Below are 70,750 nucleotides of genomic sequence, written 5' to 3'. Positions count from 1 at the left end.
TGTCTTGTCTTTTTTTCTTCTCAGACTTGAGCATTTGCTTGAGCCTCGGGAGCAATTTTGTTGTATCTTTTTTTTAAATGTTCAAATTTTGCTTCCTAGTTAGTCTGTAATTTAACATGCGAAACTACAAAATTGTTTGTATAATAAAGTTTTAAGATAATGTTGATATTTACCCTTCGGCATAGAGCTTGTATATAACAGGGAGGCTACTGCAGTAAAGTGATTTTTGTGTGTTCATTTTTGTTTTAACTTTGTAATTAAAATATCTCATAATTTGTATTTATATTTTACAAAGAAGTTGCTTTAAAATAAATATACAAACTGCAAGATGAAACATTTGTTCCGTTCTTTTTATTTAGTCAGAGTTTAATTAAAACGTGCCATAAAAACTAAAGGTTGGTTGCTCTGTCAAATTGAATCTTTTCTAATTATCGTATTCAACTCATAGATGTAGCCGAGGTGTGATCAACACAATCTTACATTGCCATCTCTTGGAATATTTGAGTATTGTTGGTTTCATGCAATTTAGTGTTGCAGACCTAACGGAACAGCTCACGATCTCCCTTCGCTGCCTCTCTGCTGGAAAGCTATGGCCAGCAGCGCCCTCCAGTGTTGACAGCTAATTACGGGTGTTCAAGGATGACGGGTGTTTCTCTTTCCTTTGAGTTATTAGAAGTCTTTAGTTAGTATTTTTATAGCTACAAAAAATCTGCATGGTCACTTAAATTTGAAAACGCCTACATTGCATGAAAACTAGAATTCTTTTTTTTTAAAACTACAATAAGTGACCATATAAAAATATAGAAGTAGTATAGTATTAAAATGAAAAATGAAAAAATACATTGTCCAACTTTCATAATGTAGACTGTTTTGAATGAAAATATATATGTCTGACTCCTTTTTGAAGATTTTAGTTTTAGGAACAAATTGTCTGTTGAGATGGAGCCACACACCATGTAGAGAAATAGGGATGCATTTAGGATTCTTAATGAGATAAAGAATATAGTGTATCAACAGTTTATGAACAATAATAACCACAAGATGAAAAAGCAGGATAAACCCCAGGCCTGGTAGTTTCACATTTATTGGAGTACTGGTTGAAATGTGGGGCTCCAGACTCCCCAGATATCAAGAAGGTGACAGAAAGAGCAGAGAGTGGGAGAAACGTGAGCTTAGGGGGACCCAAGGCCCCATAGGCTTATTCAAAGATGGTCTGCATCACATCCTGCTTTGTTTAACAGTGTTTGGATCAGCGTTTGATCTTTGCTTCAGTGACTGTAAAGGACTGCTGCAGAGAAAAACACATCAGTCTGCGAGGCTCCGCAGAATGCACTAAATTAGCAGCTAAGTGTGTCAGCGTGACGATATGTTTCAACTAAACTGAAGTACTGTAAAGGGAGTTACAACGCAGATATACTCTCAATCAACTGCCCTATCTCTGCAGCATTGGTGCAGAGAACCCTGGCATGCAGCCAAGACCAAGACCCCTAAAGTCGGGGGGGGGGGGGTTAGTTGATCGACAAGCTAACAATGGAGCTTTAGAGAGGTAGCCTACATGTGCAATCCAGCCCCTTGGGCCCTGATTAAACCCAGGGAGGAATCTTCTAAGGAATGCGAAAGCAGACCCAAATCATCATGAGGCTCGGGAGTGATCTTAAAATGTGCTTTTTTGTTCAGAACCTCACCTAGAAGCCTTGTTTAATTTGAGGGCAAATAGCTCACTGGAGTGGAGGCTTAGCTTCAGCTACTGCCTCCAGGCAGCAACAAATTTGCTGGTTTCTCATATCCAAGTAAGGGTTATGGAGTGACACGACGATGTCAGACAGCTAATTGAGACGCTGGAAAGAGTTCAGCCTGGCAGACCCTAGTTACCCTCTCAGATCGAACACTAGAGTCATGTCCTGAGGCAGGAGGTGCAGGAGGCCCACACTCAACACACTCAAGAGCTGTTCTCCTGACTAACATCCCTTTTTACTAAACATACAGTAATTTCAGAACATAATTGCCAATAGGCTGAAAAAGTCGCCAGAGGATTACAATCCGTGTATGACTATGGTACGTTTTAACCGTTTGTGTTTTTTAGGTCTAATTGAAACCAAAAAAAACAGAAACGGATCGAGTTTTTCTTTTTCTATTTTGCCCAGAAAACAAAACAAAAAAACGGAAATTCAGCTCGCTTTTTCTGTTCTTACCATTCAAACAGGTCTACAGACAGTGCCGCTGCTAGCCATTTTGGTGCCCTAAGCATAATTCCTTCATGATGCCCTCCCACCCCCCCCCCCCCAATAAAAAAACATTCGCGGAAAAGTTTAACTTTTTTATTACCAAACATATAAAACAATAGCAGCAGCAAACACACAGCAAAACAACAAACTTTTGACATTTGAAAGTGCAAACTTTCCTTCAGTAACTTTGAATAAATTACACTAAATAACATCAATAAGTACAATCTATAAAATCTTAAATAAAACAAAGATTTAGAGGACGAAAAGTCACAACTTTACTTACTTTGTAAACAGTAAGGCTTTGTAGAACAGCTAAAACACATTCAAGTAAAGTGCAAAAAAAGTGTTATCAAAATAAATCAAGGACATCCTTTTTGAGAGAGCATAATGCTATTCTTTAACAATCAAGCATTTCTCTATAAAGACTCTATAGAGGAACACGTCTGCATTTCCTCGCTGCAAAGTCATTAATTAGGTCATCATAGGACAGCCTCTGAGCCACTTCACCATTAATGCTGATGACAGCAAGACCACTTAGACGTTCCTGCCCCATTGTTGAACGTAAGTAAGTTTTGATGAGCTTCAGTTTCGAAAAACTTCGCTCAGCAGAGGCAACTGTAACAGGGAGAGTCAATGCGATTCGAAGAGCAACCCAGAGATTTGGATACACCTCTTGAAGGCGATTCTCATGGAGAAATGAGAGCAACTCCAAGGCAGTTGTTTGTGGTGGCAGTTGAGGAAGGTTGATGATTTCCTGAACCATCTCAAGTCCATCAATATCCGAATTTCCTTTCTCAGTCAGTGTCTTCTGCACTTCGATGCAGTTTTTTTGCAGGTTCTCCTTGGACATTCCGTGCACTCTGCTGAAATCAAGCAGCACTCCAAATTTGTCTCTGACCTGGGTCATGGTCTCAAAACGCTCCTGCAGTGACATCAAAGCGGAGTCCACAACACTGTTGAAAAAGGATACCTCAAGCCTTTTGAGGGCATCACTGAAGGGCTCGTCTGCAGCCTCATATGCAAACTGCTTTCTTGTGTTCCTGAGCCTTTTCTCCTTGAGCTCTGGCTCTATGTTCATCGCCTCGCAAAGGTCCTTGGCAGTTGACACTGCCTGAGCAAACCCAGAGTGCCTGTATCTGGAGAGGGAGGTTTTGGCATTGTCAATGAGCCCGACGGCAATGTCAAGCTGCATTGAACTTGTCTGCAGGAGCTTGTTTACCTGGTTAGTGGTTGTAAGAATTTCACACCAGACAACAGAACAGATCAGAAATCTGAAAGAGGCCACTTCTTCTGCCAGGGCTTGAGCCTCTATTTTTGCAACAGAGTCATTGACAGTTTCCCTAGCCTCGATGAGCGCATTTTGGATTTCTTTGATTTGACTTCTGACAGCTGTGACACTCCTAAGCCTGCTCTCCCACCTCACATCACTCCATGATTTCACAGTTAGGTTGATGTGTTTTGTCAAGATGCTCCACCGCTTTGTAGCTCCTGAGAAGAAACAAAATAGCTTCTGCAAATAGCCAAAAAAGCCAGTGGCATCCCTGGATGACTTCGCAGCATCAGCTATGACAAGGTTCATAGAATGAGCTGCGCAAGGAACAAACAACGCCCTCGAATTCAACTGTAGCAGTCGGGCCTGAACTCCTTGCTTTTTCCCCTTCATGTTCGCACCATTGTCGTAGGCCTGTCCGCGGCAATCATCAAATGGAATGTCGAGTTCCTTTAATTTGTCTAAAAGGACAGTAGACAGGTTCAGGCCAGTTGTTTCAACCACCTCCATATACCCAAGGAAATACTCCTTGATATTTGGCTTTGGCTCCAATTCAACAATGCGCACGATGAGGGACATTTGCTCCTTGTGGCTTATATCAGGTGTACAGTCAAGAATTATGGAGAAATATTTCGCTTCCTGAATCTGTGTGTGGATTGTTTGCAATGTTTTGTTGGAGACAATCTGGATCAGCTCATTTTGTGTCTGCTGACCAAGATAATGTGTTCGGGAGCTTTCATCGGTTATCTTGGTCAGGTGGTTCTCCATCACAGGATCAAAACTGCCTAAAAGTTCCACTTCTTTTAAGAAGTTGCCATTGTCTGGTTCATACAGACACTGTGAAGAGCCTCTAAATGACAAATTCCTTGAGGCAAGAGATAGGGTTATTTTCAGTAAGCGTTTGAGAACATCTCGCCACCTTCTTTTTTCTGCCTCCAGCAATGTCTGTTCCTGGTAGTCTATTGTCGTATTTGTCTGTAAACGTGTGTCCAGTTCTCTCCATTTAAACATGCACTGGGCATGGTCTGAGCTACATTCATGACTTATCAAATTATTGTTAATGTTGGACCAGTCACCGTTGCCCTCTGCAGTGAGCTTTATAGCTTTCAAACTGAAAAGCTTACACGCAAAACAGAATGCAGCATTGTTCTGTTTCGAGTAAACAAGCCAACTTCTCTTGACTTTCTCTCCATTTGAGAGCGTTTTGAAATGCAGGCTACTATGAAACGCCCTGCCATCTAGTCCCTTTGGAAAATTAAAATCTGATGGGACTCTAAATGGACCTCTTCGTACGATCTCAACACGATCCGCATCTAAAATCCGTAATGGCCAGAGAGCAGGATCAGTTGGAGAGGGCAAACCCGTTTCTACCTTGTCACCTTCTGACGGACTCTCAGTGACAGGACTTTCAGAGGTGGTGGTTATCTGCTGTGTATCTGTGGTGGTTGAGGGTGGTTGATCAGGGCTTAGTACTGTTGCGGGGTGTACAGACCTGCTTGCTGGCTGGGGTTGATTGGGTGAACTTGTCGATGGTTCTTCCTCATCTGTGTCCTCTTCTTGGCCTCGTGCTCCCGCTTGAACGTATTTCAGCATTGACCCTGCATTAATTTAGAAATACGAAGAAAAAAGATCAGTATAGAAAGAGACAAAATATTCAAATAAAGAATCTTATACCAAAAAAGAAAATAAAGATTTAAAACTGAAAGCATGCAACCAAGGAGCTCTCCCCCTTTATTACTTATATATCAACTATTTGATCAATCTTATCTAATCTAATATAAAAACATTATAGAATGAGTTGCAATATTGTACACAATTTAATAATAATGTTTGCTTTATATCATTCATAATGGATATTTTATATTTATATCTTAACAACAGGAATAAAAGGAATAAAAGCAAAATGATACACCTTACACAAGACTATTAAACTCTACATTTAATTGAATACAATATGGTTAGGAGGGCATTTTGTTTACTACAAAACGTTTTTCTATTTCACCGACAGATGTCGTCCATGCCTTTGCATGATATAAATGCAATCAAAACGCCAGTTAATTTAGTCATGTATCTTCTGTCACTCTCAGATATAGCTAAGCTAGCTGTAGCAGTAGCTACAGGCTTCACATTATCACGAACCCTTTTCTGTCCCATTGCACATAGAACACCTAACCTTATTTATGTGAGACTGTAGCCTATTTTGCTGAATTCTACCGAATGACAATCCTAAAGATGGCCGTGGGTTTATTATGCATTGGCATTGCAAACTCCAAAATAAAATATACTTTCTCAAATGCTATGTAAACTTTTCTAAATGCCTGGCTAAACACTATTAATTTCACGCCACACAGTGATAAATGGTCTGAAGCCAGAATTGTTAGCCTACCTAGTGCAATGACTGCTAACTGTTACTGAGAAAGTATTGGCCACCGTCACGTCAAAATAAACCATAAACTGTCTACTATTCAATATCTAAAGTAAAGTAACGGCTAACTGGCATCAGTTACTTGCAAAATGCAGTTATAATTTTTAACAGCAAAATCTCAATTTAGCTTGCGCCTAAGTTATAACACATATTTGAGTTTGCTAACATTAGCAATAACGTCAGCTAGTTCAAGGTGTATGCATAGGCTAAGCTTTACACTAGCTGCACATATTTCCCGTATTTAAGAAAGATTAAACGTGGACACTTACCTGCAAGTGATGCACGGGCATCATCTCGCTGTTTCCTCTTTTTTCTTTTTTCTGCTCCTGACTCCTGTTGCCTTTTCATTTCCAAAAATGTCGAGTAATCCAAAAGACCACTGACAGCAAGGGCACCCACAGGGCGCTTGGGACGCAGATTGTGCAGATTGTGTTTTCGTTTGTGTTTGTGTGAGTGGGGAGGGGAGGGGGGAGGGGAGAGGGGGGCACCATCGGTACCTTTGAGTAGTATGCCTAAAAAGTGCCTCATATTTCTATAGTCTACTGAAATAATTTCGGCCTTATAATTATTATGACGATTTTTCATTAGGCTATTTTTGGTGGTGCCCCCTCGACACTTGGTGCCCTACGCACAGCGCGTAATGCGCGTTATGGGAGCGGCGGCACTGTCTACAGACCATTCTTTTTTCTTTCTTTTCTAAGTTGTCAAATGGTCATTGAAGCGGAGGGGCCGGGTGAAACTCTCGGAAGTTATTTTACAACAAAAGCACTAAAATATGTATGCTAAAATACACTTGCATTGAAGCACTACAGTATCCGGTTGAAGGAACGATGATAATATTATAACCAAGGGGCAACGAGGTGAAGTTAGGCTGGTTCATTGCGATCACTACAAAAACAGCTAAGACATACACTGAGCCAAGAAAACAAATGTTATTGAGGGCTGTACATCTAATAAACCACTAAGCGCCGTATGGCTGTGTCTAAAATGTACAACACTGTTAGGAGATTAAAATGAAACAATTCTGGACTGCGGTCAACTCAGCCGTCTCTCGCGTTTGCTTGGTCAAATCAGTCTTCATTTTCCCCCCTGCTATATTTAATGAGTGATACAAATATTTGTTATTTTCACATTAGTTCATAATGAAATTGATTCTGTTTCACTTTGTAGTATTAAGCCTACCACCAACAATACATTAAGTAGGCTACTGTGTATTTTTTTTGAAGAAGTACTCAAAGTCCCCTCCTGAATACAAGAATGCATGTTTTCTGCTATTTTTAATAAGCGTTAAGGTTTTATGAAACTGTACACCAGAATGTCCTGATATTATCTGTATACATTTTCCTTTAAAGAATTACTTTCTTATAAAATGTATTCGCACATTTGTGATAGTGACAGATATTTTCCCATCATGCTTTGCGGCACCGTGACATCAGGTCAGCTGATCCCTGCTACACCAAGGAGAAAGATGTCGCTGACAAACTGCCGAAGGATGGAGGCTGTATTATCCGTGGCTTTTGCCTTCTGTTTCCTTGTCACAAGCGGTAAGAAACATGCGACGAAACACAGTCACGATCCCAATCTTTTAGGATGGGGTTTTTCTTCTTAAATATAACATAATAGCGTCATGTCTCCACCGAGTTTGCAAATGGCAACCTAGCTTCGTTAGCATCACCGTTTAGCTTTCTAATAAAACCTAAGGCTAGGTGTAACACTGTCATGGTAATACATGGGAATGTGGGAAATAATATTGTTATACATTTAAAATTGGATTATCTTATACGATTGAGCTTTCAACAAGGGGGTTTAAATACATCTCATCGTGTTAGCTCGTTGCTAACGCATTAGCAAAGCATTGAGGATAAGGATGTGTGGTTGGTGCTTTACAAATAATTGCTGATCATGTTGAATATACAAATGTATACATTCATCTGCTTCCACTTTGCTGCCGGTTAGTAATTCACACAAGGCTATGGTGTCATGTGACCGGCTGTGAACTGCTAGTTCCTCTTTAACGTTCATCACAGGTTCTCTGTCACGAGTTAATGCTTCTGTCCACGGAGCTGGAGTGTCAGTGTGTTGAATTTACCCTGACCTGTGAAGTCTGGTAGAGAAAACTGCTGTTTGCTGTAATGTGCATTTAACATGGCAGAGTTAATTATAACACTACACTGACACAAGGGACTTGGCTTCTCATTTAAAAGGGCCTGCTGTCTTATATCGCAAAACAGCAGACGACCTTACATACATATTTTATCGTCATTTTTCAAGTTTAAACACTTCAACTAACAATTATTCTCATGATCAATTACTGTGCCTCGTATTGTCAAAGTAACTTGATTAAACGTTTTAAAATGTTAAATTCCTTTTTCTCAAAGTCCATGGTAATGTCTTTCAAAATGTGTTTTGTCATTACAACATTACAAAAGCCAAAGATATTCTGTTTAACAAGATGCTAATAAGACGAAAAGCTGGGAATGTCTATTTTTGAGACAAAAAAACAAACACATTTCTGCATGAAAAACTACTCTTGACAACACTAAACTATTGGAATCCATTCAAGACACACGTTGATTTATTATATTATACCTAGGTGTATTTAGTGAGAAGGCCTATAGTCAATTTCAATGATATATTGCACAACTATAAACGTTGGACTTCGATGAGGAAATAAGGTGGTAATAGCAGTACTGCATATTTCATCATTTAGAGGAACCAGTATTTTTTTATGTCTGACTGAAACCATGTATCTCTAAAAATTAGTTGAAATTAAACATTTAGGTAGGTAGGCAGAAACACTTGTCATTATTATTCCCTATATAATAAAACATCTATAGTTTACTCCATATTTAGGAGGAAACGTAGATTTCAGACACAATTGAAAATGTAAACTCTGTTTAGCTTAGAAAATGTTTTCTTCCTGTGTATATTTTACTGTCACTTAATTCTTCAATTTTCCACATATTTTACTGGGATTGACAGTCCTCTTATTTTTTTTACAGGTGTACATGGTGATCGTTTAACGGTGCTGCAGTCTCCAGACTTTGTGTCCTTCCAGAAAGGAGACTGGCCTGTCTCTGGAGAGAAGATCCCTGACCTGGTGGCTTTAACCATGGGCTTCTCTGTTCAAGAGGTGCTTTATCGTCTAAGTATTTTTTAAAAATAAGTAGCTTAAGGAGCTATGGTATATACTATTGAAAATAATGTATGCAATGCCAAAACCCATAGTGAGGTAATACCAAATTCTGCAGACGCACCTTTCCTTCTTTATGTCTTTCAGTCTGTCTAGCAGTTCGAACCTAACTTCAAAAGTCTGGGTTGTTTTTTCAGCTAAAAGGCTCCAGCAGTTCTTTATATACCATCTGCAGACATACACACTTAAATTCTAGCTGGTAAACAATAGAGGAGTTAGCAGCCAAAGGGCCTGGTATTACCCTCAGGGGTTGATGGAGACCAAATGTTTTTCGACAAGTTGTTTTTGTTGCCACCCAAGGGGTTAGAACAGTCAGTTTACTGCATGTGTAAGCTTGTGATTATGCTGAGCTCCCCTTAACAATGTGTGTTCATTTTTACAGGATCTGGCCTGGCCTGGCCTTAAGGCTGGTCCGTTGTTCCAGCGTCCCCGGGCTAACGTCTTGGTGGTGGTGAGAGGAGTCGGTAGCCTGGACATGCCTAAGAGTGTGGCCTCCTACCCCTTAGAGAACGTGAGTCACACTGGACTGTGGAGTTATTGTTAGCACATCAGATATAATATATTTTGCCATATATAGTATGCAATGTCATTTGGCTTAGTGAGTCAGGGGTTCTTCTTTTTTTGTTCTTGCAGCCGGTTCCCTTCACCTTGGACAGTGTTGCAGAGACAGTGCACTCTCTGTTTGCAGAGGACACCCCTGTAGTGCTGCAGCTGGCCCCCAGTGAGGAGGTAATGAAAATATACTGAGACTGTACAGGGAATACTCACCATGTGTGCAATCACTCATGTGTTTGATTTTGAAATGTGTTTGTTGTCTCTCACAGAGGTTGTATATGCTGGGCAAAGCCAATGCTGTGTTCGAGGACCTGCCAGTGACCCTGCAGCAGATCCGTGCCCGTCTTTCCCAGGACGGCTCTGTGCTGGCCTCCCTGCCGCTCAACTCCCTCAGCCGAAATGCAGAGGTGAGTTTTAACTGGAATATTACTATCCTTTTAATTGACTAAATTCCTGTTTCCAATTACAATAACTGAAACAACATAAAGTGACTAGATTTACCAGATTTTTAACTATGTTCGTCTCACTGGAAGTCTATTGTTTATACTTACCTCTTAACTGTTTTTTCGTTCTAGGCTGATTTGCTCTTCCTGTCTGAAGTCCAAGTCCTGCACGATATCACTGCTCTGGTAAGTGGTCCGATTTTGCTAAAATCAGCCTAACCTTTTTAAGAACACTCTTGGATTTTGGCTGAGATGTCTTTTGTCTTTTAAATTGTTTCTAGCTGCAGAGACACAGACACTTGGCAAAGGACCACTCTCCTGACCTGTACTCTCTGGAGCTGTCCGGCCTGGAGGAGCTCAGCAGGGTCTACGGCCAGGACTCTTCTCAGTACCGTGACGCCACCGCCATCCTCGGCGCTGTTCTGCAGAAAGTAAGGAGATGGTCTAAATTGGCCTTAATAATCTAATATCCTTTTTTTAAATTTAACAAATGTGTATATAATAATACTCTTTTTCATTGTAGTTTGGAGAGGATGTGTATAGTCTCTATGGCAACAGCACTGTGGTGGAGGTGGTTACAGTGAAGACCTTTGAGGCTCCTTTGACCAGGAAGTCCCGTTCAATCCTGGAATCCAAACAGATTGTAAGTTTGTTTGCACATCGAAAACTTCACGCTATAATCTAAATTCAAACAAGGTTTATTGCAGGGCTGTTGTATATGAATGCATTAGTTCTACTTAATAAACTGGCAGCTGTTTGTATGTTTATGGTGTTTTGGTATTATGCCATGTGTGCTTTTTTCATTTTAAGAAATCTGAAACTGAATCTCTTGATCTGGTTTCATGGTCTTGATTTTATACAAACATAAGTTACATAATCAATGTCATGGGTTAGGGACACTTGAAGGAATAGGGCCAGACATTTTTAACAAAATGAGGTTCACTTCGGGCTTTTGCTGCTATGAAAAGGTAAAAATGTGTACTGTGAAAAAGACGAGACAGCAGTAGTCTCTTACTCTCAGGAATAGGATGTAAAGTACTGTACATGTGTCTCTTGTTGAGGTGATGTTATCAATCGGGTGAAATATGACACCAAAAAAATAAATAATCCTGATTAGTATTTACAGTAGGATTGCCGTTAACGTTCTAGTCCATGCTTCTTGGTTTTTATGACTTAGGTCTGGAAACTAGGAATGCTTTGATCAGCCACTCCATAAAAAGGCTAAGGGAAATGGGGGTCAGATGGTGGGAGGTGATGCCTAATAGTCTTATTAATAGATCTTAGTACATCCTGTTGCGTACTCAATGTTTGCAAAGTGAAGCAGATGAAAAGGTTGGAGGTTTGTTATTAAATAATACTTTTCTGGATGTATTTTTTTTATAGAGCAACCCCGGCAGCCCTTACAACCTGGCCTACAAGTACAACTTCCAGTATGCTGTGGTCTTCAACATTGTGCTGTGGCTGATGATCGCTCTGGCTCTCGCCGTCATCGTCACTGCTTACAACCTGTGGAACATGGACCCAGGATATGACAGCATCATCTACAGGATGACCAACCAGAAGATCAGGATGGATTAAGTCCTGAGCATCAGCACTCCTTCTGTCCTCTTAAATCCCTCCAGTGAATGTTTGTCTTTTTGTGAGGTCTCATTTAGTGAAAAGAAACGTGACAGCTTGATGGGAGGAACGGCGTAATATGGGGTCACCTCTTCGTTCTTACATTTGCCTACATAAATAAATCCTCCTACACTGGTGTATACACTGAAAAAATGCACCTTTCCTCCCTTCAACCTCAGCTCATATCATTCCTTCTTTGACCCCTCACTAACTATGTTTTGTTTGTTTCCCTGGTGATTGCAACTTTATTTTTTATTGTAAAAAAATAGTGTAATGAAATGAAAGAATGTGTCTGTGTGAACTTGTTGTGGTTGTTTTGCTGTGTAAAGCTGTTTTAAGTTAAATGAAATCTATGTGTATATATTGAAGATACAAAGGAAACCGTATGAGAATCTGTTGTACTCTTATTGTGAAAAAGATTTGCGCAGTGTTTATTCCAGGTAGGTTTCACCCTGCTTTACATGAATAGTTAATTATGATGGTTGTTAGGATTGGCCAAGAATAATTTAAGCTCTGTCAATTGCAATAAAATGCCTGACAATAAATTATTACATGGATTACCCTGAGTTATGTTTCATTTAAATTGCGGTGTGTAATTTCATTTATTCAAGGCAAATAATTGAAACGAAGGTACACGGTACGTCTGTTTTCCGTGAAATAGCCAGAAAATGACGGACCTGTATAATAAAGTGTTACCAAGAATCTTTAAAATACATTAAACAAAACCTACTGTCAACTTTTCAACCAGGAAGATTACCTGCCCTGTTGGATAATCTAAAACCTCTCTTGTAAGGATATGTCTCATGTTCTTCCTATTATGCTATTGTGTAACAGCTAAGCCAATCAGAAATGCGCGTACTGGCTATAAGCCCCTCCTCTGTCATTATCAATGGAATGTAATTGGCTGAGCGCTTTTGTAACAGCTCATGTTGGATAACAGAATATTGGAGGTTGCAGAAAGCTTGTACTCGCAACGGAAAAGGTTACATTTTAGGTTATACCGAGTAGGTACAAACAAAGGAAAGAACCATGGTCTGACTGATAATAAAAGGTAGGATTTGTTTATCGTTTTTTCCTCTTTTCCCCCCTGTATTCAAACTGTATGACCGCGCCCACGACGAGAAGAGAGAGTGGTGTTCATACTCTATCTATCTATCTATCTATCTATCTATCTATCTATCTATCTATCTATCTATCTATCTATCTATCTATCTATATACATTTATCACATTTCACAGGTAAATATTTATATGTGTTATATTTACTGATATAAGAGGTATTTATTATTATTTTTTAAATGTTTCTGAATACTACTTCTACCTAATGTAGTATTCCTAATGGTCCTGTAAGGTGTATGTGCTATTTTTCTACCTTTTGACAGTTCTTTTATTGTTTTTCTACACATCGCAGCTAGCATCTACGTGGTGAGGAAGATCCGGGCCTCCATTGATGCTGGAGAGCACCAGGAACAGCCCATCACAACACCATGTAGTGCTATTGGTAAGATAATGACAACAACCACTGCCAAAACTTCTGCAAAGGAAACAGAAGGAACTAGAAAATAATGAACACTATGTGTAAATAAACTGACAACTGTTGGTCTCTTCATATCAAGCATATACATCTATTTGCACAACAGTCAGCTCACTGTTTATTCTTCAGATGTTTGTTGTTGACTGTGCCCCATGTTACTGAATGTGTCAGTCCTTGTGTTCTATCAACATGCTCAGACATAATTTAGTTTTCTTTGACATACCATTATGTCATAAAACCTATCCATGATATTAGGGGTATTATAGGAGTATTATGCTGTATAAGTAACTGAATAATATTGTTGTTTCTTTTCTACTTAGCTGGACATGAGTCAGTAAGAGCCCCACTGCGGCTGCTCTGATTCCAGCACCTGATCAAGGTGTTGGTGGAACAGCATGCTTGATGACGTCCTCAGAGACGGCGGTGCAAAAATCTGGCTCTTCCTGACGTTAAAGCTCTTGCTGGACACTGGAGATGCGGTCACTGCAGTGGATTTTGGCATTACAGTAAAACAGGATAATGGATTATTCCATATTGTAATGGCAGAACCGTATACATTTCCATGGTAAACCGTAATGGACTGCTATCCAGTGTCTATGCTGTACTCAGTGGTCAATATGGAGCTAATGACACAAATCCAAGCTTTTTTCACAGCACATTTTGTCTTACTATATGAAAAAAACAGGTGCAACTAATAACAATGACTCTTTTCCATTTTTGGGCTAACTCACAATACAGGCACCTGAATGCAATCCAAACTGTATGTTATTAGTACTTGGTAAGTCATCATGTTCTCTGTGAGAAAAGTCTGTATACTGCAGTTTTTGAAGGCTAACTCACCAACCTCTCCCCAGGGGCTGAGCAGGCCTGATGTTTTTTCTGCTGTTACAACAAATAAATAAATGATCATTTAAAAAAAGTTGCTACAGTTGCTGTTTGTACTCTTGCAAAAGGTTATCGTTATTAGGCTTAGTATACAGTGTAAAGACAAGAAATTAAACCTTAATTCAATTTGAACTTGACTGATAAAGAAATGCACAGGTGTAATAAAAGAATGATGGAAAAAGCATGTATAAAAAATATTAAAGGGCTTTCACTGAATTAAACTATTGACGTGGTATTTCTACGACGTGAAGACATTTAGGGTTTAGCCCTGTTGAGATGTTCATTATTACTGTATGTACTCAGTTCTATGTAATGCTGTATATATGTTTATGCCACTAGATGGCGATATGGTACAGACTATAAAAGGGTGAACTGAGCTATGCTAGTTCAGTGTGCGTAGTAGATGGTGAAGCTCTGACCGTGAGTATGATGCGTCAGAGCAGCCTGGAATAAATAAGCCAAAGGCTAAAGATAATTCATTCTCCGTCTCCTTTTCTAAGAATGCAACGTTAGCTGTGCGACAGTGCACTACAGCTCAACAGGTTATGGGCCCAGGAGTCATTCGGAAGAGAAGTTTGGTCAGTTAGAAAGTCGCAACGAACCGCGTGCTAACAGGCAGCTAGCTAAGGAGAAGAGCAAGCTAGCAAGATGGAACAACGAGGGACGAGCAGATTGCCTCGACCGACGTTCGACGGAGATGAGACTAAGTATGAGATATGGGAAACCAAAATGTTGGGATATTTCCATTTAAACGGACTAAAGAACACTGTTCTGAGAGAACCGAGGTTAGAAGCCGAAATAGCAGCAGATACAAAGAAAAATGCTGACGCATATGCAGAGTTAATTTTACTGCTAGATGACAAAAGCCTCTCGTTAGTTATGAGGGATGCGCCCAACAATGGAAGAAGAGCTTTGAAGATATTGAGAGAGTATTATGCAGGGAGGGGAAAGCCCCGTATAATCAACTTGTACACCACGTTGACATCGCTTCAGAAGGCAAACCATGAAAGTATAATGGACTATATCATCAGAGCAGAAACCGCCATTACCGCGCTGCGGAACGCGGGAGAAACGTTAGGAGACGGCCTGCTGGTGGCTATGATCTTAAAAGGACTGCCTGAGAGTTTTAAGCCATTTGCAATACATGTGGCACACACGGACGATAACATCACGTTTGCAGAATTCAAGACTAAGCTAAGAAGTTTTGAAGAAACAGAGAAGATAAATGCAGCTGATTCAAGCGACAGTGTGATGAAGACTCAAGAGAAAAGTGGAAGACGTCCCGCCAAAACGTTTGGCCATGGCTGGAACAAAGACGACACAGAAATGGTATGCTTCAAGTGTGGCGCAAAAGGGCACAGAGCGAAGTGGACACGAGCTACATCTCATGTCATCACTGACATAACCCTCTTCAAGAGTTTCGACAGCGCGTTCAGGCCAGAAACGCACCATGTCGAGCTGGCAGACGGCACCCGGTGCAGCGGGATTGCGCAGCGGAGGGGAAATGCTGAGGTTTCCCTCATCGACAGCAGAGGACAGCGGCACAAGGCGACGCTGAGAGACGCTTTGTATGTACCGTCATATCCACAGAGCATCTTCTCAGTGAAGGCGGCGACTACGAGTGGAGCTACGGTTGTCTTCAAAGAAGATAAAGACGTCCTGATAACCAGAGACGGTACCAGGTTTAACATTCATGTGTATGGAAAGCTGTATTATTTGCACATTGAAACTGAATCTAATGATAAGTGTAATGCATGTCACGACATACAGACATGGCATGAGGTATTAGGTCATTGTAACTATGACGATATTCTTAAGTTGCAGAATGCTGTTGTAGGTATGCAGATCAAGGGCAAAATGGGTAGGCCCGAACAAGAGTGTGAGGTGTGTATTCAAGGAAAGTTTGCCCAAACCAGAAATGGGGATCCTGATGCCAGAGCAAAGGCTCCCTTACAAATGGTTCACACTGATCTTGCAGGTCCTGTAGCAACAGAGTCAAGAGATGGTTTCAAATATGTGCAATCATTTACTGATGATTACTCAAGCGCAGTGTTTGTTTGTTTTCTAAAGAAGAAAAGTGACGCAGTGCAGGCTACGGAAAAGTTCCTAGCAGACATATCCCCTTATGGGAAGGTGAGGTGCATCAGATCCGACAACGGAACAGAGTTCACGTGCAGTGATTTCCAAGCAGTGTTAAGGAAAAATCAGATCAGACATGAAACGTCAGCTCCATACTCCCCACACCAAAATGGAACAGCAGAGAGAGGGTGGCGTACTCTTTTTGAGATGGGCAGGTGTATGTTGGTTGAAAGTGCGCTGCCAAAGCAGCTATGGCCCTATGCCGTACAAACAGCAGCAATGGTACGGAACAGATGTTTTAGCAGGCGTACAGGGCAGACTCCTTATGAGCTGCTAACAGACAAAAAGCCAAATATATCCAAAATGCAAAAGTTTGGATCTGTATGTTACACGTACAAACAGAACAAGGGGAAGCTCGATTCCAGATGTGATCAGGGGCATTTTGTAGGTCACGACAAGAACAGCCCAGCGTATTTGGTGTATCATCCAGATACAAACAAAGTACAAAAACACAGACTAGTGAGGTTTGTGAGCAAGTCAGCTGTGGAGAAACAAACACAGACAGGTGAGCCAGATCCAAATGATGGCTATGACAGTGTGAGACCCAGGACTAGTGAAACCACGCAGGGGGTCGGTAGAGTACAGAAAATGCTCCAGAGCCAAGTGTACGGAGTAAAAGTGCTCATAGTGATAGTCCAGGTACAGAAGTGAGGTCTACTGACCATGATCAAACACAACAGAGTGGTGAACCAGAGAGTAGAAGGTATCCGATCAGAGAGAGAAAGATGCCAAGTCACTTGGATGACTTCATTACTGAAAACCGTGTAAGTGATGCGGTAAATATCACAGTAGACTACTGCTGTAGAATGGTGTGTGGCATTCCACAAACATTTGGGGAGGCAATGGGGTCAGCTAACTCCAAAGAATGGGTAAAAGCCATGGATGAGGAAATCCAGTCTTTAAAAGAGAACAAGACCTTTACCCCGACAACACTGCCAATAGGCAAGAAAACAGTGGGGGGTAGATGGGTTTACGCTATCAAGACTGATGTAGATGGAAGAGACAAATACAAAGCACGGTTTGTGGCCAAGGGTTACAGCCAGAGAATGGGCGTAGACTATGGGGAGACGTTTTCACCCACGGCAGACATGACAAGTGTAAGGGTGGTGCTACAGAAAGCTGCACAGGAGAGTTTACTCCTGCACCAAATGGACGTGAAAACCGCGTACTTGCACGCTCCCATAGACTATGAGATCTACATCTATCCACCAGAGGGTTATGAAGAGAAAGAGGGTATAGTTTACAAGCTAGAGAAATCCCTTTACGGTCTTAAACAGTCCGGCCGAAATTGGAACAGGGTTTTGCACAATTGTTTAACTGAGGATGGTTTCACACAAAACCCAGCCGACCACTGTGTTTATGCCAAAGAGTCAAAAGAAGGGAAAGTGATCATAATCACATGGGTTGATGACTTGATCATTGCAGCAAGCAATGAAGAGAGACTGAAAGAGGTGAAAGAGATGCTCGCAGAAAAGTTTAAGATGAAAGATTTAGGCAAACTCAAACATTTTCTGGGTATTGATTTCAGTCAATCAGATGGGTGTGTAAAGATGTCACAGGAAAGGTACACTTACAAAATACTACAGCGTTTTAATATGCAAGACTGTAGGACCAGAGAAACACCCTGTGAGCAGAAGCTCGAGTATACTGAGGATGCAGTAAAGATGGAGGATGTCAGGTTGTACAGGGAGGCTGTAGGCAGTCTTATATACCTGACTACTTGTACCAGACCCGATTTAAGCTTTATAGTGAGCAGGTTATCGCAGTACTTTGCAGAGCCTACAGAGGAGCAGTGGGTCACTGTGAAGCATGTACTAAGGTATCTCAAAGGCACTGCAGAGAAAGGGTTAACCTTTAGGAGAAACGACTGTGAGAAGCTAGGTATACAAGCCTATAGTGATGCTGACTGGGCGGCTGATACCAGTGACAGACGCAGTACCACAGGATACTGTGTGAGCCTTAGTCAGAACAGCTCTCTAGTCTCGTGGAAGACTAGAAAACAGCCTACAGTCGCGCTATCCACCTGCGAGGCAGAATACATGGCGCTTGCTTCAACCATACAGGAGTGTCTATACCTGGAGCAGTTACTGGGGGGTATAGATAATTACAATTACACACAAACTGTAGTACATGAAGACAATCAGGGGACAATCGCTCTCGCCAAAAATCCTGTAAACAGACAAAGGTGTAAACACTTTGACATAAAGTACCACTTTATCAGGTCAACTGTGATTGAGGGACGGGTGATTTTGGTGTATTGTTCAACTGATAACATGGTTGCTGATGTAATGACCAAACCTGTAAATAAGTTGAAACTGAAGAGGTTTGCAAGTGCTCTTTTTGGAGATTGATATGTGTATGACAGAGGTCCACATTCATTCTATTTTTATTTTGCTTGAAGTATAGCAACCTGAGTAAGTGGGGGTGTTGAGATGTTCATTATTACTGTATGTACTCAGTTCTATGTAATGCTGTATATATGTTTATGCCACTAGATGGCGATATGGTACAGACTATAAAAGGGTGAACTGAGCTATGCTAGTTCAGTGTGCGTAGTAGATGGTGAAGCTCTGACCGTGAGTATGATGCGTCAGAGCAGCCTGGAATAAATAAGCCAAAGGCTAAAGATAATTCATTCTCCGTCTCCTTTTCTAAGAATGCAACGTTAGCTGTGCGACAGTGCACTACAGCTCAACAAGCCCTAACCTCTGCTGAGCTGAGATCATCTGAAAACCTAAGGATAAACCAAATCTATTTTGATGCACCTGATGCCTTATTTCCATTTAAAGTACATGTTAATCATTATTCAGTGAAGATGGTTTTACCTTTCCAGATTCATTAATCTGGATTAACACTTATTATTATAGTACTTAAGTACAATTTGAACGGTATTAAATACCTCAATATTTCCCTTTTGTGCTACTTCCTAGACTACTTATCCTCTACATTTCAGATTGAAAGGTTGTATAGTCTTACTTTACTACATTGATTTGATAGCAAGCTATTTTGCTAAATCAAAAATAACAATACAAATATGTAACTCAACAAATAAACTAATATATTATTAGAGTTTATGTTATAAGAAACTAGCTTCACACTTCGATGGATCAATACTTTTTACACAAATGTACAATACTATTACTAATGAGTAGACCTTCTTTGAGTTTTGGTACTTAATGCTAATATGCTAACTTCGTACTACATTTGATACACTGTGGTAGCCTATAGCTGTTTTTATTTAAATGTTTATTTCATTAAAAGTGGTGCATCTCACAATTGTACTTGAATGTAACGTACTTAGTTACTGTCTCTGGATGGAGGAGATCCTCCCCAGGAACTAGTGTCACCTCTTTGTGTACTTCGTTGTCTTTCTTGATGCACTTCTGGTGCCTACCGGATGTTGCCTAGGAGCATTGGACCCCAACCAGCAGCACAGCCCAACAAAATGTGATTCTGTTGTGTTTTGGAAAACGCTGGTGGAAACTTTCTAGTGGAAATAGTTGGACTACAGTCTCCGTATTCCCACAGTTGGTCCCACAAGAAGCACGTGTCTACGGTAAGCTTTATGTCGGCTAGCTAGCATAATATACAAGGTAGCATTCAACAAGCTAACGTTAGCACTGTGGGCTAACGCTAGCACTAGCTGAAGAAGGTTTTCACTTTCGGTTGTGATAAATTCCACTTTAATTAACTTTAAAATCAGACATGTGGTTATTTCGATGGTGTGCATGAACGTGTCTGTGATATGAGTTTCCTGTTATCCATGGGAAGCGTTAACCTGACTTTTACGTGCCATCTGTGCAACATACATTTTGTAAATAATATATATTATAGTTGAAATGTTTTTTGTTCAAAGCTGGATTAACGGTGTCTTATTGTAAACTGTGGTTTCTTCAAAGCAAAACAATAAATAATGATATGAAACATGTTCTGGCGAAAGTAATGGACAAACAAAACAAATAGATCTTCCTTAAAATCCACAATCAAAGCCTTCATGCAAATAAATATTCAGATTATAAAATGTTTAATTTGCTCATGTGCAAGTGTTACACAAATTGTGTATCATATATATTTGAGTTAAATAGCTTTTTTTCAAAGCTCGTTTTATTGGTGTTTACCCTATTGTAAGGAAGTAAACAACACAAATGCTGTTCTAAAACATAGCGGAAGTAATGGGTATTTATCTAACTAACTCATAAAAAGCACTACATCTTAAATTGCTAAATATTTAATAAAATGAGTTCAATTGGCTAATGTTGTCCTCATTATTGTTTACATACTTTTATTCTTTCATCTGTTTTCATTGCTCAACAAAGTGTCCCACAGGGTCTCATTGAGCAACACGTCTTGTGAAATGGTGTGTCTGCTACTGGGTAATCTAAAAAATGAATCAAACATCACAGCCAGCTCCTGACTCATTTTTCTTTGGTAAAGTTGTAAACATCGTGTTAACGTGTTGTTAAAGTTTAACAGACTCAACATGTGAAACCATGTTTGTTGAAATGACTTTGTTGAACCTCTTATGTTATAGGGGACCTTTTCACCTTTAAAACACTCAGACATTTGTTTTTGCTAAGTGAATGAAACTTCTTTGTTTTACAATTATGGACGATTGTGACACTTAATTCATTTGTTTTTATTTGTTCTTTCTTTCAGTGTTCATGCTGTGTCTCAAAATTGTGGACCATGATGGATCGAAGAAGAGCCTTAACTATTCCATTTAATGTTGACAAGAATAACTTGGTATGTGTGACCCATGTTTTCATGTCATGCATGTTAAATTGCTTAATTATCCTGGAATGATTCTATTGTGAAGCTTGCTTTATGGCTGCCGTAATAGTTTTGCTAAAAGTTAAGCATAATCTCATGGTGATTTATTGTTTTATGGCTCTGACCTGCTTTTGTGATTGCTAATGTTATATTGTGAAATGATGTTGATCTGTGAGCTGTTGTTAAAAGAAATGGATCTCCATAAGGGCCAGAGGACACGTTACTGCTGAAGCATGAGAAGATGCAATCTGCTGTTTTCATTGCTTGTGTGTTTTTAAGTTAATCGTGCTGCCTATAAAATGTTATATGTAAAAGTAGTGTCTTTTTAAAGCTCTATGTTAGAGTTGCTGTTTTCAAATGGCTTGTTGGCCACTAAAACCAAAAACCATACATTTATCAACACACAAGGCAGAGATAATCAGCACATCATTAAAATGGACAAGCCGGTACTAGGGTATGCTGGTATGCCTAGAAATCTACTAAAAATAATAAACCAATCATCAAATTATTCCCTGACAATCAACTTCTCAATTTCCTGATTTATGTTTGCTGCTTTATTCCAGTCGACACGCTTCAAGACGTAGACAAATAATACAAAAGTAATTTATAAGCTTTGCTCATTTGCACTTCTATTTTGGAAATTTATACAAACACAGTAACTAACCACCCTATTAATTTTAGGTGGAAAACCCACTCGAAATCTCCATGCCATGTTTCTCACCAAAGTGTGGGAAGTTAGGCAGACAGGTACAGCGATCCTTCTCTGTGTGACCACATAGACAAATGTTATGTTGCTGGTGAGGCTTTTTCCGGGTTATTTTCACAAGACTCGTACTGTTACCTTCACTTTTCACAGGTTTCCTGGACTGCATTTGCGGGTTGCAAACGCAAACACCGTGATTCACAGCATAGAAATGGATCCACGGCTGCTTGATCACAAGCACGCAGACACAGACGCACTGGAAATGGCAAGGTGAGAAGAACTTTTTACAGATACGTTTATTGTTTTTGCTGTTGTTTTCAGACTGAAAAACCTGATTATTGTTCAAACTATAAATCAGAATCAAGTTTATTTCCAGGTACATTTACACACACACAAGGACTTTTATTTCCAGGTACATTTACACACACACAAGGACTTTTATTTCCAGGTACATTTACACACACACACAAGGACTTTTATTTGTTGTCTGTTGTTGCGGTAAGTAGGTCAACAATATATAAATATATTCAAGGCAAGCACTGCCTTTTATACAGTGCAGAGGGGATGTATGGAGATACGTGCGGCAAAGGAGCTTAGGCCGGATTCGAACCTGGGTCCACCGCATGGGGAACAAACCCCATTATATGGCCACCTGCTCTACCCACTGAGCTATACGACGGTCCAAAATAAGTGTTTCTAACAAACCATTTTTATTATTGAAAAAGACAAGACAAGTATTAACACCAAATTTTAATTTAAAATACAAAGAACCTTGAAGCTAAAAAACCAGAAACATATGTAGTGTTGTCCACGCTATTGTTCCAAGCCTGCTTTCTGCCTGGCTATAGCGCAGACCATCATATTACTCATTTTATATCTTTCTCATTTTGTCTTTAAATAAAAGACACTCTGTTGTGATCCTCTTAAATTGATGACTGTGCATGCATGAACTATATGCTGAATGTACACGTGCTTGTTTATTTTTGTTGGCATTATTTTAATTGAGGAGAGGTGACTGTGTTTCTAAGCCTCGTGTGTCTTCATTTTTCAACCAGGCTTACACTTTTCTGTTGTGTCTAAAATACATTGTCTTGATCGGGTCCAGTCTAAATCGGGTGTGCCAACAGTACGTGTTGAGTTCATAAATGCTTACATTATGAATTACACACCAATTTGCCTTCTATAAATCTGCTTGTGGATGAACTGGTTTTGTAATTTACCAGGAACATTTGTTTTTTTCACAATATTTAGTTTTATTGTTGTATTTAAAAGAAAAGAAACCCCTCTCCAGTAAATATTTAAACAGGCTTTTACGGACACCGTCACTATGCAAGTCTGTGGACACAAACACGTTTTCTTACGTTTTAAGATACAAACCGGTTGGACAAATGATACTGTTCCCATTTATTCAGAATCAGAAGTACTTTATTTATCCCAAACTGGGAAATGTTTGCGTTGCAGCAGCGAAATACAAAAAGAAGCAAAACAAATACAAATAATTAGAACTAAAAAATAAAGTAAAAATGAATGAAAATGAAATATACAAATGTACAGAAAGGCAATAATAATAATATAGTGTAAATGTACAATGTTAAGTCCAGTTTACAGAGGATCAATAGATTCATACAATCAAAACCATGACTCCTCATTTCTGAATGATTCATAGGAAGTGTGTGTTTAAGCAGTTATGTTCTTGGTGATTTTGTGATCTACCATCATCATCACACTACTGAGGCTGTATGTTAAAATTCATCCTCATCCCAAGTTTTGTTTACAATGCTACATTTTAAAGATAGCCAGCTGTCTATTGTTTGTGTGTACAGTAGCAGGGTTGCACATTACTCTTATTTGCTCCTACTTCAAAATAAACATTGCTCCCCTCAATCCGTGTAGGGAAACAGACTTTTTTATGGAATACATGGGTGGCAAAAGGGATAGATGTTATCAATGATCTCTTCAGAGACCGCTTGTTTATGTCGTTTGAGGACCTTAAGAACCGGTTTAACTTGACTGATAAAGGAATTTCTGGAAATATTTACAGCTGAGGAGCAGCCTTGGCTCCGTATTTGGACTGACAAGGGAAGAGGAAGAAGAGAATAAGATTCAAGAGTTTCTAAACTCTCCAAATACTCTACACTGTCCCTCACTATTTAATAGGAAAATGTCAAATATTCAAACTAGACTATTTGAGGGCCTGAGAAAGATATTGCAAAAAGATCTTGGTAGTGAGATAGGGGAAGACCTATGGCAGGATATAGTCTCAAATGTAGGTTGGGTTACCAGGGATGTGAGAAGCAAGTTTATCCATTATAGAATTGTGCATAGATATTATTTTACACCCCTGAAATTGTTTAGAATGGGCTTGACTCAGGACAATAAATGTTGGGAATGTAACAAAGAAGTGGGCACCTTTCTTCATGCTCTATGGGATTGCCCAATGGTACTACCTTTTTGGAAGGTGGTACTGAAAAACCTAGAAGGGTGGCTCAAAAAGCTTCTACTGGAGTCACCACAGCTTTGTTTGTTAGGAGATAAATCTCTTGTGGCCACCAGGCCTTACTAAAGTAGAACTTGGACTGACTTTAACAGGTTTTTATTGTAGCTGCCAGGCTTATTCTGCGCAACTGGAAGAGTCCACATATGCCAGAGTTTACAGAATGTCTTAAACTCATGACAGAGACTGCCTTTGAGATTATGATTGCCAGGGTAAGGAACGCACAAAGCAAAACTAACGGACTATGGCACATCTTCTAGGCCTATATTAAAGGTGTAACGTTTTAGGGAGGATGCAGGGTGATAGGGGACAGGAAGTTTATCTGCATACGTACATCTGTATGCTATGTTGTAATTTTGTATTTACATGCTATACGTTGCTGAATATGTGTGTGTGCGCGCATGTATATGTAGACATGTGTATGTGAGTATTGGGGTGCCAGGGGGGTTGTTTTCTGCTGCCTTTAAGTTGGATGCCTTTTGTTTTAATTGTTGTGTGTTTGTTCTAAAAATAAAAAAAACATTGCTTTTGAGCACCATGTCTCAAGGCCAAGCATATCATGACGGCACACATTGCTGATCTTAACCCCTCCCTCTTGATCAGCTGGTATAAAAAAAAACATCTGACTTGCAGTGGGAGATGAGCTTTAGGCCAGGATACATTAAAAGGTTGACAATGTCGCAGAGAGAACGTTGTTCTAGGAAGGTTGCGAATAACTGCTTCGGGCGGCAGTGGCTTAGTCTGTGAGGGCTTGGACTGGGTTTGCCGGTTCACGTCCCGATTGGACCCCAAAAAATGGAATGAGTTGGTAGCTGGAGAGGTGCCAGTTCTCTCCTGAGCCACTGCCGAGGTGCCCTTGAGCAAGGCACCAAACCGTGAAACTGCTCGCCGGCGCCGGGTACCTGGCAGCCTCCCTGCGCTGCCACCTCTCCTGCATGTGTGTGGTTGTGTTTGTGCATGTACATCATCTGTACATGCATCCTCCCTGTTTGTAATGTGTGTAAACACTACAGAGTGGGAAGGGAAATTTCCCTGTAAGGGATTAATAAATATATCTTCTTCTTCTTCTGTTTCATCCTGTAGGAGGCAGCCCTGTCTGATTCTGACCGATGTCCTAGAAACAGAACAAGGCAAGGCCTACATGGAAAGAATAAGACTGAGTCAAACTTCCAGAAATCGCAGAGGAGTGTCGAGTACAGTGGGGGAGAGTGGGCGAATCAAAGAGAAGCCTCTGGTCGGCAGAGACAAGAGTTCCAGTCAGAAGGAGGCTAATAAAAACGGAAGTCAAACCCCGAAAAGCAAGCAAAAGACAACGTCCTCACTTTCTCAAAGGTAGGAATGAGCTGTTTAATGGATAACTAGACATTTGGGGAATGTGCTTTCTTGCTGAGGGTTGGACGATTGATTCCACTGTCATTTATTTACCATAAATATAAAGCTAGAGCAATAATCTGGTAACCGTAGCTTAGCATAAAGACGAGAAAAAGATGGGGAAATCTAGTGTGGCTCTGTCCATATGTAAAAACAATTGTCTCCCAGCTCGTTTTAAAGCTGACTTATTAACATGCTATCATTTCTTTGTGTAAAGTTTGTGGTTCTTAGGACATTTAACAATCCTCTTTTGAGTAATAAATAAATATGGCATTAAGTCTTTCTAGGGCGGCACATGGCTGCCAGTTCAACCTTTTGCTTCTTCACTGTACAGCATTTTTCTCAGGGACTTAGAGTTGAGGTTCATTCTTAGTATATAAAGTGTAACACTGCAGCATGTGGCTAAAAAAATGACTGTTGTGTTTATTACTTTGTGTCTTCAGGTCAAAACACTGGAGAAGGTCACAAAGCCTTGATGACGACAAGGACACAGAGGAAAACAAAGATATCGAGCAGATGATAATAGGAAAGGGCAACGGAGACGACTTCAAATACGCTGGAGTTGTAGGTGTGTAACATACAGGCATTCGGATTCACGGTTTCTAATGTGCTGCTGTTTTTGCGTCCTTTTGACTATCACTTATTTTAAGACTCAGAAAGATTTATACTTTCCTGCTTTCCCCCCAACCTTCTTTCAAACGTCCTTTTAAGGGTTAATGCTATTGTTTGTGTGAAACAAAGCAGAATGTACCAGCATTTCCCTTTTACAAGGATATCCTTTTTTCAATTTTCTAATAATATAACTCGTAGTAGTAGTAGTAGTAGTAGTAGTAGTAGTAGTAGTAGTAGTAGTAGTAGTAGTAGTTAGTAGTTTTCAGTTAGTCAGAACTGTATGTGTTTTTCCAGCCTGATTAAGGTCATGGTTTTTCTCTCTGATACAGATTGTGGGTTTTCAGTGCGATGGGACCCCGCAGATGATACAGGAGGTTCCGATGAGTTCTCCCCAGCCAGCATCAAGGACAGGTTGTCTGATCCAGAAAAAGAAGCACAAAACCTTTTGGTGAGTGCCTTAAAGGGTCACCGAGAGTCTCACCGGAGCGACAGGCATGCTTGATTGTGTTTTTAACCGGCCTCATGTTTTGAATAAGCCTTTATGTTAATTATAGTCATCCTGCTTGTGGTTTCCATAACACTCCAACAAAAACCCTCAGACATTTTCATAAATTTGAATTAAATGGAATTATGAATATCCAGTAAAAAGCATTGAATGCGGCTTGGGAGCATTTAGGCCATAATTAACATCAGAATCGTTTGTGCCGCTTTTTGTTGATGAAATCAATTATACCTTTGAGGCTGTGTCTATAATGTTTTGTCATCTGCAATAATGCGTCACATATCTTTTACTTTAAAGAGAACACTAAAGCGCAACAACATGTCAAAAGGGCTACTGTGACGCTTCCACCGTTGTATAACTAATATATAAATAAGTAAAATAAATTGCAAAAAGACATATTAAGACAGAAAACCCCTAAGACCAGTCACACCCACCCCTACCTCCAGACAGAGCCACATTATGCAGTAGCGTCAAAAATGAGAAAGAAGGATTCAGCTACTCGCCCAGGCAATGCATGTGTATTTAATATGTTGTCAGACCACAATAGGTTGTTGGATTTTGTTCAATGTAGTAATTATTAAAGAGATGTGGTTTTCTTTTGAGGTTAAACATCATTTTTTCTGACATCATGTATGAGGAGATTTTTTTAGGCCACATGGACACAGGAGGGGGTTCTGCACTCTTCCATTATAGACATTTGATGCCAGCAATCATGGCCAGTTTGATTAGGCGAGCCTTATTCCTTTTGTTAGAAGCGATGTCAAGAGATATCGCTGAACAAGGCCAGTTTGGGCCGTCGTATACACCGATTCGGTGAGCGATTTGTGTATGTCGCCATCTAGCGACGGGGCCATTGCTGCGGTGTGCGTGCTCAATCATTACACTCATTATCCATTCAACAGTCATTGATGCTATCAATAATAGCAAGATAACCATAACCCCAAATGAATAAAGTTACTTGGTTGGACGATGTCAGACAGTGGCCTCCAGTTACTGATGAAGGTATCTGAAATTACTGATATTAATTCATGAATTAATATAATTAAATATTAGTAAACGGAAAGTAGAAGGAGATGTAAACACAGCTAGCTTCCGTTGAATTGACTTACTGACCTTAGCATGCTAACTAGCATTTAATCTTTAAGGACAGCCCACGTGATTAAAAAATAATGTAATTATTAATGTTGGAATTAAATACTTGTTTCAGCAATAAGTATGACATATTAAAATAGGATACAGCAAGAAAATAGACTGTCAACACACATCGCTATGTGTTGAAGTTTGTTGTAGCTAACATGCTAACGCAAGCTTACATGACATTTCATTAACATGATATGGCTGCGACGTGATCAAAAACAAAAACACTTTTTTGCTTCGTTTTAGATATTCAGGAGTATTTTATTCTTCGGCTGGCCAGTGATGACCAACAAAACAAAAACTACAGGTCACTGATAGAAGGTCAAAACTACCTGAGCTCTGGATGGGTCGGGCAAATACTACATTGCTTTTTGGACGACCATGTCATACTGAAAGGATCGGTGAGGTTTTCCCAGGCCATCCACAGCCACCACACTGTGGAAGTTACAGTGAGAGATGGGGGGCATGTTGAGAATGTGAAGTGTGACTGCATGGCTGGCAGAGGAAGCTGCTGCAGCCACGCTGCAGCACTACTGTATAAAGTCAAGGAGGCAGTCAAACATGGTTTGACTGGAATGTCTTGTACAGACCAGATCTGTGCATGGAATAAGTCTACCTTGCAAAATGTCTTACCTGACTCAATAGAAAACCTACAGGGTCCATGTGAAGGGCCTGGTCAGAGTTTGAAAATCACATCAAAAACATTTGCAAATGACACAGCAGTTGTACAGCATCTCACCTCTCCTGAGATGGCTGGCTTGGCCAGAATCCCTGGGACAATTTTAAACCATGTACTGACAGACAAGCCACAGAAGGATGCAGGGAATGAAGTCCCCAAAGAGCACAGTAATTGTGCTGAACATAAATGTGACCTCTGTCATTCAGTGTTCCAAAAATATGTTAAAATTGACAACTATATGAGGGAACAAATTAGAGAAAGAACAAAGGGCCAAAGTAGTCAATTATGGATGGATCAAAGAATCAGGACGTGATGCCTCTTTCTCATACAACACGGTTGCACGAGTACTTGAATTCTGCCAACATACATACTAATTTCAGTAGTCGACATAGGTTAGTATACATAAGGTAAACAAACGTTACGTGCAACTTCAACTTTCAGATAATCACCATCATCACGGACATGTAACGTTAGCCAAACATTACCTTAGCACGGACCTTCGCATACGTTAGCATAGCCTAAAATGTGTTCACACTGTAAACAAAGGCTCACAATGGTTAACTAGGCTAATTACCTTCACCAAGAAAATACTGAGAATAGGCCTACTTACCGTGCTGTTTTTATTTGGGATGAAGTTCTTTCTGTTGATGTTTACTATCCACACCTTCCGAACACCTTCATCCTCCACACGACCAGGGAAGCGGTGTAGACCAAATGGTCTACTACATGGACAGTCCTCTTTTACGCTTAAATTGTGTGTCTCGCACACAGACTTCTTCCATAATTGAAGCTTTTGGCTGTTATTGAAGCAGCCGATGACGGCACACGCCCTTCCAGACTGTCTGGGCATAATTATTGCTTTTCACAAATCTCGTTCACAAATCCAGCGAAATATCCCTTTTACTGTCTATGGAAATACCGCGAAATACACACTGCACGCACACCGCATCAATGGCGGCCGCTCTACTTCCGGTCACTTCGCCGAATCGGTGTATAGCTCAGTGGGTAGAGCAGGCGGCCATATACAGGGGTTTGAACACCATGCGGTGGACCCAGGTTCTAATCCGGCCTGAGTCTCTTTTGCCGCGCCTCTTCCCCTAAGTCTCCCCGCTTCTGAACTACACTGTATTAAAGGCACTGGTTGCCCAAAAAAAACGGGCCAGTTTGGGTGTACAAGGAATCACAAACCCAGAAATCTCTTGAAGAGTCTCCCATATCGACCCCCAGTAATGTTTTAATTGATTACATTCCCAGAAAAATGTGAATTAGGCAGTTATTGGTTAAGGACAGGATACCTCTGGGGTGCTTAACAGCTTTTAGAACATTGTCAATTGGGAAGGACTTTAGGGGAGAAGAGTTTTCACCATGAAGTGTGCTTAAAGATTGTCTGACTTGCAAGTATTTGAAGAAATTAGTAGTTGGGAGTCTAAAGGAGCTACGCAGCTGTTCAAAATGCCATAAGTAAGTTATTCTGGTAGAGATCCCCAAATGTTTTGATTCCCTGAGTGTGCCACATCTTGGATATTCCATCTCTATGTGCACCTGGCAGAGCAGGGTTGGTGTGGAAGGGGGTATTTTTAAGAGGTATGATAATACTATTGAGATGTTTCTGGATATGAAAAATGTGTCAATCCGGGAGTAGCTTTTGTGTATATGTGAGTAGAAACTATATTCACGTACATTTAGATCTAGAAGTTCTTTTTTGAGTGTTTTGGCTGCTGATGTTAATTGTTTAGAGGTGCCAGAGGATCTGTCGACAGCTGGATCCAGAACCAGATTAAAATCCCCTCCTATTATAAGCTCAGATGGATCACATGTTACCTTAAGAAAAAGGTTAGCATACAAGTCGGGGTCATCTAGGTTTGGTCCATAGATGTTAAGCATAGTAATCGATTGGTCTCCAATATATCCTGTTACTAGGGTGTATCTGCCCCACTTATCCTTCTCAACTTGTTTTACTTGGAAGGAGATCCCTTTCCTTATCAAGATAACCACCCCCCTTGCAAGGTAGGTAAATGAGGAATAGAATATTTGACCCTGCCATTGTTTCCCCAGCTTGCAGTGCTCTGTATCTCTTAAGTGAGACTCTTTTAAAAAAGCCACATCAATTGCCTTCTAAGGAAGGACAGAACTTTATGGCGCTTGGTTGGCTTGTTGAGTCCATTAACGTTCCAACTTAAGAGCTTATATGTTATGGCTGCACACATGTGATTGGTATAATTACGGTCAGTGGATCACAACACCAAGTGTTACAATAGGTGTAGTAGCTGAAGACATGGATTTGAAAAACCTTCATGAGTTGACGTAATAGCTTGTTTGTAAAAAGGAACAAATAGTAAAAATAAGAACATAAGAGAAATAAAATGACTGCCCTGTCTGGAGCCCCCCCCCTTTGATTCTTTCCATAACTGCGCTGCCCTAGCGAGTGAAATCAAGCTACCTGAACTGTGACAGTGTTCTAGTATATAAATTGTGTAAACTCCGTTGTGAACATATATTCCCTAGGTTATATAGGGACATGATATAACTGTATTTAAACTCGAAACTGAGTGCTTCAAGCAAATATTAGGGGCCCCCAAATAACAATAAAGGCAAATACGATATGACACCATATTGCAAATAGCATGTAGACCTCTAAGAGACACTAAGTTAAGCATGAACTAGAAATATAAAACAGTAAGACGAATGGCCTAAATGAGGCAGAGAGTTGGTCAAGAAATAAATCTTCAGGGGCCTGGTGAGAGCTTACATTATTGCGAATTTCTAGCTGCTGTGGCAGAAAAATTATGAAAAGAATAATAGGCGTAGAAAATTAAAACAATATTAAGTACACGTGTGTAGTAGATGTACATTTGAACCTCTCTGAGGATTGTTTGTTTCACTTAATGATGTACTGTGTCGAGCTAGGGGTGTGTGTGCAGTTACGGAGCTGAATAAAGAGATCACACTGTGGTGATGTCATATCTGCCTGTTTTATAAACTTTGACCAACAGGGGGGTTTGTGTGCAAATGAAGCCTCATGAGATGAACCCTTTTGCGAACCAATTGGCTGGAAAGCTTCATAAGGCGTCATCTCGCCATCACTAGTTGTTTGAGTTTCTTCATTCTGTACTGTCTCCTCAACAGAAGAGGAAAAGAGAGGATCCAGTGTCTCCCTGCAATGGAACAAGCAACCCCAAATGCCACCGTGACAGTGTGCTTCGCCTCAACGGAGATGAAGGAAAAGATGGAGGACTGTCCCCAATGAGTGTTTGGGAAAAGGAACCCGATGAAGACGAAGATCTGGGCAGCCCGGACCGTACCATTTTACAGTTCATGGTGGGAGGCGATGATCAGACGCAACTTCTGCTCCCAACCCCCATTCCTCATTTAGAGGCCGGAGACTCTGTTGCTACCCTCAGACGAAGTCTTTCCTCGAGCCAGGATAACACGGCCACAGCCAGCCTCTCCGAACCCAGTGAGTACACCAACAAAGGATAAGATCACCCCAAAAACTGGTATTTTAATTCCACTGCTAAACTTTTCTTTGCAATTATCCAAGAGGAAACTCAGGAAAACTGTGACTCAGTCACTCAGAGCTCCATTCCATGTTGTGTTATATCAATCTATAAACAAATGATCTGATGTTGAAGCTGAGCACTTAGCTTCTGTAGACTGTTATTGAAACTGGTTTCTACATTATCACACGGTCTTCCAGCTAATGCAGCAGGATTCACGCACAATATTCCCAGATCCAAACCAAGCTCAAATAATGTGAGTCTAATAGCTGTTGTATCAGTAGAGCCTCACCAATACTGGATTTCTGTGGGCGATATCATTATCACCATTTAAGAGAATTTGTTAATAATTCAGATAAAGATATTTTGGACAAGATATTTTAGATTTATAGTGGCTTTGTTTTCTATATAGTATACATGTATACTATATGTCTAAACACAACCTATTTTCTTTTAAACTACATGACTGTTTTTTATTTGATTCATTTAACTAAAGTTGCAAAGTGCTTAACAAAAAAAAGCTAAATTGATCTATAAATTAAAATCCTTGTTATTTCTGTGTTTCCTCTTTGAAGCTATTTCATTTTCTATTTCAGTCGTTCTGTCCAGTGATGATGAGGAGGGCGCTGACGCTGCTCGCTGCAGCCTAGCGATCCAAACACTGGACTCTGTGGAAGACGCAGTAATACAGTCACAATCCCCACAGGAAGCTGAGGACAAAGAGCAAGAAGCTTATGACCTAGAGGACATGCAGGTCAGCAGAACTTCTCCCTGTTATATGACTGATCCATACCTCTTAAAGGAACACATTTTTGATAACAAGATCAAGAATCTTGCTGTCTTGGATTATAGTAAAAGGAAAAGTCATTAATTATTTGTTTTTATCATGTGGCACCTTTAAAGTTTTAGCCCTGGTTTAAAAAGTAAAAATGTAGCACTATATGAAAAAGCATGATCATTTATGAGCCTGGGGATATCAGCGTTAAATCACAGAAGCTTGAGTGAATAATAACATGTTTACATAAATGTTTCCCTCTATTGCAACTCATCATTACAGGGTATTATGAGAGAAATGTTTGGATATTAACATACAATAAAGTAGCAGCATGCATAGCTGTCAGTGTGTCATTCTACTTACAAGCACTAGATGGCGCCAACAGAAAGGAGATTCAAATCCCACATGTAGAGATTTAGAAATATTGTAACTGGAAAAAATTGTGTGTTTATATTCCTATACATATTTTTACTGTTAATGTGTACAACCAATTTGTTTGAACCAATTTTTTCCAAACCGTGTATGTATGTTTCTGTGTTGCAGATGCTGCATGTACTTGTAGAGGAGCCCTGTTCGCTGACAATTCCAACACCCAGTATAGACTACTCCTTCTCCACGCTACACTGCGGAGGCTTTCGAGGGAGAGCGGATGGAGACATCATGGTATAAACCAAAAATAAATGAATTTGCAGATGCTGAACACAGTAGTTTCTTTTAATCACATTTCAGGAGAAGGAGTGTAACACATTGTTTACTCTTCCCTTCACAGATAGCCGACCACAAAATCATCATTCCACTGAAAGGTAATGATAAGAAGTGTCATTGACGAGGGAAAACATTCACAGAGTTGTTGAGAGGACTTGGCCTACCTGAGCCCTTTGGTTTGAACTTGTTTTGGTCATGCTGTCTGCACACATCCACTCCCAGCTTACTGGTCTATTTCAGATGGTAAAGTATGTGTGTGTTACTGGATTAGACTCTCAAGGTACTAGAGCAATCTCATCTTTTGAGACCGTGTTTGTGTGTAGGAAATACAGTATGTCTGGTTAAAAAAAAAAGAAATAGGTTGCATTGTAAACAAATATTCTTGGGTAGATACACGTTTTCATAGCAGGTAAACGTTTGTGCCTGGAAAACAAATCACGAAAGAGGTCGCTGATTTCATCAGCCTTGACCCGAGCCTTCAGGGCTTTTCAAAGAGCATTTCCAGGATGCAGTCAGGCAAAAACTACTTGACATAAAAACAAAAAATACCTTTAGAAATTAGAAAATTAGATTGAAAATTGATTGATGTAAAACACTTCAAGTTGTTTCTTTGAAATCAGTAATCTTGTAAATGAGGGATATTTATATTATTTTCTAAGATGGCGAGGTCTGTCATTTAGTCACACAATCTTTCTACCTCTTTACTGCAAACAGAAATAACTTTAAAACCATTTGATGGATTTCAATTAAGTTGTAGCACTGGAACATCTACATAGAAAACCTTCACTGTGCAGGACCTCGGTTGTCTCACTTTGGTTATTAAACATTATTTAATAATTAATATGAACAATGTGAGCTCCTAGGTTGACCTGGCCTTCTTTTTCTTCCCAGATGATGATGATGGAGAGGTGGAGGTGAGGGTAACTGTGGACCGTACAGACATGAGGAGGTACAGCGTGTGGGAGGAGCCGGAACTGGTGGAACGGGATTTTCACTTTGAAGACGGCGAGGAGCCTTTCCCTGCCGCCATCCTTCTGTTATACGTGTCAGAAACGGCTGCAGCTGCTGTAAAGCGAGACCTCCAAAAGCTGTGTATTAACCAACACAGAGCGACGAGCACTGGTGAGACCAATAGAGAGCTTTGTGTTGGTCTTAAAAGGATACACTCCAGATCTCTACTGTTGGCGACTTTCCTTTTATTTTTGATGGTTGGAATTTACAAATGTCAGTTTGTCTGTTCATACTTCTTATGTCATTTTGAGTAATGTTTGTTATGTCACATAATTCTCAATGTAAATCTGCATGGTGCACGATAACCTTAACTCTACCTTTTTTGATTTCCCTTATGTTAATAGACAAGGCGAGCCCGTTTCTCCTGCTGACGCTGACACATCCGCTGGAGGGAATGGAGGGGGCTTTACTGCGCTCCCTCCTGGAAATTGACTGTATCAACAGTCTGACAAAAGAAACTTTTGATTGTGGCTCCAAAAGTAGTTGTTTAGACGACTTCAACAGTCTTGTTCTTTCTCTGGATGATAGCATTGAGCTGATCAGAAGAACTGGACTGGACTCTCCCCTGCTGTTTTTGCTGGGCCTGGAGAGCTCTTACCCTCCAGTAGACACAGACGAGGATGATCCGCACTCTGATACAGACATAAACACACTACCAAACCTCGAGCTGGTGGTTGATTCACAGAAAGAGACAGAACTGAAGCTGGAGACAGAAAGGGATCAAGAGTCAGAGACAGAACTGAAGCTGGAGACAGAAAGGGATCAAGACTCAGAGACAGAACTGAAGCTGGAGACAGAAAAAGATCAAGACACAGAGACAGAACTGAAGCTGGAGACAGAAAAAGATCAAGACACAGAGACAGAACTCAAACCAGAGGAGGATCGCAAAGAACAAGAGCTCGAACAACAGCCTGAGGTAAAACAAAGCAATATACCTCCTTTTTTAGGAAAATGTTTATTTTGTGCGACAGGTGGAATCTGAGGGATTTTCCTTAAATACAGTCTCAATAATAAAATGGTACTTATTCACCGGAAGATACTCAAACATTTGAGAGTATTCTAAGAAAGATAAGCACAACTGGCAGCAGATTTTTCTTTTCATCTCCTGTTATTCATCTTGCAACCCCTCAGATGTGTGTTCCTCTGGATGATAACCATTGGTCAATGGTATATGATTATAATTCTGCTCCTATGATTCCTTCCTCCCACAGAAGAAAGAGGAGGAGCCCGCTCGTGTATACACGCTGTGCCATCGTCGAACAAAAGATTCCTACCAGGTGTCCCTGTGCAAACCGGACTCCAGCTGGGCTAAATTTAAACATCGTGGACTGGCACGAAGGCAAGTGACCCGCATTATGATATATGCTGCTTCTCATAGAGCCTCGCCCTGCACAGGCTGTCCAACTAAGCACAACAAAAACTGCAATCCTAACTGCATTCACACATCTTAAACGGTAACAAAGATACAAAATGTTTAAAATATATTTTAAAAAATAGCAGAGTAATGTGATCAAACAAAGGGAGTGGTCTGAGGGACAACAAATATCTGTTCTTGTAAATTGTTAGTGATATCAACAGAACAGACATTTTCCTCGCATAGCATCCCTGCCTAGCCCTGCGGATGATGATCAGTTAAAATGTGCTCTTTGCATCGACGGCTACATCTCTAACACATGACTAACCTTTTCTTTCCTCCACCTCTTCTCAGGTTGATACAGTTTCCTCCCCCACCGTTGAAAGGAGGGATAACTGTCACAATGGAGGACCTGCAGTGCCTCGACACCGGGATCTTCCTTAACGATGTTATCATCGACTTTTACCTCAAGTAAATAACACATTAAATGTAATTTGGTTTCTAAAACGTTTGGTAGAGAAGAGATGCAGTATTGAACAGATCGTGTTGCTGTTTGAAACAGATACCTCCTCGAGAACGCCTCTGCTGCTGTGGCCGAGCGCTCGCACATCTTCAGCAGCTTCTTCTTCAGGCAACTCACACGCAGGGACAACGCCAGCGAGGGAACCACAGTTACCAGTGACGCGTGAGCATACCTGCTTTTTTTTGAACTTTTAAGAGAAAACTCTTTCGTCAGGATCATCGCAATTTCTTTCTTCTTCGTGGGTTTTTATGTATTGCCAAAACTCTGTAAGTGTCTAGGCTTCCAAATGGAAACCTCACTTTCCAACCTTACAAAGTGAAAAAGAGTAGAATCAAGACAAGTATCTCAATAAATAAAGAAAGGCACTCTTTGATGTATAGCTTATCAACCTTTAACTTAATATTTTGGGAAGTGATCAACAAATAACATGTTTTACCTCTACTCAACACTCGCCCTGCTCCCTAAATGTATTTCGCTCAAGACATGAACATTCAAAGTAATTGTGAAACTTGTATAAAAAACTGGCACAGGAGGGACATAGGTCTTACATTTCCAAGCACTCTTAGCACCCACGTGTCTACAGTTATTTGTATGGTTGAAAAACATTGTTAAAACTTTGTGTGCACCCAGCTGTCAGAGGCAGAGACGGCACCAACGGGTGAAGACATGGACACGACATGTGGACATCTTCAAGAAGGACTTCCTGTTTGTGCCTGTCAATCAGGAGTGAGTTACATTAACTCTGAAGAGGTGTATTGTTGAGCGTTTCTTTTGGTACGTCACATTATGTATCACGTTGCTTTTTTTTGTCTGTTTAGGGCTCATTGGTATTTAGTTATTATATGCTTTCCTGGGCTGGAGGAACCAAAATCCGAGACCTGGAGTGGTCCTGACTCAAAAAAGAGCCAGGGGGGGACAGGACAGCAGCAGGAAGAAGAGGCAGCTCAAGGGTCAAAAAGCCCGAATGATATCACAGAGACAACACCTACATTAAATCACCTTGACAGTGTGGACACAAAGACGGGTACGTTGGAAATGAGACTGAATGACCCATGGTTCTTCATTGCTATGCTACTGACTCCAGAGCTGACACTAAAGGTATTTATTTTGTGTTTTTAGAAAAGGCTGAGGAAAAATCCACTAAAGACACACGCCCTGGTCCAGTGGTAAGAAAGAAGTCATCAGGAATATCAATAGCGTTGCTTTTTATTCACAGAAAATGTATTGTTTTGTAAAAATGTTGCCTTTTTTTGTTCTTTAAGTCAATCTTTTCATTTGTTTGTAGAACTGCACAGAACAGACCTTCCAGAAGGAAACCGGTATGAAGAGGTGAGTGGCCGTGTCTGTCATTATACATACGTACCTTATGTGGATTTAATGACAGATGTGCCTCTCCTCTCTGTAGGCCATGTATTCTAATCATGGATTCCCTCAAACTTTCCCTTCATGAGCGAGTCTACAAACTCTTACGGGAGTGAGTATGACACTATTAAGTTGTCTCTTTATAGCTGCATTTGTGTGTTTTATAGATGGATACGAATTGATATGCATTTCTTCCTCAGGTACTTGCAGTCTGAATGGGAAGTACGTCGTGGTTCATCGAGGGACTTTAGTACTGATCAGATGCAGAGCTCGCACTGTAAAGTTCCCCTGCAGGACAACAGCAGCGACTGCGGCCTCTACCTGCTGCAATACGTCGAGAGTTTTTTAAAGGTAAAGACATTTTTAGAATTTATTTTCCTGGGGCTCAAATAGTGAGATTTTTTATCGTGATATTTGATCAGAAACAACTTGAACCCTTCTGTTATATTCGTTTTTCTGTAACAAACATTCCTGGGTCAATGTGACCCAGGAATTTTTAATTATTCAAAAATGGTCAGAAACTCCAACATCCTGATCTTTTTGTTTGTACCTCTTATTACTATCAATTCAATCAATATTTAGTGCAATTGTGTTATTCACCTCTCACAGATAATGGTTCCATTAGGATAATTCACTCGTTTTTCAGAAAAAATATACATTCAAACACATCTTTCTGCACATTGGCAAAAACTAGATATATAATACATTAGTTTTGCATAACATCAAATGTTTTTGCATCAGGTGATGTTGATAAATAGAGATGAGACACCTCTTCTGTTCAGGGTCAAATTATAGTGTTGGGGTCTGTGGGACCCATTTAATTTTTTCTCAAGCAAAAAAGGATACAATTAATTATTTTTTCAAACTCAGACTCAATGGCCTTGGTTCATTTACTATGAAGAATATATATCATTACACAATTTTAATGACCACACGTTGTACACCCCCCCTACACATTTACATTACATACAGGATGTTCGGGTCCAGTGGACCTGAGGCTAATACAAGGGTGGAAATTGTAGTGTTGTCCTGTGTAAACTTCACGTGTGTGTGTGTGTGTGTGTGTGTGTGTGTGTGTGTGTGTGTGTGTGTGTGTGTGTGTGTGTGTGTGTGTGTGTGTGTGTGAGATAATATGTTTCACATTTGCACTTCTGCCCCCTTTTAGCCTCCACTCATTACAATCTCTGTGATATAAACATGTGGGGGGGTTGCAAATACATGACATGAACAGATTTTCAAACTTTAAAACGGGTCAATTTGACCCTGAATGTAACAGGAGGCTTAACTTTCCATGTTTAGAACTCAGTGGGATATTTCAATGTTTTTAGTGCATGTACACAGTAATTCATTCTTCTGTTGTTCTTAGGACCCTGTGGTGCACTTTGATCTTCCTCTACAACTACAACGATGGTTTCCACGGCAGCAGGTGCGGAGGAAACGAGATGAAATCAGAGATCTGGTACTGAAACTTTACAGAGAACAGAACGTGGATAGTAACAGATAGACTCATGACGGAGCATCCATTCCTGTAGGCATTACACGACACTGCTCATACTGAGCAACGGACATCTCCGCATGAACTGAAAATATTCCCATTTGCATCAAACGCTGTTATGGATTTATTGTTTGACGCTTTCACTCAGAAAGAAAATTAGTAAACCGCTGACTCTCTGTTGGACTTCTGGTTGAATATGAAGGCATCAATTACTTCAGTTTAGCAAACTGTTTTATCTTCACATCAACATGTTTTGTAAACCCTGGGAAACTATTGATTGTTTTTAATGGTGCAAGATTTTTATTTCATTTTGATGAACTCTATTATTTATTTTACATTTGGTTAAAGAAGAAACCACTATAAGGCCTAGTTTGTACAGCAGGTTGTCGCCCTTTCATTATTTAGTTCCCTTCCGTTGCTAACATTTCTTTGACATTTGAGTTTTATTTATTTCACTCTATCATGCGGCAATGTTAATTTATCAAGTCATTAAAAGTTTGCTGGAAAATACCATTAATTTTTTCCAGATTTGCCATGTTGATACATACTAAACCACTCTTTTTAGTATATAGATTCAGAAGTTATCTGTTCTTGCGAACTTTGGGACAAATTGTTCCTCATCATGCAGTCCAGATCATAAGCTGTGTGTTTTCTGTCATAACACAATTTAATCCGTAATTCATTCTTAAACTAAAAAAACAACTCGCCTAAAAGTTATGCTCAAAAATGTAAACCTTATTAAGAGAAAGTTGAGTTTGTGCCTAATTTCTTTTTAGCAGAGATCAATCTCGATGTGTTTTTACAACTTTTGCTCAAATGTTTGCACTTGTTATTTAGTTTTTTAGACATTGTGTTGGATGAATGTACAGGAGCTCATTCCAAAATATATTTTAGGATCTTATATTAAAATTAGTAAACCAAATACCAATCATTATTCTGGTAAACCTTGGTCTTGTTTTTATTTTCTTCTGGAACCAGAATAGCTGCATTAAAGCCCAGTATGTATTCTAGTGTCAACTGGACAAGTGTGGGGGTCCTGACTCCTGACCTCTTGTCCTACTTGGTAACAAGATGATGATTAGAGGTTTGTAACTAAACAAGAGACTGAATGTGTTGTAAATCAGCTGATTTGTTATTTTCTAAGTATTACACGTTTTCTTTGGCTCGAGTTCTGTTAACACTTTTTTTCTATTATTGTAAATAATTATCTTTTTGACCAGAGAAGCCAAAAGGCTTGATTTTGTTCTGTACAATAAAATGCCAATATAATCTGTTCAGAGAGTTACATGGTCGGCTTAGGTGTATTTACTGTCTCAGCCTCTAAGATCTCCTCTTCCAGTCTGACCCTGAGTAATCCCCCTCCCATTCTGTACGGCAGTGTGTCGCAGCTTATTGGTGTGTACCACATATAAACTCCATCTCAATTTATGAGGTACACCTAGCTAAAACCAATGCAGTTCAATAAATCCGACCTGTAATAAATCCCAGCGTGCGTTGTTCTGAGCTGTGTAGCTTATAAGGACACACATTTCAGAATGTATTATTACCCTAACACAGAAATACTTGCAGAACAATGACTATAATTGTTGGTAATATTTTCTATCTCTGGTTTAAAAATGTCAGCTCTAACTCTGGTACAGTTTTTAGCCTAGTAAGAAGCATGCATCTTGGAATGAGAATGTCTGTCAGTCCACCACTTTGGTCCGTACTTAGCCTAAAATATCTCAACCACTATTGGGTGGACTTTCATTACATTTTGTACAGACACGCATGGTCGCAAAAGGCTATACCTAAATGCTTCAACTGATCACCTAGCACTACCACCAGGTCAAAAATGTGGTTGCTTGATGACCAAATACCTGCTCAACACCAGCATGTAAGTATTGCGATTGTGAGTTTTTGTTTGCCATTGTCAAGACTACTTTACCCGGGTTTGTTAGCCGTCTTTACTTCTTTCTTCCTTTTTAGTTTTCATGTACGTAATGGCCCTACTTATAGCTCAGAGGGCTCAGATTTCCCTTTAAAAAAGAAAAAGGTTAAACCCAGTATGAGGAAGAGTGTGGGGTTAAAGGTTGACTAAGCTCATGACTCTCACTGCTGTCAAGATATACATAACTGAGGATTGTGATTGACACTCTTCAGCTCTTCACCTCAGCTACCAACCAGCTATATAATCACTCATTTCTGTGAGGTTGTGTTTGTGGGGGATTTCTACAAAACAAGCATAAAGTATTGTTAGTAACTTCTTTCTAGATTAGGTCTGAGGTGACGCCCTTTCTTTAACCAGCCAGATAAGCACTTTCTTTTGTCATTTGATCTCATTGCTTTCGAATTGAGGTTTTTTTTCCCCCACTTAAAGGCTGCAGACACACGTACGCCATTATGATCTACAAAGCCTGGATGTGTTTAATGCCATTTGCCTGATTAGGTAAAAGGGTGCCCTAACAGTTTAAGGACCTGTCCTTCAACTTGGGGGTATTTAATTGGACAGCTGCTCAGTTGTTGCAGAAAACATTAAATCCCGACAAATCTTGAGTTAGTAAATAATTATAATATCTGTATGTATGATGCATCTTTTTGGTTGCTGTTGATTGTGGAGCCCTTGTCTCCTCTGTCGTTGTTTCTTCCACACAGCTACCTCTCTTCAGTGTTGCTCCAGTAACTTCACTGCGAGCTCTTCTAAAGGGCTTAAAGGATTACAGAGCATAAAAAATCCTCCTCTCTCCAGGAGCCATCTGCCTTTCTACCTGGGAGCTGTCCTCTCAGCACCGTGACCTACACCTCATTTTAGCTGAGGAAGAAAGCAGGAAACCATTGTGTCATACGCTCAATGATTTCTTCACAAGCTTCTGTTGTTTTTCTGCGTCTGGAGACTAATGAACCTATGCAAACTTGTAAGAGGCTGCTTATGAGAGGACTTGCATATCTACTTGATCCTTTTCCAAGACGGATTTAACCACAATCACGGAATAAACATGAGCAACCTACTCAGGAGGTTGCTGTTCTCCTCTCTTGTATTTAGTTTTGTGGTCCTATTTCTGGACATAAGGACAGGTAAGTATAATAGGTAACTTTAAATTACCCATACAATGGTCAAACATTCAATCTTAAATGTGTTTTTTATTTTTGTTGGTACCCCAGATGCAACAATGGAGGGTTCATCTATGGGCTACCTGAGTGTGCCCTACAGTCAGGAGCTTTCAGAAGTTGTTGGTGCATACGATGTGGAGGTGTCTGATGAAGGCCAGGAGGTTGTCTCTCGACGGAAGAGGAACATCCTTTTCCCAAATGGAGTAAAACTCTGCGCTCAAGAGACCGCAGAGCAAGTTGTTGCAAACCACCTGAGCTACTTTCATCTCAGAGGTAAGACTGAACATGAAAGTGAGTGGATCTCTGTTTACTATGGACGGACTGTTGTTGTTGGGTTAGCAACAACAACAATCACCCTACTTTCTAACTATTAGAAAGTAAGGTGTTGAAAATAACCAATTTTCATCACCTTATTAACCAATTTTATTAGATTTCGTACAGCTCTATCTGTAGCCTCAAAGTCGGGTGGCCATTTCCATAGCACCAAAAAGGAGGACACTTTGGGATTATCTTTTAGTTTTGATCCTGGCTTCACTGAATCCTTCATACTCAAAACACATTAAGACTGTAGTGTAATAACCACATAGTTGAATGTCTATTTTCGATACTTTTGCCCTTTCCTGGTTGCTTCCAAGAGTTTTTTGTTTGTATGGAGTCTCTGGTACATTGAAGTTGACAGACATTTGCAGCTCTGCCTTGACACCACACTATTTCTCTCATTTCTCCATGCTGAGGTCATCATTGAAAACACACGTTCTGTATGTGCAATGCTACATGGGATGGAGAAGATGTGCTGACCTTCCTCAGATTCACAAGTGGGACTTCTGCTTTGGAAAGCAGTTTCAGATACCGCTTCTCACTGTGGCAACCTTCGATTTCTGAAGAGCTGAGAACAGCTTCCACCATGCCATATTCCTCATAGAGTCCATCCATATCAATGTCTTTCAGGCTGCAGGCCAGGACTGCATTCTTCATAGGACACAGCAGTTGTGAGGCCAAGCTTTGACACTTTACTATGAAAGCTGTTATCAGAGAAGTCATACCTTTCACTCACGTATTTGTTGGCTCTTTCATAGAAAACAATCAAATCAGCCTCACATGTCTTAGCCAGATCAGGGGTTAGCTGCTTGAGTTTGTTGTTCACATCAAAGCCCAAAAATGTGTCCTTTAACCTTCTCTCAAGTTTCCCTTTCAGTTCAGTCATTACCCTGAAAACAGAGGCTATGCTGAATGATTTGGCCTCAAGCGCTTCGATGATGTCTGAGAACACTTTCAGAATGTGACTGAGCAAGAACAAATCTTTGAGCATTCCTCCTCACCTAGACTCTGAAAGTAGTTGGTCAGGGGTCTCCAACACTTCAAGGTTCTGTCAATAGACGGCAGCAGAGACAACAATCTCCTCACATCTAGTCGAAACATCTCTAGTTTAGCTAGCAGCTGATTTGTTATAGCTTTTGTCGTTTCGTTGCTATCACTGTAAAAAAATCCAACAGTTCATGTTGCACGCCCTCCTTACAGTGAAGATATCTCAGTACAATGGGGAAACAGTTGATCGTACCTTTTGTTTGATGCATCAGTTGCCACTGAATAATGCAGTTAATTTTATTGTATATAGTCCACATGCGTCTGGAGTTAGGGTGCTAGGACATTTTCGCACAAAGATTTTGCTTTTGTTGTTCCACAGGTCATCCCTTTTGCTATTGATGAGTCGTTGTAGATCGCGCGATCAACTTTAGTTCCACAGTCTATACTCCTGTAGGACTGGTGATGCTTGACTGCATGATAAACTTTACAAAGTTCTGCAGCGGAGATTTTGTCATCTTGAGGAGAAGAAGCTTCTCGGAAAAACAATCAAAGTGAAGAGGCACCTGCGCTTTGATCCTTGCTTTTGCGCTTGTCTGTGCTAGCATGTCTGTCGACAGCACCTTTTCCTTTGCTGCTTACGTCCACATCGCAGCGACACAACGTGCAAAAAGCATGGAAGTCGTCCTTTCGGCTTTTTGTGAGGAATCCATGCTCTTTCGACCATTCAGGATTAAATTAAGTCTTTCGTTTCGGCATTTATGCGGTTTAACCTACTGCTAACTAGGTGGAGATGGCGGCTCATGAGCTAGTCCGCTAGCCACAGTGCCTCACGTGCCGTGACTTAAAGAAGTACATGGCTAATTGCCTACGTGTATTAACCAATGAAATACAAGATATTTATTTGACATCGCATTCAGCCAATAAAAAAAGCCACAAATCTTAAGGGGATGTATACTTACACATAACCTATTTTTTGTATTTCTTTGTATTATTGTCTATTTTTTATGTTATACCCTTAAAGTATTAAATAGGGATGATCTCCGAAGGAGGACAAATAGATAGAATCGGAGGATGAAACCCTCTTTATTAGTCACATACATGCACACAGCAGAGCACACACAGTGAAATTAGTCCTCTGCATTTAACCCATCCTAGTACTAGGAGCAGTGGGCAGCTATCGTGCAGCGCCCGGGGAGCAATGGGGAGGGGGGGGATTGGAGGTGTCCGGTGCCTTGCTCAAGGGCACCACAGCAGGGCCTAGGAGGTGAACTGGGACCTCTCCAAGTAGCAGTCCACTTTCCATTTTTCAAGTCTGTTCGGGGACTTGAACCGGCGACCCTACGATTCCCAGTCCAAGCCCCTACTGACTGAGCCACTGCTGGACTGACTGAGCCACTGCTGGACATAAGGAAATAAGCGTCCGCCTCAAGGCTGCGCCGGCAGACGGACAAAGAATTAAAAACCGGACTGTCCGACCTAAAACTGGGATGTAGGAAAAAGGGATGGCCACCCTACCTCAAAGGGATTATACACAACTTTTGGTTTTTTTACAAATTAATTGAAGACTGCAGACTTTCTGTTAAATTCGAGGAAGTCCAATATCAAGTTTACGGTATAGGTAATTTAATCAGTGCCGTATTAAATGGTTAACATAAAAATACACGTGACTTAACACTTGAACATCTCATGGAAGACAACATGATTTTTAAAATGTTATTTCATAGTGTAGTAGCAGAAAGATCTCCAACTCTCGACACATAAAACCAGTCTGAATGCTAGGTACAAGTGGGGTATGTAATTAAGTACTTTTACTGATACATTTACTGTAGAGAAGTGCTTGCAATTTGGTATATTCAATTTACACTGCTTTGCACTATTACTTCTGGACATTTCAGAGAAAAAAAGTTTTTTGTTTGTGTGATTTTTGTGAATTGAGACATAAACAGTTTCAGTACACCAGAGGTTTGAGCAATTGTCAAGGAAAATATTCAAGAGAGAACATACATTTTGATCTGTCACTGATTAAGAAACACTTTGTAATGTAAGTACGTTTGAGTAGGCAGAGATCAGACTGTTACAGAGACAGCTACTTGTAGACAGGGGTGTCGGTGCCAACAGACACTAGTGACAGTCTGACTTGTGCAAAGTGGAGGTTCTTATCTAGGACAGATTTGGATTTGGAGGTGACCACTAGTGTCTCTGGCGACAGACAACAGTGATTACAGAATAAGATTAGAGCACGCGTTTCATCGCCAACCTTAGAACAGTGCCCAGTAGTGACAGTAACTCATGTAAGGGAGTTATGTCGTGTAGTCTACAGCCTACATTTATATGGCAACTACTCAAAGAGCTTTACACTCACCTTCATACACTGTTGGCAGAGGCTACCGTACTAGGTAACTTTCACACGCCATCTCAAAGGGAGCAATTAACGGATGAGTATCTTGCCAAGGGACACTTTTGACATGTTGATTGAATGGGCTGGGGAGTAAACAATCGACTTCCATAAACTGACAATTGACATTTTAGGTAAACATGCCACTAGAAATATGGGCCTTTATTTAGGCCTCAGAAGATCCAGCCAAAAATATTGAGGTTTATATGAGACGAGTTCTTAGAGATGTGGACTTTTGGACAGTTGTTTGGACAGTTGTTGTTACATGTACTTACTGTATGTCAACTAGTCAGGACACTTGTTTTTTTGATGACTTGTAACTTCACTTGACAGAATTGTAATTATTTAAGGCTCAATAGGAACATGCAATTGAAGACCCTTGACTTGACTTGAGACATGATGTTCTGTGTTCATTTAGGTTTTCAGTTTAGATATCTTTATGTTTAAACATTTATTTCACTGAATATCAATAATTAATATACAAATTCAATTGGTTGTCAATCCTTTTTGAATAGCTTGGATGAATTGGCCAATAGTATCATCATTAGAAATTAACCAATATATTGTCTTTTCATAAACACTGTATGTATGTAAATCTGCATTGACTTGCCCAAAAAAAAAACAAAAACAAGGAATTACCTGAGACTTGGACAAAATGACTTCATTGAAATGTCTGGAATTTCTATAAGCTTATGTTTACAACTGTTTGGTTTCTCTCTCTGTTCTGTGCAGTGTGCCAGGAGACGATATGGGAAGCTTTCAAGATCTTCTGGGACCGCCTCCCCGAGCAAGAGGAGTACCAAAGCTGGATGAACCAATGCCAGGAGGGCACAATCACGGCACAGTTTATTGGCAGCCACTTTAGTCAATCGGAGGAGCATCATGCTCTGGTTACAAAGGTAAGCACCTGACAAATGCTTTTCTAAAAAAAAAGTATGTTTCATAAATATAGAACAAAATCTAAATCTCTGCTTTTTTTCTTCTGTTTCTAGAGAATGTCAGAGCCAGATTTGAAAAGGTAAAAGCAACCACTAATTCATAATTTCAATAATCTTATTATTAAGACTGTGTTTTGTAAATGCTTCTTTTCTTTCCATTATCGATAGTGACGAGCCAACCATGCCCTGGCAACATATGTGCAGGTAAAGTTGTGAAGTCTCATCCACCTTGCTTGTTTCAGGCTTCAGGCCAAGCTAAGCTAACGAGTTGCGAGCTGTAGAACATATTCATCTACAAATACAAAGAGTGGTTCCAATCTGCTAATATAACTCCCAAATGTTCTTTTATTCTTATAATGTTTTTAAGAAAAATTACATATTTTCTATTTTCACAGCACTCCGACACAGCGAACACCGGAAGCCGTGGAAGCTGCTGAGCTAGGTCAGTGACACTGTCAGCTTCAGGACGTCATTTAATCACATAAGCATCCTGTCGTATCTGTACCTGTGAAAAAGCATTGTTGTTTCAGAGTCAGAACAATATCTTTTGTGTATTTCCATGTTCCTACAATATTCCAGCTTTTAATGCAGAACTTAGGTTTATCTTTTCTGTGTGTTTGGAGAGTGAGCCAGGCAGGAGGCGACTTCAGGTCCGGGTCAGGGCAGTTTAATCCATGCAGCCATCAGGAATCACAGCACCTGCCAAAGGTTTACGCTCAAATACAATTGATATAGACGAGCACTCCTTTATTCAATCCTACTTTTTTACACCCAGAAGACACAGCTAAAGAAGAGGAGGTGGAGGAAGCAGCCGCCGCTGTCCCAGAGGTGGAGGAAGCAGCCACCGCCGCTGCTGCGGAGGCGGAGGAGTATCCAGTGAGTGCACACACACATCGTTTACAGATTCATATTGTTTTAATAAAGTGCTCACGTGACTACCATATAAGCCGTACGTCAAAGAAGTACATTATATTACATTACATTTGGCTGATGCTTTTATCTAAAGGTTGTGCAATAAATAATGAAGACAGAAACTCAGAACAACAAAAAGCATGCAGGAATTGTTGTGCTGCTCCATTAGTTTCAAATGAGCTAAAACCCTTTGAGTACAACCTTTTTTAAATTTATAATTAACTTCTTTTCTTAGGTAAATTAAAACATAATTGTGTTAAAATACTCCATGAAAAGTAAAAGTCTGGAATTCTAATTGTTACTTAAGTAGAAGTACAGAAGTATTATCAACTAAATGAATCTCAGTTTGCAGAATACCTTTTTCACAGTAAAATATTATTATGTTATCCTGTTTTCATCACCAACAAACACATGTTAGGGCATTTTAATGCTGTATTTTGTCATTGTGGAACCACTTTGAGATACGTTTAGAATACTGGTTAGGTTATTGTACAGTACCGTATAATATCATATAAGCACATGTGTTTTTAGGTTTAAATATATTGAAATTGAGTGTAAAGTAGCAAAAAATGTAAATACTCAAGGTTAAAAAAGCCACCACTTTATATAACTGCATCTCTGTCTCTTGGCACAGTTGAACAACGACATCGCCGTGGAGCCTCTGACCCCCACGACGCTGGAGCAGGTGGTGGAGCTGAGCCTCCTCCTGCCCGGAAAATCTTACAGCCATGACCTGGAGAATCCGACCAGCCACCAGCACCAAACACTCAGCAGACAGCTTGCTCAAATGGTTCCTATCTGGCTCCTTATCCTTCTCTGTCTCTCTTTACGACTCCCCCTAGTGCTACTGTATCTTGGCTCCAGACTGCACTCACTATTTATGGTCTGTGATGGATGCATTGTTAGCTTTAATAACACACATTTAAACAGCAGCAGTAGTTAAACTGTTAGGGCAGCAGTTCAAAAGCGCGTGTTAAGACGTGTCATGGGAGTAGATAAACTTTTGCACAGGTACGTTTGGAAGCAACTTCAGTGGTTTTACAGGTACTCGGAAAATTCAGTAAATTTGTTACAGTGCTTTTCCCTGGCATCTTAAACAAAATCTTGATTTAATGCCTACAAGGGAAGCCATGTCTCCTAATCTCTGACTTTTTTATTCTCAGTGGATATCTTCTATATAAAATCAGCTTACCCCCACATTTATACCCACACAGAAACTCACATGCCTTGTAGAGATTATAAGGGTGATTGAAGCTGAGGACATGGTAGTTAGAAAAAATGTAGAGACGGGAAATTGGAGGACAACGGGAAGACAAAGGGCCTGGAGACTTTTTTGTGTTCTCTCTCCGATGTATAAATTAAAGTGGGTCAGTGAGTCTGCAAAACAGAACAGTGTATGGATTGTGTTTTCTTAGTGCCTAGAAGCAGGGCCCTGTAGACCAATAAAAAGAGTTGACCACAGTGCAGCAGTCTGCCTCCAGAGGAAAATAATCTGCACCACAGCACACAGGACTCACAACTTTCAGCTTCTTTGAACAAAATGAGTCCTTGTGGAACCATAAATCTGAATTATTTTGCCAAGCAAGTCCATTGTAACCTTGTTAAACAAAGAAACAAACTCCTCCTGTGGCTTGTTTTTGACCGTTTTTGTCCTTGCAGATTGAGGACGCTCTGAGGGAGCTTCCTGGGTTTAAGAGTGTGTCTGTGAAGGACTTCAGGTCAGTCCCTGTGCTACAGTTCATGCTGGATCTTGACAAAAGAAATGACCAAAACTACCTCGACTGATGGCACTAACAGTATTTCACTCTCCTTGTTTTATGTAGGCCTCAGAACGACGACGAAGGGTGTGTCATCATTACAAGACATAGTAGTTTAACCTAGAATATTCCTGTATTTAAACCCACGGATCCCTATCAACTGTTTGTTAGCTAGATCTGTGTCAGTGTGTGTAGCGTCAGTGTGTGTAGCGTCACATGTGAGCGTGGGCACATGTCAAGGTGTTTTAGTAGTTTCCTGTGTTAATGATCTTAGTGTGGTCACTCGCATGTTAAGTGGGATCAGGATGCGTTCACCCGAGTGATCATGTGCTCTTCTATAGAGAACATAATCCGGGTTTTACGACCGCGCCAATCAGCCTCTACGGGAGTGATGGAGAGGAGAAGGGTTAAATACTATAAAAGAGATGTGTCAGGGGAGCAAAGGTGAAGATGAGCATAAGACAGGAATTCAAAGACATATAAATAAATGGAGGGAAAAAACTTATTGTGTGTTTTTGGTGGTGGAAGATCCTTTAGGGAAGCCGAAAATACAAGGAAAAGTGTATTTTTACTGAAAGTTAACATCCACACATCTGTTGGGTGTTAGTTTAGCTGCAGTCAGTTAGCTTAGCTTAGCATAAAGACAGGAAACTGCTGAAATACACTAGCCTGGTTAAAAGTCCCCCTACTAGCTCCTCTATAGCATTTCAATGTGTTCACCTATCAATGTGGAGCCAATTTGACCAACTATATGCCATTTTTTTAAGGTTTGAAACTATGCAGTTATAATGATAATATTGTTTGTAGTGTAGAAAAGTACGGCAACATCACGCAAACCACAATATCCTGTTAACAAACATTCTGTATAATGAAAGTAAAATCTAGGGTGTTTTTATAAAGCAGAAGGCAAAAGAAAAGGTAACTTTCTAAGCTTATCTTTACAATTTGTCATGTTTTCTAATCAAGCACAGTACTTAGATGTAGTACAACAAGTAGGCTAGTTGTACTGACCTACAATCCACCCGACTTGCTAGAATTATATGTAAATAGCTAAAAATATACTCCTTATTCTTTGCTGTTAACCATACTTTGGCCAGTTTTGTGTACGTATATACTTATGCCTACTCACAGTGATGCTTTGATTAATCTTCAATGCGCTGCTGACTGCAGACCTCACAGCACAGGAAGAGTAAAGATGTAAAAGTCTGTATGAAGCTAAAGTGGGAAAATTCCACTTGGGGCCGTGAGCGGCCCGGCACGTGCTCAGCTGTCCGCCAGAAACCCGACAAACTAGGTCAGATTGGAGGGCTCCCAGTAGTCAGATGAAGTATGAAAGATTGGATTTTTTCAGGGCCTGGAAACTATTATGAGGTTTCCTTATTTATTATGATGATATTGATCATGCTGCTGACTCAGCTTTTTTTGGGGCCTATAGAGTAGAGCCACTGCATTCCGAGGAGAAAATTACCCGAGTCATTACTCATCTGTGATCCCGAAACAACTCTTTTAACAGGATGGACGTTAAATCACATCAATGCTTCAAGGATTTTCGTCTTCTTTGACATTTCTTTCATACTCATTGCAAATGCGAAAATAGCTTTGCATTGCACTTAGCTACTAGCGTATACATTGGGCAATATCCTCACAAAGCTTGGGTGGAAAAATTAAACCCTCTCCTTTCAGTTAACAACTATTATTGTGTTGAAAGGAATGTGCAAAGCCTCACAGGATAAAGTTTCAAAAGAATATGGAACATACAGAGATAAAGTCCCACAGATGTGAATTAACATAACACCTACAGACGTGAAGATCTAATGGACTTGTGATGTACAATGATGTTGAATTATAGCCTATTCCTGTTCAGGGATGGCGTGGTGGTGGACTACGCTGTTACAGTGGTGGTGGATGGATCAGGAGTGAGCTTGGAACAACTGGACTTCCTGACTCTGCAATCCAACCGTGTGGAAAACTCGTACCGTGAAGTCATGGAGCTTCCCACTGTGGTGTACGCCATCAGCGAGGTCAAAGACATCATCACTGACGCCCTGCATAACGAGGAGCTGGACAGTGGTAAGACCAGCGGAGGCCAGAGCTGGTCTGCAGATATTCCCCCTCACTGTAACCGAACACACAAATGCCCCCATTACAGCTATTTATTTAATTGGCATGGCAGCTGGGAACACATTGGCAGAGTTAGTGCATGCAGCGCAGGGCGAACAGCCAAATGTCATATCAAATACAGACACCGTAGACCCAACATTGACATTACAACATACGCTACACCACTTGAGAAAACATTCCAGGGTTTTAATAGTCTCATCTGTTTCTTATTTGTCTGAGGACAGAAGAGACGTATTTAAAAGGAGTTTAAACTCGAAAGTTAATGAACAAAAAACAGACTCATCAGTTACAGGACCCATGTATTTATTCTGTGTGACACTCAAATCCTTTCATTACATAAAGGGGAGCTGAGCTAAAATATTTTTGAAATCTGAGCTTCTTTCTTTACTTTAATCCTTAATTTTGGCTTAAACCAAGCGTACCCTTCTGTTTCAGGGGTTTACCGGACTTATAATGTACAATTTATTATGAAAAAGGTTAAAATTGTATCACCAGAAGACACAAAGACGAAATGCTCACACAGGGAGATCTAATCCTCGACATCTGTTAGAGTTACTCAGTAAGTAGGTTAGCTACCTCCTACTTCTGGCCCGGATCCTTCTCCAGAAATGTGAAGAAATTGAATGATGTGATAATGTCTATAGCATCTTTCTTCCTCCTGTGTGATTCCTTCCTGCTCATGTTTTGGAGAGAATGCGTGTCATTAGTTTACTGTGTTAGCGAGCTTCCCTGGAGATGCATCTATGGCTTACTTTAATTAGAAGCTTTGAATGTGAAATAATGGCTAAACACTCTCATATGGCTGACATGTGGGTCTGGGGAACCTAAAGGCACAGCTTGGCTTTGTTTTCCTGCTTTAGGGGAGATGCAGTAATAGCCTTGGCCTCACAGCGGCTGATATTCAGTCCAGATTTTTGCACTGATTTGTAGATATTTTCCCCCTCAAGGTAATGTCAAAACGAAGGCTGTCAGTGCTGAAATGGTATCGGGTTAAAAGGATTCTGCAGCCTTGATTATTTTATCTATATGGCACATGTGCATGTTGTGTGTCAGTGTGTATTAATATTTGTTTCGCCCACCTGGTTCCACAGTGTCTGAGGTCCCTGGCGCTGCATATGGAGACACGGTGAGTTAACAAGATACCTTTCTTTGGGGCCTATCCAGCTGCTTTGATGTATTTGTATAAATCCCTTTTGTTTAAGGAAGCTTGACGGTTGTAGTACTGATGTTGTGAAACCCTTTAACTGGCTTGAGATGTTATCAGCACCAGTGCACCTAGGGGATGAGCCCACCAATGAGGGTGAAGTGAGGCTTTGAGGATTACTTTGACTTTCGCTACAATAATCTACTGCTATTCCGAGGGGAAAATCTCCAGAGCGCCGCACTACTGAGAATAAAGAGGCGAGACAGCACATATGAGTTTATTCAGACAAGTAATAACATCTTTAGTCTGTGCTGTCTTGTGGTTGACTGTGCGCTTGATAGTAATCAGAGTTTGGGTTGCACTTAATGCGTCTGCTGGTTCACTTTATAGCTCTGCTCCCTAAGTGATTAATTTGACTCATTATATGAGTTGGGAGAGTTTGGAAAACTTCTCACCAATAATTGATTCGCAGGCGAGAGCTCAGAGCTACTGTGCCACTGAAGCACTTTCAGCTGTTCGATTTGCTATATTTTAAATTCAGCTGCTGTTTTTTGAGTTGAGGTATATAGGGTTCTAAAGCATGACCCCAAAAATAATTACAGACTTTTTCCAGTTCCTTCGACTCTCCAAGACTGCTTCTTTCAATAATGAAATGATCCATTACAAATTTCTCATTTTTATATCTGCAGAGTTACAGTTTCTCCTGCGAGATCTGTTCTATTTTCAACTTTTAACTTTGTTTAAATACCTTGTTATTTTTCTACTAGTAACTTCTGTTAGTGACTTATTAAGCTGTGCTCTATCTAAACTTTCTTGTAGAATAAGATTATTTTATTTTTCAGGCTGAATTTCCACTGTAACACAGCAACCGCATTGTAGACTTGTATAGCACAGCCAGTAAAAACAACAGCTTTCACAGTTATATTAACCAATTTTCCCCTGGGATTATTTAAGTATTTCTTATTATTCAATTTCCTTTTGTGTCTATCTTAAAGTTCATTCATTTTATGTCTAAACTTACTTAAAAACCCACAGCGCAGCAGCAGTAGCCGCTGTTGCATGACACACTCACTGTGAAACAATGACAAAAACGTTAGACAATGAAGCTTGTTTGTGATGCAGAATACCGCTGCCGATGAGCTACCAGAGGGCACGATCCTAGAAGAGGACGTAGAGGATGTCGACAAGGTTGACGTCCTGCCTGAACCCTCCGAAACCAACACAGTGGCGAACAACGAAAATGACATCATTATTCTGGAGGAGAGTGCAGTTGTGTCTCCTGTTTCTGTGAATACAGATAATGAACTTGAAGCTGACAGTAAGTGTTTAATCTTAACATAAACGTTTGCAGTCCATCCCCCTGTGGTGCTTTTTCCCTACATCATATACTTCTGTTGTTTTGACTTTGACTACACTTCCCCCTCTTTATGTTTGCACTTCGTATGAAACTGATCATTTTGTGCACTTCTCGCTTCTCATTTTGTTGATGTTAACCGGATAGATACAGTGGGGCAAAAAAGTATTTAGTCAGCCACCAATTGTGCAAGTTCTCCCATTTAAAAAGATGAGAAAGGCCTGTAATTTTTGTCATAGGTACACTTCAACTATGAGAGACAGAATGAGAAAAAAAAATCCAGGAAATCACATTGTAGGATTTTTAATGAATTTATTGGTAAATTCCTCGGTAAAATAAGTATTTGGTCACCTACAAACAAGCAAGATTTCTGGCTCTCACAGACCTGTAACTTCTTCTTTAAGAGGCTCCTCTGTCCTCCACTCGTTACCTGTATTAATGGCACCTTTTTGAACTCGTTATCAGTATAAAAGACACCTGTCCACAACCTCAAACAGTCATACTCCAAACTCCACTATGGCCAAGACCAAAGAGCTGTCAAAGGAGACCAGAGACAAAATTGTAGACCTGCACCAGGCTGGGAAAACTGAATCTGCAATAGGTAAGCAGCTTGGTGTGAAGAAATCAACTGTGGGAGCAATTATTAGAAAATGGAAGACAAACAAGACCACTGCTAATCTCCCTCGATCTGGGGCTCCACGCAAGATCTCACCCCGTGGGGTCAAAATGATCACAACAACGGTGAGCAAAAATCCCAGAACCACACGGGGGGACCTAGTGAATGACCTGCAGAGAGCTGGGACCAAAGTAACAGAGGCTACCATCAGTAACACACTACGCCGCCAGGGACTTAAATCCTGCAGTTCCAGACGTGTCCCCCTGCTTAAGCCAGTACATGTCCAGGCCCGTCTGAAGTTTGCTAGAGGGCATTTGGATGATCCAGAAGAGGATTGGGAGAATGTCATATGGTCAGATGAAACCAAAATAGAACTTTTTGGTAAAAACTCAGCTCGTCGTGTTTGGAGGAGAAAGAATGCAGAGTTGCATCCAAAGAACACCATACCTACTGTGAAGCATGGGGGTGGAAACATCATGCTTTGGGGCTGTTTTTCTGCAAAGGGACCAGGACGACTGATCCGTGTAAAGGAAAGAATGAATGGGGCCATGTGTCGTGAGATTTTGAGTGAAAACCTCCTTCCATCAGCAAGGGCACTGAAGATGAAGCGTGGCTGGGTCTTTCAGCATGACAATGATCCCAAACACACCGCCAGGGCAACGAAAGAGTGGCTTCGTAAGAAGCATTTCAAGGTCCTGGAGTGGCCTAGCCAGTCTCCAGATCTCAACCCCATAGAAAATCTTGGGAGGGAGTTGAAAGTCCGTGTTGCCCAGCGACAGCCCCAAAACATCACTGCTTTAGAGGAGATCTGCATGGAGGAATGGGCCAAAATACCAGCAACAGTGTGTGGAAACCTTGTGAAGACTTACAGAAAACGTTTGACCTCTGTCATTGCCAACAAAGGGTATATAACAAAGTATTGAGATGAACTTTTGTTATTGACCAAATACTTATTTTCCACAATCATTTGAAAATAAATTCTTTAAAAATCCTACAATGTGATTTCCTGGATTTTTTTTCTCATTCTGTCTCTCATAGTTGAGGTATACCTATGATAAAAATTACAGGCCTCTCTCATCTTTTTAAATGGGAGAACTTGCACAATAGGTGGCTGACTAAATACTTTTTTGCCCCACTGTATGTGGATCTTTACTTAGGTAGCCAGTTTCTATAAAAAGAGAGATTGAGACAAGTTTCTTCTGTATTTTTTCCCAGGCATTGCAGAGGAGGGTCTGTTACCTGGGGACATTGTGCAGACTCCTGCAGTAGAAACCCCTGCCGCAGAAGAGCTCCCAGCCGCAGAGGAGCTTCCAGCCGCAGTGGAGCTCCCAGCCGCAGAGGAGCTCCCAGCCGCAGAGGAGCTTCCAGCCGCAGTGGAGCTCCCAGCCGCAGAGGAGCTCCCAGCCGCAGAGGAGCTCCCAGCCGCAGAGGAGCTCCCAGCCGCAGAGGAGCTCCCAGCCTCAGAGGAGCTCCCAGCCGCAGAGGAGCTCCCAGCCGCAGATGAGCTCCCAGCCGCAGAGGAGCTCCCAGCTGCAGAGGAGCTCCCAGCCGCAGAGGAGCTTCCAGCCGCAGTGGAGCTCCCAGCCGCAGAGGAGCTCCCAGCCGCAGAGGAGCTCCCAGCCGCAGTGGAGCTCCCAGCCGCAGAGGAGCTCCCAGCTGCAGAGGAGTTCCCAGCCGCAGAGGAGCTCCCAGCTGAGCTCTCAGAGGTTAGACTTCATGAAACCCCAGTGGACGTCGAGGCCTCGGGATTGGGCACAAACGACATGAATAACTTGCTCGAGCCATATACAACCACAGAAGAAGAAGCAGAGCCTCTTGAGGAGACTGACTCAGAAGATGGGCTGATAACGGAAGATGTCCCCATAAATTCAGAAATCCCAGAGGATAATGAGATCTCTTCAATCGCAACTGAGACCACAGAAGAAGAAGACAAAGAAGAAGAAGACCTTCCTGTCCTGGTCTCCCCCCCTGAGAATGGAGAGGAGACCAGTGAAGCACCAGAGCCGGAGGCAGCAGAAACAGGGGAAGAATCGGTGGAGGAACTAGAAGAAGAACCTGCAGAACAGGCAGACAATAATGTGCTGCTGAGCATTCCTGAGGAGCCTGTAGCTGAAGAAGTTGTTGTTCAGGAAGCAACTGAGAACAACTTAGAAGAGGCTGCACCTGAAGCTCCACCTGTAGAGGAAGAGGGCCAGGCAGCTCCAGAGATCTCTACAGAGGATCTGACAGATGATGAGATCTTACTGGTCAACATTGATGAACCAGAACCATTAGTCACAGACTTTCTGATCCCTGTCCAACCCACTGCCCTGTCTCCAGAGAAGGAGTCGCCCTTCACCCGCATCTCTGATATTGACACCGCCCTCGAGGGACAACCTGACATCATCATCCCTTCACTGGTGGAGGTAAAGCAAGAAGAATTTAATAGAAAAAAGTGGCAGAGTATCACCAATTTTATGTAATAATAAAATAATAATAATAAGATATACTTTGTTGACGTTACCACTACTACTACTACTAATAATGATAATGTATATTTAAAAAATAAATAAAGCCAGAAATATTTTTTGACATTTTTAAATGGCTAAAACTTTAAAAGAAATTTAAAAAATTGTGGAAAATGTCCCAGCTATAATCTGCTGTACATCCTCAGTTAAAAGTATAATGTAAATAAGTAAAGTTTTATTTAAAGAGCACTTAAAAGTGTTCAACATAGACACAATAAAGAAAGTGAAAACAGAGTACAACATAATGCCAAACAATGAGAAATGAAATGTTGTAATTCTTCTTGAGGAGAGACCAAACAATAACAAACAAAAGATATGATCTACAACAAGGCTTGCCTAAAATAACAGGTGTTAAGAAACGGCTTTGAAAAGTCCAAATACTTGGCAAATACGATAGATTGGGAAAGGGTTGGATACAAAAGGTGCAAAAGGTTTGGTTTAGCAGAAGAGGAGGGATTACAGGCTGAGATTTGAGTATTTGTGAAGAAGTAAAATAAGGAACAATGAGATCAGGAATATAACTCAGGTCTACGTCAATCAGTGCCTTAAGTGTAATCAACAGGATCTTATAGCTTCATCTGAATTCAAGAGGAAGCCAAAGAAGGGATTTAAGAACGTCTGGTTCTTGTTAATAACTTGGCAAGTCTCCCCCTTTTTACTGCCCCAGATCCAGACCACTGACGGAGGCTTGGATGGTGCCACCATTCGAGACAACAACTATGATGTGATCCATTATGGTTATGAGTTGATTGACCACACAGAGGAGGGCAGCACTGGCTTTCCGTTTGGTGCACACGGCACAGACCAAGTCAGTATCGCCATGCCTGCGAACCCTGGACGAGCACTGATGGTGTTCTTCAGCCTGAGGGTGACCAACATGATCTTCTCTGAGGATCTCTTTAATAAGAAATCCCCAGAATACAAAGCTTTGGAGCAACGCTTCATAGAGCTGGTAAGTTCCTCTCATTTGCTTTACTCGTGTATCGGCATTCCCCCTGTTGTGTTATAACAACAAACTCTTTTTTCCCCCTGTATCTGTTCCCAGCTCGTGCCCTACCTGCAGTCCAACCTGAGTAACTTTGAGAACCTGGAGATCCTGAACTTCAGGAACGGGAGCATTGTGGTCAACAGCCGGATGAAATTTGGCAAACCTGTTCCACAAACCGTCACCACCACCGTCTATCTGATCCTGGAGGACTTCTGTAACACAGCGTACCAGACCATGAACCTGGCCATCGATAAGTACTCGCTGGACGTCGAGTCAGGTTGGTTCTCCTGATAAACACTGTAGTGTTTTGGTCTACACAACTGTGATAGCATTAATTGTTTAAAGCTTGTTTTAGATGTCCCTTAAAGGAAATATATAGTTTTGCTTTATGCAGAGGGTTAAATTAGAGGACCAATACCTCTCCCATGTCTTTGCGTAAACTAAAAATGAAGCAAGAATGAGTAGATGGATATTTTAACTTAGCATTAAGACTAGAACCGAATGGAAACAGCTGGCATGGCTCTGTCAAAAGGTGACAATATCTGCCACACTGCATCCGTAAAGCTGTAAAATCTCTACACAGGGTCAAGAAATACTCGGTAAAAACGCCAATGGATGTTTGTTAGCCAGGGAGCTTTGGAGGGGCTGGTACGCAGATTATGTGGCGCCAATCTTCTCATCTAACTCTCAGCAAGAAGCCGCAGTTCCCCACATGATTAACTATTCCCTTAACGGGTGCAATCGGAGAGCATTGTTTTATAAAATAATCTCACTAAGTCAGTGTTTAATGACATGCTAGTGTGTGAACAGGCCTGGGAAAGCAGGTGTTAGATCCCCTGTCCTGACACTTGTATCGACAGCTGGGTTGAGATGATCAAGGCTTCCCTGGAAAGCAGGCAAGTTTACATGTATCATTACTGCACTTTGACCGACTGATTACTGAGTGCAGCTCTGGTTTCACATGTGTGAAGTACATTGCTTTTTTTTTATGTAGCTCAAGTAGGGAGCAAGCATGAAATTAACTGTGCTCTTAAAAACAAAACGGTATGTGTTTCCTCATTGGCCTCCAGGCTTCTGTGTGTGACAGCATCAGCCAGCTTGTAATTGGCCATTTATGATAACAGTGATTCATGCTTGTGTTGTGTTTACAGTCATTACTGATCTGTGATAATCTGTCAGTTTACTGCCAGCGCTTATTGCCGGATCCCAGCATGCAAGAATGCCTATCCTTTGAAAAGAAATTCCCAGAAAATGTAATTGAAACAATGAATTCTGAAATACTAAGAATCATATGTGCGTCAATAGGCTATTATCTTGTTCAAATGAGTTAGGGTGTAATTAGTTAGGTGCATAACTACCTTTAAATCTAAAGGTGCACAGCAGAAGACCAAGGGTTGAAAATGCTGTTTTTTTTGTTGTCATTTAAACAAGTTATTTAACCTTTTGGGGAATAAACTCGCATGTTTTGTTGGATAGAGTTGGATAAAAAGTTCACATTTCAGTCTCAATATCACCTTCTAAAGTAACTCTCGGCTCGAAAGCACATTTTCTTAAAGTGTTTGAGAAAGGGTTAGGGTATCATTTACTCACTCCATGAGAATATAATCTAATCAACCTGTCACAGCTTATCTTGCTGTTCTTCTTTTTCCTTTCTAGGTGATAAAGCCGACCCCTGTAAGTTCCAGGCGTGTAACGAGTACGCCGGGTGTAAGGTGAACAAGTGGTCGGGGGAGGCGGAGTGCGTCTGTAATGCGGGCTACTTCAGCGTGGACAGCCTGCCCTGTCAGAGCATCTGTGAGCTGCAGACCGACTTCTGCCTCAATGACGGCAAGTGTGACATCATCCCCGGCCAGGGAGCAATCTGCAGGTGGGTGTGGATTAGTGGGAAATGATCTGAGTAAGTGTGTGTGTGCGGGGAAATAAAGGGTCTGATCTTAATCACAGTAACAGATTTTCAACAGTTTTGGCTGAAGGTCAGATTCTTAGCGTCTAGTTCTGACGTTGCTTGGCTCTATGTTGATGAGATGGAAGGTGTCCAATGCACATTTTTCAGAAGCAATTTTTTTGATTTGGCTCCTAGGGATGTAAAATGTGCAAAAGTCTAAAGAATTATAATAATACTACTGCCTAGAATAACATTTTTTTGGCTCAGATCAAGATTGTTTTAAAGAAAATCATGTCATCATTTTGCCTCAAATCTTTTTCCTGTTCTGTTTTACTATTTCATTATGCTCTCTGGTACTGAATGTACTGAACAACAATGAGCCACCTCAGATGAGGCATAATTACCAAGATTTGATTATTGTTGTGATCCATTTTAAGTTCCTGGAAGCGAAATGTCACTTTTCGTGTCAATGAGATGATGTGGCGTTTCAACACTCTCCTACATATTATCTTAACTCAATTATTTCAGGTTGTGAAATTGTATGTGTCCTCTGTGTGTGTTCTTGTTTGTGTCTTTAACACGTTGGTGCATGTTGTCCAAACAATCATATGCACGCGCCAATGTTTAGCATGGCGTGCCAGAAATCGCAATCAGTGACGAACATGTTCTCTGGTTGAGTCGAAACTGATGTATGCGGTGCACTTTAAACTGAATAATTATAAACAGACAGAGAGGCGGCTATGTGCCAAGATGAATGTGAACCTTTGATTTACACTCAGCACAACACCATAAAACTTGCAGGCAGCTCCAGATGCCTTTTGATTGTTGTTTACTTCACGCCTCCCGACACAAAGTATTGCTGCATGGAGACAGGAAACACACTTGATGAGTTGTTTTATTTCAAAACAAGGAATCAAGGATTTAACGACACTTACAGAACATTATAATAGTTGTTGCTGACAATCTCAAGACAAACATGATTTAGGATTCAGTCAATCCTTTTTTTATTCATCAAACACATCATTATACATGAAAAACAAAGAACTATGATGTTGTTTTTCTGCTGTTCCCTTATTGCTTTTACCACTTTAAACAGGAATTAGTCCGTGTTCAATACCCTGTTTTAGTTTCAGACAAAAACCACACTAATCCAAAACAACGAAAATAAAAGGGGAGGACAGGGTAAACAATACCTATAATTACCGAGATTCTATAATACTGTCATCTCAATCAGGTCTATAAGTTTCTTGAAGCATTGAGTGAATTAATAATTGCAGCTGACAAATCCTCAGGTGTCGTGTCGGGGAGAACTGGTGGTACAGAGGAGAGCACTGTGAGGAGTACGTGTCTGAGCCGCTAGTGGTCGGCATAGCGATCGCCTCCGTTGCTGGATTCCTATTGGTTGCGTCCGGAGTCATCTTCTTCCTCGCAAGGACGTTACGGGATCAGTACGATAAGGATGAGTCAGAGGACCCCATACGGTGAGGAAATCCACATACCATATGGCTAAACTTCTCAGCAGCCCTCAATGATTTAGATCTAGTCACTAATCCAATAAATACGGATTTTGCATGTTTACTTACAAGTGAGGGACACGATGAGAAATAGAAAGGAGCCTGATTGTGTCCTAAACAGTAATTGTTCTGACAGGAGAAAACACCTTTTTAAACTCCCTAAACTCTAAAGAACCAGCTCAACGTTGAGTATGTGTGTGGCTAAGCTTTGTTCAAACCTACAGATTCACTGTATTTTAAGTTTTTGGGCAGATATTTCCAAAAGATTACACATATGTCAGGAAAATATAATTCACAAGAGACCCATAATATTTCAAAATGCATCCATATGAAGTTCACATCCAAAATGTGCAATTAAATTGTGGCACCAGCTGAAACAATATAAATGTGTGACCCTGAAAAGGCGTGTTAAATGCTAAATTACCCAGTCAGATTGTTTTTCCATAGCCAACAAAAGCAGTGAAGTGTATACTCCAAAAATAAACAAACTTTACTTTGTGTTTGATGGTGAACAGAAAGCCTCACATTTAGTGTGTTTGAAGTTTTTCTCTCCTCCACGTAATGCTTTTAGGATTAAAGGAGCCTGGTTACTTTCTTCAGGGGACAGAATAAGTTGAAACACCCCATGAAAGTATCTCCAGTTAGACGGCCAAAATGATCCATGGCACCATCCCATTACTCCTCTAGACTTCAGGCAGGAGGGCTCCCTTTTCCTGGATATCTTTTTCCTCCTGTGCTGCTTTGATCCAGACACAAAGATACACAGAGTATCTGTTCCCCATCTATCTCTTTTAGTCTCTGTGTGCGTGTGCGTGTGTGTGCCTGGCATGGTTTCCAAAGCAGTCTGTGAAGAATCTCTGTGCTATAACCTAAGGCAGTTATGTAATCAGAAATGCTGCTGATCTATTTTCAAAAAGCCTTAAACACCTACAGTCACACAATAGCTTCCTGAAGGTCTGGACACAAACAAAAAGGACTTATCCGAGGTTAATGAGGGTTAATCTCTGCTGAAGTCACATTCAATGCCGCTCAGTCACATTTTTTTCTGGCTTCCTTGACATTGTGTCTAATTATTTTTGTGTGGCTCCGCAGGCGAGCAGAGAGTGTCCCGTCTCTGGAAAGGGCAACCAAGTACAACCCCATGTACGAGAGCGAGGCCACCACAGGCTACAACCACTACTACCGGCGCTATCCTGAAGCTGCTGTGTACAGCAGTGCCAGCGCTGAGGCCTCCACTGACTTCAGCAGCGAGGAGATACGACACATCTACGAGAACAGTGAACTGACCAAGGAGGTGTGTGTGTGTGGGCTGCTACCCAAGGGTTTACTTAAAATATGTCCAAGCAGCATTGACAGACCTAATTGTTCTTCCTACTTTTAATGTGAAGTAAATAGTTTTACCAGATGTCATACTTGGCTGCAGCGGCAAAAATACAGGTGTTGGATTTCAACTGTACCGGGTGATCAGGTATATTGGCAAGCACAGAGAAATTTAGAGGTGACCAGTGATGAAAAAGGTACTTTAACTTCTGTTAAAACAGCAATATTCTTTTACAAGTTCCAGTCCTACACTCAAAACTTGTCTTTTTAGATTTGTTTTGGGGCAACATTAGCTTCCAGCTCTACGAACTGAGCTCTACCCCAAAACTTTCCTTAAGTAAACGTACAGTAATAGCATCAAAATAAACTAATACCAAAAGTAAAAGCGTAGTTTTTGGGGTATTACAACTGATGTTTAGTCTGGACATACGGGAGAGCTTTTTCGAATTACTACTGAGTACAGTTATACCAAAGTGCAGGCCGGAGATGTGCCATGACCATCTGGATGGTTATGACACAGGATGGGCCACATCCTGTCCCACATATATATTTGACCCGACGAAGATCTGAATTGGGAAATATCAGGTTGTAACCGTGTTCTATTACCAACTGGCTCTTTTACCATTAATTAGGAATGTAATTTGTTTTTCTTTCTGAGTGTTAAATGTCACGTTTTGTTTGAGCCACAGCCGGTTTACTGTTTATTTGCCTGTGATGTAATGTTCCCTCCCGACTGATACCATGTGTTTCTGCAGGAAATCCAAGACAGGATACGCATCATTGAGCTCTACGCAAAGGACCGACAGTTTGCAGACTTTGTAAGGCATCATCAAGCGTAAGTGCCTCTCTTGTTTTTCCTATCGTACCGCAATGAGATAAACACATGGACCAAACCAACCATATATGAGGAAAACGGGAAGTGAGTTTGAGATACAGGAGTCTGGTCAAGATTGTGCTGAAAAACATGGATTAAATTGTTTGTTCAGAGCTGGGGGAAGACGAAAAGTTCAAGCCACACTAAACCAGTGGGGAAACAGATTTATCATTCTTGAATCTTCACCAATCAGGCCCTGAGCTGATTCAATAAGACAGAAAGCATTAGTGGACACAGACATTCCTACAGTTTAGCAGTAGCAGTGCGTCTGAGTGTAAAAGTGAGGTTGTTTTAAGTCTTATTTGGCTGTATATCCCCACTCTGTGTGCCAGAGAGATGCTTCTTGCCACATGAGTTAATATGTGGGTACATTCATCAAATAAAGTTACCTATAAAGTTGAACTCTAATGTGTGTGTGTTTGTATGTTCTGTAGGGTTGTGGACACCCGCAGAGAGAGCTCCTCTGCACACACATGAAACTCTCCTGTGAATAAGGTAATATTTCTTAATTTGAAGAATGTGTTGCAGCTTATTCATTTCAATGACTCCTGACATAATTGTCAAAAATACCAGCTACACTTTGTTCATATAAAAAGTGAAATACATCATTTTGGTGTGTAGTACGTGTACTCAAAGATTTAGCAAGACTGGTAAAGTTTATATGGACAGACTGTGTCCGATACATTATATAGTACAGTAGATTACCAATAACTACATAAACAGTAGAAGGAAAGAGGATCAATTGTTATCTAATGCATATAGAACGAATAGCAAAGGATGTTTAGCTCTTGCAGGTTTGAACCCCTAACTATAAATGTGCGTAAACAAACGGACGGTTTCAAACTATTCCTTGGCGAGGATCAGTTGAAATAATTGCTCCATATCAAGACATTTTCCAGCACAGAGCTAGGCTAGCTGTTTCTATGTGTTCCCACATGCCAACCTTAGCTGCTGGCAGTAGCTTAATATTTACAGACTGGAGAGTGGTATGCATCTCCTCACCTTTAAAAATAACAAAACGTATTTCCAAACAGTTCCAACTAAAAGTTAGATCATCCGTGAGCTCGCGGAATATTGAAGCCTCATTAGGCAAGATACAAAAGGTGTTTCCAGAGGCTTCAGGAGAAATTCAAGTGAGACATTGCATTGGCAGGAAAAGAAGATATGATTGTAGAAGATTAGTGTGTATATCTAATACTTGGACACTGCATACTCACACACCTTTTTCCTACTGCACAGAAACATGCCTCTATGTATGAAAAGTGAAGCTCCCTGTGAGGACCCTCCACTTTCTTCATCATGGCACTCACAATCTGGACTGGTTAAGATGGACTCATTCAGCACGCTGCTCTTTGTTTCCTCGACCAACGACCCCTTTCTGTTCTACGTATTTCCCCGAACTGATGACTGTTCTTCCTCCTTCCTTTGTGCCTTCTCATGACTGGTCGAGCTGTGTGTGACATCAAGTGTTACTGATTCATCCAATGTCCCTCTGGGGAAAACTGGACTGTATCCTACTACTTGAAATCTCAATGCTGTCCACAGTAATACTTTTGTTTAGTGGAACAATTTGTCTTGTCAACTCAAAGTAGTGTGTCTGTGAGGTTGTTTGCTAGTTAAGATGTTATTCTCTACTTTTTTTGTTATTGTTAATATCTCTTTAAATCAGAGAGCAGCTCTTTTAAGGACAATGGTGCTATTTGATACATAATGTGGTGGTGATGACTCATTTTTAAAAGCAACACCAATGGATCAACACTGTACAGTAGGTATACACTACTGCATATTACGTTTTTAGGAAATATACATATTTTGTTTCTGGTTTTGACTTGCGTAAAAGCATTGATTGAAATCTCAAACCTGTCTCACAGCAGTTGTTAGCTTAGCATAAGGACTGAAAACAGGGGTCAACAGCTTGCCTGACTGCCCAAATGTAACAAAATCTGCCTATACTTAAGTACGTTTATATTTTACAAAGAATATACAAGGTGTCAATAATGTTTATAAGTGGTGGTAGATGGATTTTGTTATGTTCAGACAGAACTAAGCTAGCTATTTCCTTCTGTTTCTAATTTCCCCGTCTTTATGCTAGACTAGGCTGCTTGCTTGAGCCAATGTACAGATAATAGTGGAATCAATTTTCCCATTTAAATCTGTGCAATGCAGCAAATAAGGGTATTTTCCCAAATGTCAAAGTATTACTTAAAGTGGGGAACATTAAGTATACAGTGTATGTATTATTGCTGGTCATCAATGTAAAAGCACACTTTCACAATGTGACCGTATTCCAGCAATATTTTTTCTCTTGGCAGGGGATTTGTCTGCCGTTTTTACGTCTCCTTTTATTAGAAGCTTTGGTGTATGTTTGTAAAAGTACGGCGTGGTAGACATAAGAAATTGAAAACAGTGGTGATGGGAGCATGAACCCTCTATAGCTCTGGGATCCAGAAATAAGTGAAAACACGTTTCAGTGGAAAAATGCTCCGGGGCAAGCGGCCCTGGGAGTTGATCAAATGGTTTGCTTTCAGATGTCATATGTAATGCAACTGAAAAGCAGGCTGATAAACAACATGCTCTCTTTGGAATGACAACCTCAAGCTGAAGTCTCCCGCTGTAAAAACCTCAAGGTTACGAGCAATTCCTTAAAAAAAAAAGAAAGGAAAACAGCTCTCCTGTGACTACGTGTTTGGCCATGATCCTGCTGTTCGTTCTGAATCCTTGGGACAGACTATTTGCAGCATGCAGTCCATAAGAGGATGCAGGGTTTTTTTGTCAGAAAGTGTACGGGCCAGAATCAGACACATAGATTATGTCTTAGCTTCTTGTTTACATTACATACTTTTCGTCCTTTGCCCTTATTTTAAAGGTCTACACGAGCAACAATTACCGGTGAAGCAGACTCTTGTGTTGATGTCATGCCTTTTTCAATCTGCAGTCAGTTTTACTTTTTTATGTGCATGCTTTTTTGTAGAAGGTTCAAAAAACATCCACCATCTGCCACCTGTACAAACGGACAATCATCCCATACAGTGTTTTGTCATGTAAATATGTCATATTAGATATTTGATATTTGATAGTCCTAGGATGCAAATCATGTGTGTCTCAAATGTTTCAATAAATAAACATATTTTTATACTGATAACTGTTTCACCACTTTAACAGTGTTATCAAACCGTCCAGCTAAAAGAATAAACATTTGATATAAAATGCAGACCGGGGTCGGTGGTAAAAAGTAACCTAGTACAATTCCTTCAGCACTGTACATGACTATTTAGAAAATGTGTACTTCTACTGAGCTGTAGTTACTTTTGAGATACATTTTTAACAAAACACACAAACAGCTTGTAAAATTAGATGTTTCGTTATTAAATTCAAACTGCCCAGCAGCCACCTCGGCCAACAACAACAAATTGAATCTTGAAAAAAAAGCTATAATAGTTTTTTGAGTATTTTGCAAATAATATTTATTTTCTTTAAATGAACAAATAGTTACATTTTCAGGAAGAAAATGAAAGTCACACACATGATATCACATCAGTAGCCAGTTAGCTTATCTTATTTTAGCATGAAGCCTGGAAAAAAATGAAAACAGCTAGCCTCTGTCCGTAGATACCAAAATCTGTCGACCCTTCGCTCCTAAAGGAAAGGGTCGTAACATCTGTTTCCACGCTTCATGCTAAACCAAACTAAACCAAACTAAACTAAACTAGCCGTCTCCTGGTTGTAGGCCTAATCGTAGACATATGAATCCTCTCATCTAACTCTCAGCATGAAAAACAAATGTGTATACTTCCCCAAATGTCTAACTGAACATGTTTTTTGTCATTGTAAAGAAAACACTAAGAGTGGGACCAGACTTGGTTGACTTGGTCTCTAGAGTCGCTAATATGCTCCCAGATAATCCAGATTAGTCACAGCAGGTTTGGATTAGGCCCATCTGTGGCCATAACAGTTTCTAAAATAGTTCATACTAGTCTACTAGTAATCAGCCTGCCTGGGTGTGGCTGTGCACAAGTAAAAGACATTGTGTAAACATTTCTCCGGTGAAACACTACATTTGTGAACGTTGTGTTATTGTTCTGCACTATATTAAATCCAGCTGCTGTTGCTTTTGTTATTTTTCTAGAACGAGCAAAACTCCTGAGGTTTGGAATATGTATTCGGTGTGGTTTGGTGAGATCAGCGGGTGTGCTTTTGACAAGTGATGGCGTCATTTAATTTAGTTCAATTACATTTTAGAAAAGTCTAAAACACCATGGTTACATAGCAGGAGGGTTTGCTTGCTTTAAGTGGCTCAGTTTGGATCTTTCACCTGCATGAAGTCAGCGGGTGAAAAATGGAAAACATTGAGTGTTGGGGGGGAAATAATTACTGCATGTTGACAGACTGAGAGTAGTGTTTTCGTTCTGGAGTGAGTAACTCATGCGAAGTCCCATTTATGGCAATGTTTCTGACCAGGTGTTTGCTCCAGTTACAGTTATTGAGCATGTAATTTTAACTAGTCAGTGGAAAACCCCTTCAAGTGTTCAATTGTCTCTTGCATTATCCCCTTATTAATAATAATAATAATAAGAAGAACAAAATGAACCTATTTCAAAATGTTTTTCTCTTTTCTTCCAACATTTGGCAGGTCTGGGTGAGGGTTAGGGGTTTTGCAATGTCCATTTTGTCTAAAGCAACAACCTCCTTGTGCAGTCTTGACATTCTCCCTATTCAAAATAGCAATCCCTGTGCTTTTAATGAAAAGATCAGTACTTTAACTAACTGTGTTCTACAAAAAATAGCCGTAAACAATTTAAGATAAGTAGTAAATCTGAATATCAGTATTCACCACAATTTATGGATTTTTGTGGCTGTCGTGTGTTTGTAAATAGCAGATTCTGCCGCTGCATGTTACAAATTGAGTCCCATTTGTAGAGAAACTAAAAGGCACTTTGGTTGTGGACTCTGTTCTCAGCTTGAAGGAAGAGAGAAGTATGTGGTGTTTTGGATGTGTTGAAACCTGATCCTCCACAAGAGGGCCATGTATCTGTCTGCACACAGAAGAAAGCATCAATATCACCTGGATGCAATTATTTATTTAGTTTGATTTGTAATTTAGTGTACAATATATATATATATACCATTTATCAGGGCACTATAGGTATTTTTATAAATATTTTACTAGTTTTAATATTTGTATTGAAATATGTTTTAGAGCCATTTGACCCTTTCTTGTGTTTTCATGACACATGTGATTATGTGTAAGTGAGAGAGCAGAGAGAGGGAGTGAACGATTTCTCAAGAGTAGAGATCTGTGTGGACACTTTCAGTAATCCCTACTCCATCTTTTGCTGTCTTCCTGCCTCTTCCTTCAACAACAGCATGTAATTATGCTGATAGGCCTGTGGATGTGTTATGTGATATCTCAATAAGTCTGTAGCTCATTCCCACATGTCTCTGCAGAGTCTTGTTAAGCATCTTATAAAAGTCTGCTGATTTATGAGCCGACGAATGACAGAGTTAGCGGGGCGGCCCTCACCAGCTGGCTGTGAAACGGTGCAGACAACATGTTTATCTCTGTGTACCTGTAGCATGAAGAAGAGTTTTGTACCGGCAAGCCGTTACCACTGAGCCTGTTGGACTTTAATTGCTCTCAGCAGTTGTTTGGGGACATTTTGGTTTTGTCTTAAAACAGCTTAGACTGATAAAAATATTTTACAGAAACAGTTTATTACACATGGCAGGTCATCTCTGAATTTCCGAAGACTGCCATGATCATTTAATATTCACTTTCATCTCTTTCTATTTTTTTGTTATTGCATTCCTTTTCCTTCTCTTTGCGATACTCCCGCCTCACGTCATGTCCTTTTTGAGTCTTATTTGGAATATGTGTTTTCTTTCTTAGCTTGAAGTGGCACCATTAATGTCTCCAGTATTTTTTTTGTGGGTGTGTGTAAGACGGAGCAGCATGGAAGGCGAGAGCGAATCGTGTCCAGGGAGAAAGAATCAGAGTAGGCACGTGGCTGGATTACGGCTCAGTTTTCGGTGCACGTGCATAACCAGCAGTGTAGTGCATGTAATAGGTGAACAGGAGTTCACTGGCCGATGGGAGTGCAAGTCATCGTTTGCTTTTTACCAAATCCCACCGGCCTGATTTGTTTTTCACAGGCCCTAGTCTGCCTGTTGTTCAACACTCGGCATTCATCACCAGAAGTTTGAGTGTTTACAGAGGGATATTTGATTGTGTGATTACAACTCCAGATATATACTCATGTTACTTTACTGAACATGTAGCAGTTCATTACTTTATTCACTTTATCTTCAATACATTAAAACAAATATGCAAATGTGCTGCCCTCAAGTGTTGAAATCCGACTGGGCTCTGGTTTCAGACAGAGGGTAAAAAGAGGTGCTGCAGCACAGGCAGTCTGAGAAGAATAAAGAGCTTTTTGAACATTAAAGCACATAATCATGTCCCAGTAGAGTCACAAAACACAAATATGAAACTGGAAATTAGCATCATATGTCCTCTTTCACTTTGGTAAGATAAAAGTGTTTGTGCAGTCGTGAAATTCAAGGATCCTTTTGTCATTACTCATGTAAAAACAACCATAACTAAAATCACATATAGTCTTTTTGGAGTCAAAAATAATGTCAACAGGTTTCTTAAAGTGGTTTAGTTTTCCATTTGGTTTGCTGCTAGGTTTGAAGCAGAACTATATATAATTTTTTTTTAAAAACTACTACAAAATGTCATGTCACTTGGAGGGGGG

At 40.5% G+C, this 70,750-nt stretch overlaps 4 protein-coding genes and 1 long non-coding RNA gene across 9 annotated transcripts in view; all 5 read left to right on the top strand.

Annotated features, from left to right (window-relative positions):
• The window catches only part of bcor (BCL6 corepressor), a 32,679-nt gene extending 32,345 nt beyond the window's left edge, over nt 1–334 (top strand). For both annotated transcript variants that reach the window (XM_063888278.1, XM_063888277.1), the window contains one exon: nt 1–334. This exon is cut by the window's left edge and continues 857 nt beyond it. The gene's annotated coding sequence lies outside the window, so the exon portion shown is untranslated.
• Nucleotides 335–7,333: 6,999 nt separating this feature from the next.
• On the top strand, nt 7,334–12,286 carry atp6ap2 (ATPase H+ transporting accessory protein 2). 2 transcript variants are annotated; one of them, XM_063888502.1, is made up of 9 exons: nt 7,334–7,464; nt 8,923–9,053; nt 9,496–9,624; nt 9,747–9,842; nt 9,938–10,075; nt 10,244–10,297; nt 10,393–10,542; nt 10,635–10,754; nt 11,495–12,286. In XM_063888502.1, the coding sequence occupies exons 1-9, from the start codon at nt 7,389–7,391 to the stop codon at nt 11,687–11,689; spliced, it is 1,089 nt and encodes a 362-aa protein (XP_063744572.1). In that variant the 5' UTR covers nt 7,334–7,388; the 3' UTR covers nt 11,690–12,286. The 2 variants fall into 2 exon arrangements, with proteins under 2 accessions (XP_063744572.1, XP_063744573.1); XM_063888503.1 differs by lacking the exon at nt 7,334–7,464 and adding an exon at nt 8,065–8,862 and having other exon boundaries at nt 8,907–9,053.
• Nucleotides 12,287–12,624: 338 nt separating this feature from the next.
• On the top strand, nt 12,625–14,621 carry LOC134867495 (uncharacterized). The gene is made up of 3 exons (XR_010166144.1): nt 12,625–12,779; nt 13,139–13,228; nt 13,582–14,621. It is a non-coding gene; the product is annotated as an uncharacterized LOC134867495 (long non-coding RNA).
• Nucleotides 14,622–19,658: 5,037 nt separating this feature from the next.
• On the top strand, nt 19,659–40,556 carry senp7 (SUMO specific peptidase 7). Of its 3 annotated transcripts, none has more exons than XM_063887815.1 (22): nt 19,659–19,841; nt 20,942–21,028; nt 21,912–22,028; nt 25,336–25,584; nt 26,067–26,191; nt 26,565–26,683; nt 31,680–32,010; nt 32,647–32,804; nt 33,369–33,488; nt 33,595–33,628; nt 34,422–34,652; nt 34,886–35,457; nt 35,753–35,880; nt 36,250–36,366; nt 36,458–36,580; nt 37,049–37,144; nt 37,237–37,442; nt 37,538–37,584; nt 37,704–37,747; nt 37,824–37,892; nt 37,981–38,131; nt 39,147–40,556. In XM_063887815.1, exons 2-22 carry the CDS (start codon nt 21,009–21,011, stop codon nt 39,282–39,284), a joined length of 3,195 nt encoding a protein of 1,064 aa, XP_063743885.1. In that variant the 5' UTR covers nt 19,659–19,841; nt 20,942–21,008; the 3' UTR covers nt 39,285–40,556. The 3 variants fall into 3 exon arrangements, with proteins under 3 accessions (XP_063743885.1, XP_063743886.1, XP_063743887.1); XM_063887816.1 differs by lacking the exon at nt 19,659–19,841 and adding an exon at nt 21,737–21,802 and having other exon boundaries at nt 20,941–21,028; XM_063887817.1 differs by lacking the exons at nt 19,659–19,841; nt 20,942–21,028 and adding exons at nt 21,638–21,654; nt 21,737–21,802.
• A 1,483-nt stretch (nt 40,557–42,039) lies between these two features.
• impg2a (interphotoreceptor matrix proteoglycan 2a) lies at nt 42,040–67,137 on the top strand. Its single transcript, XM_063887961.1, has 23 exons — nt 42,040–42,329; nt 42,417–42,638; nt 46,798–46,964; nt 47,058–47,083; nt 47,172–47,207; nt 47,399–47,445; nt 47,779–47,879; nt 48,550–48,850; nt 49,149–49,180; nt 49,575–49,633; nt 49,739–49,759; nt 51,537–51,742; nt 52,885–52,919; nt 54,060–54,255; nt 56,123–57,312; nt 58,082–58,366; nt 58,460–58,679; nt 60,059–60,269; nt 61,580–61,768; nt 62,894–63,095; nt 63,877–63,956; nt 64,430–64,490; nt 65,235–67,137. The coding sequence occupies exons 1-22, from the start codon at nt 42,251–42,253 to the stop codon at nt 64,470–64,472; spliced, it is 3,948 nt and encodes a 1,315-aa protein (XP_063744031.1). The 5' UTR covers nt 42,040–42,250; the 3' UTR covers nt 64,473–64,490; nt 65,235–67,137.
• The last annotated feature ends 3,613 nt before the right edge of the window (nt 67,138–70,750 follow it).

Source organism: Eleginops maclovinus, chromosome 7, assembly GCF_036324505.1.
Source record: "Eleginops maclovinus isolate JMC-PN-2008 ecotype Puerto Natales chromosome 7, JC_Emac_rtc_rv5, whole genome shotgun sequence".
Lineage (NCBI taxonomy): Eukaryota > Metazoa > Chordata > Actinopteri > Perciformes > Eleginopidae > Eleginops > Eleginops maclovinus.
Note: the sequence above shows the minus strand (reverse complement) of the source record. Positions and strands in the feature narration are given on the sequence as shown.

Bases quoted from the DNA above. Each gene is read 5' to 3' on its own strand.
- atp6ap2 (XM_063888502.1), top strand. From the start codon at position 7,389: ATGTCGCTGACAAACTGCCGAAGGATGGAGGCTGTATTATCCGTGGCT. The intron at 9,843-9,937 runs GTAATGAAAATA...TGTCTCTCACAG, and splicing joins AGCTGGCCCCCAGTGAGGAG to AGGTTGTATATGCTGGGCAA. The intron at 10,755-11,494 runs GTAAGTTTGTTT...TTTTTTTTATAG, and splicing joins TCCTGGAATCCAAACAGATT to AGCAACCCCGGCAGCCCTTA.
- senp7 (XM_063887815.1), top strand. From the start codon at position 21,009: ATGTTGACAAGAATAACTTG. The intron at 22,029-25,335 runs GTGAGAAGAACT...TTCATCCTGTAG, and splicing joins GACGCACTGGAAATGGCAAG to GAGGCAGCCCTGTCTGATTC. The intron at 35,881-36,249 runs GCAAGTGACCCG...ACCTCTTCTCAG, and splicing joins CATCGTGGACTGGCACGAAG to GTTGATACAGTTTCCTCCCC.
- impg2a (XM_063887961.1), top strand. From the start codon at position 42,251: ATGAGCAACCTACTCAGGAGGTTGCTGTTCTCCTCTCTTGTATTTAGT. The intron at 42,330-42,416 runs GTAAGTATAATA...TTGGTACCCCAG, and splicing joins ATTTCTGGACATAAGGACAG to ATGCAACAATGGAGGGTTCA. The intron at 52,920-54,059 runs GTGAGTTAACAA...TTTGTGATGCAG, and splicing joins GCGCTGCATATGGAGACACG to AATACCGCTGCCGATGAGCT.